Source organism: Solanum lycopersicum, chromosome 10 (genome assembly GCF_036512215.1).
Source record: "Solanum lycopersicum chromosome 10, SLM_r2.1".
Lineage (NCBI taxonomy): Eukaryota > Viridiplantae > Streptophyta > Magnoliopsida > Solanales > Solanaceae > Solanum > Solanum lycopersicum.
In genome coordinates this window covers 20,505,561-20,577,649 of record NC_090809.1, presented here as the reverse complement: position 1 = coordinate 20,577,649, position 72,089 = coordinate 20,505,561, and the positions used below count along the sequence as shown (strand labels likewise).

At 35.7% G+C, this 72,089-nt stretch overlaps 1 protein-coding gene across 1 annotated transcript; it reads left to right on the top strand.

Annotated features, from left to right (window-relative positions):
* Positions 1-35,751: 35,751 nt before the first annotated feature.
* On the top strand, positions 35,752-59,652 carry LOC138338742 (uncharacterized). The gene is made up of 6 exons (XM_069289829.1): positions 35,752-35,992; positions 57,501-58,227; positions 58,678-58,759; positions 58,900-59,066; positions 59,148-59,241; positions 59,362-59,652. The coding sequence occupies exons 1-6, from the start codon at positions 35,752-35,754 to the stop codon at positions 59,650-59,652; spliced, it is 1,602 nt and encodes a 533-aa protein (XP_069145930.1).
* Positions 59,653-72,089: the final 12,437 nt, after the last annotated feature.

Here is a 72,089-nt window from a genome sequence, read left to right as displayed (position 1 = left end):
AAGATATTGGAACATATATCATGATTTGGCACAAGCCAATAACTTGTTAAAACTTCATTCTTACCAACCAAATATGATTTTACATACTTAAGCTCTTACTTTCTTAGCTCACTTTGAAATTACGTTTCTTCTTATTTCTTCCTCACTTTCTTAAAGACATCTTTAGCATTAAGATCATGCGAGCTAACATGAAATCCAGTGTCTTCTCCACACCTAGAAGGGGTGGTAAATCAGTCAAAGTGAACCTAAATCATGTGAGCTAACATGAAATCCAGTGTCTTCCCCACATCAAAAATGGGTGGTTCACCAGCTAAAGTGAAACCAAGTTCAGTGTTTTCCCCACACCAAAAAGAGGTGGTTCACGGCTAAAGTGAACCAAATACTTTTTTGTACCATTTAACAGACATATATCATGTGATCTAAGCATGAATTCCAATGTCTACCTCACACCAAAAAGGGGTGGTTTCACCAGCAAAAGTGAAACTGCATCATACCAAGCACTCTTAGGTGGAATACACTTGGTAGTTCCTATGCTGGCAACATAGTTTGAAGACTAGGAGACACACGGAGATTACTAATCCACCTTGGTGGTAGTCTCATCTCATGAGGCTTACATGTGCTTGCACAAACTCATTGCTAGTATATCTATGCTTTGCTCAACTTCTTTTTCTTTACATTTTTTAGAGTTGACTCAAACATTATGGAAGCTTGCTTCTAGTTGTGAGGTTTACTTAACTCTTTGGATAACCGGTCATCCCTTTACTTACTTGGTGAAATGTGAATTTAACAATACATTATCATCTTGGTGTTAATGAGACTTGTCTCACAATTATTAACGCCCTCTTATTCGAGTATCTTTAAAATAATTTTCTAGGAGTGAGTGATAGTTGTCTCACTTCTTTTAACACCTCATTCTGGTAACTTTCATAATTCTTAAACTTTTTATTATTTTATTACTCACCTTATATATTTCAATGTCATTTAGTAAATTTATACCACTCTTTATGATTGTTATAAATTTTGTTCAATGTACTTACTTATTTTCATAGTTGATTTGAGAAAGTTATGTTGGGACTTGTCCCAATGATTAGCAGACCCTTGGTTATGAATTCAAAGTTACATTGGTCATGCTTAATTTGGTTTAACTTAGACATTAGCCAATTTTTTCATCATATCTTTGAAATAACATTGTAAGCCAATTCCATTCATGTTTTTGGACAATGTATTGTTAGCCAATTTATTGGCATAAGCCAAACTTTCCCTTGAACAATTTTCAGATGTTATCACTAGCCACATTAATTAATTCCATGAATGTATTATAATGATCCCCTCAATATAAGCAAGTCGACATTTAACAATAGCTAACTTCATAATCAACTTTTAACAAACTTCATATTCTTGAACACAATATAGCATTACATCATTCTTTATTTCAGATAATTAATACCCTAATCGTATGAATAAAGTATTTAGGACTTATTAGTCATTAAGAATCAAGAATGTACACATAATGATCATTTCGCACCACATACCAACACATGTTTGGGATTACATCTATGTACTTATGAAATTGAAAACAAGGATAATTAGGGAGATGGACGTTCAATAATATCATTGTGAACAACCCTACTTTAGAAAGGCCTCTTGGAGAAATAATTCCAGGAGAGAAAACCCATATCTAATGTACAACTGAATCTATGAAGATCACCTTGTAGTAAAACCTTGAAGAATACCTTGAAAATCGCCTAAGAGAATTGTTCTCTTTTTCATCGTTTTGCTTACTATTTTTCTCACGATTGCTTACTATTTTGAGTCATGAGTTTTCTAGTGTTTGAACGTGAGTCTAAGTCATATAAACTAATATTTACTATTCAACTAAGGCTAATTAAGTAAATTAAATAAATTATTTAGTTAATTACTAAAACGCCCCTCCTAAGTTGACTAAAAATAGGAAAGCATTTGACTTAGTCAAATCTGAATTTTTCCTAAGTGATTCGGCAACATAAGTCATTAGGACCATAACTAACCCTTTTAGACCATCCTATTTTAGGTACTAGGTTGTCTCTTAGTTAGTTACACGGTTTGTTGTCACCCGACTAGTTCTTAGGTTGTCGGGTACCTTAGTTATTTTTGTTTGGTCCAAGGTTAGTTCGTTAGTTTTGTCGGTTAGTTAGAGTCTATAGTTTGTTAGGGAGTTGGGCCCCACATGGATTGACCCGTGCACACGCCTGCCCCTAAATACCCTAATCAAATTCGATTAGGGTGGTTGCATGGTCCCCCCTTGGCCGATTTCACATGTTCTTGCACATGTGTTTCTTGAACTTTCCTAACTAACTATTCTTGATGGTTTATATGGAATGTTTACTGATTGTCCCAAGGATCCTCACTATGTCCTCGGGCACTGCTTAATCTACATAATCATTTTAAATAATCATGTGACATGGTACCTAGGCTTCACACTTGGATTTCTAGTACCTCATGTGCTGGGTTGAGAATTAAAATGTGTATTTTTAGCTTAGGATTTTCATTGCATGTACATTTCTTAGACAAGCTTGTATTTTAATATACACCCTTGTGAATATATAGAAATTTGCTAACACCCTTAAGCTAATATGTCCAAAGTATATTATTTGGAATGTTGTAGGGAAATTCTCAAGACCGCATTCCTAGAGAAGTTCTTTCCAAGAGAGTAGAGAAAGGGATAAGTTTGAGGAGTTCATCAACCTACGTCAGGGAGGTATGTCAGTCAAGGAATACCCCTTGAAGTTTGTTAAACTTTCCAATTATGTTTCTTCACTAATGTCTAGTAGCAGGGATGAGATGAGTAGGTTTGTTACAAGTGTATCGAAGGATATGGAGGAGGAATGTTGGGCATTCACGTTGCATTATAACATGGACCTTGATAGGTTGATGGTACATACACAACAGGTGGAGGAGAGTATTCGGAGGAAGAGAGGCCGAGAAGGCAAGAAGCCTAGGCACTCGGATCAGGCTAGTTCTAGCAATGGTAGGAGTTCGTTTAGAGTCCACGACAGGCCCAAGTTCAAGAAGGGGCACCAACACTGAAGAAATTCTACTCCTTTTAAGAACACTAATGCCAAAGGGGACAAGTTTGTCCTCAAGGTCAATGATAGAAATGCCAAATGTACTAGAAAGTCATGTGGTAAGTGTTGTTGTTTGCATGGAGGTGAGTTCATGGTAGGTTCTAATTCCTACTATAAGTTCTTCAAGAGTTGGCATATAATCAGGGTCTTCCACATGTGAAGAATCAGGCCAAGGTACTCAACCTCAGCCTAATACTACTGATGCAACTGAGCCTCCCAAGAGGAACACATTCTATACTTTCAAAGGTAGAGAGGAGCAGGAGAATTCAACTTATATGGTCACTGATACCCTTCATGTCCTTTTTTATCCTGTGTATGCATTGTTAGAATTACCTATGCTAACCTAATAGAATTAACCATGCTTAAATTTGATAGAAATTTGAGTATAGATTGTCTCCCTAAATGCTATGTTGCCATAGACTGACGAAACAGGGTAGTAAGGCTTCAGTTTCATAATGAGTTAGAGTTCGAATGGCAAGGGCGTAGTTCAAATCAAACAGGCCAAATAGTTTCCCATTTTAAATCCAATATTATTATATCTAAGGGATTTTATGTCACTTAGTCAGAGTCAATGACTTAGAACAAGAAGTTCCTTCCCTAGACTCTCTGTCCATAATGAATGAGTTTCAAGGTGCCTTTTCGAAGTATTTACCAGGGATCCCTCCTAAATACGAAATTGACTTTGGTGTTGACTTAGATCCCATCACCAAATCAATTTCCATTCCTCCCTATAGAATGGATCCAGCTAAACTCAAAGAGTTCAAGTTGCAGTTTAAATATCTACTTGATAAGGGCTTCATACAGCCGAGCATATCCTCATGGGGTGCTCCTGTGTTGTTCCTAAAGAAAAAGGATAGAACCCTTAGAATGTGTATCAATTATCGGCAACTCAACAAAGTCATTATAAAGAACAAATACCCTCTACCCAGAATTAATGATCTATTTGATCAGTTCTAACCCGTTCAGGGTATCACCAGCATAGAGTGATACAAGAGGACATTCCTAAGATTGCCTTAAGTACTAGGTATGTTCATTATGAGTTTCTTGTCATGTCATTTGGTCTCACTAAAGCACCAGTCGCGTTTATGGACCTTATGAATAGGGTCTTCCCTGAATACCTTGATTCTTTTTTCATAGTATTCATATATGACATCGTCATATACTTTAAGACCAGAGAAGAGCATGAACATTATTCAGCTAATGTGAGTTTTGGCTGAGATCAGTGACCTTCCTTGGTCATGTTGTGTCCGACCAGGGTGAAGTGGTTGATCCAAAAAATATTGAATCAGTAAAGAACTGGCCGAGACCCCTCATTCCTATAGACATCCGGAGTTTCTTGGGTTTTACTAATTACTATCGCAGGTTTGTTGAGGACTTTTCCACTATTGCTGCCCTATTGACAGCTTTAGCAAAGAAGAAGGCGAAGTTTGAGTGGTCTGAAACTTGTGAAAAGAGATTCTAAGAGTTTAAAAACAACTCACTTCAGCCCCAGTTCGCAGATCGCTCAGGAGTGGTGAAGGGTATCTAGTGTAATGCAATACTTCTCGAGTAAGTTTGGTATGTAATCTTACGCAGGATGGCAAGGTGATTGCATATGCATAAAGACAGTTGAAAATCCATGAGAAGAATTACCCTACCCATGATCTTGACTTAGCTGTTGTGGTATTTGTGTTAAAACTTTTTAGACATTATATATATGGTGTATATGTTTATGTATGTACTGACCATAAAAGTCTTCAGTATATTTTTACATAGAAAGAATTGAATCTTCATCAAAGAAGATGGCTAGAGCTATTCGAAGATTATGACATGAGTGTCCACTATCACCTAGGTAAATCCAATGTAGTGGCCGATGGTTTGATACGATTGAGCATGGGCAGTGTGTCTCATATTGATGATGAGAAGAAGGAGCTGGTTAAAAAGGTACACCAATAGGCTAAATTAGGTGTACGACTGGTAGATACACCAAGTGGGGGTGTTTCAGTTCATTCAAGTTCTGAATCCTCATTTGTTGTAGATGTTAAAGCTAAGCAGCATCTCGACCCAGTACTCATGGAGTTAAAAGACTCAGTGTTGAGTAAGCTGGGGGGGATAGTGTATTTAGACAGATGGGCAGATTGTGTGTGCCCAATATTGATAATTTATGACCTAATATTATTGGAGAGTCTTGTGGCTCCAGGTATTCCATTTATCCATGTTCCACCAAGATGTATGATGATCTCCACACGATTTATTCCATTTATAAGTTTGTGGAGGAGTCCCAATTGAAAACAAATTAAGACTGAACACCTTAAGCCGGAGGTCTTACCCAGTCGATAGAGATCCCAACATGGAAGTGAGAGGCTATTAATATGGACATTGTTATTGGTCTGCCCAGGACCTGGAAACTGCATGACTCCATTTGGGTCGTTATTTAAAAAATGACTAAGTTGGTCACTTCATTCCTGTGAAGTCTACTCACAGAGCCAAAGATTATGCCAACCAGTATATTTGATGAGATATTGAGGTGGCATGGGATCCCTATTTCTATCATTTCGGACAGGGGAGCCCAGTTCACTTCTCACTTTTAGAGATATTTCCAAAAGAGCTTGGGTACATAGGTGAAGCTCAATATTGCTTTTCATCCTCAGACGGATGGACAAGCATAGCTTATAGTTTAGAACCTTGAAGATATGCTGAGAGCATGTGTTATTGACTTCAAGGGGAGTTGGGATGATCACTTGCCACTGATTGAGTTCTCTTATAGTAATATCTACTATTCAAGTATTGGGATGGAACCTTTTGAAGCATTTTATGGAAGGAGATGTCGGTCCCCAATAGGGTGGTTTGAGGTAGGAGAGTATTAGATCCTTGGCCCCTAGATCATATATGAGTCTATGGAAAAGGTGAGAATGATCACGGATAGATTGGATAGTACTTACAGTCGTCAAAAATCCTATGCTAAGAACATGAAGAGGGCTATTCAATTCGAGGTAGGTGATCAAGTCTACTTGAAGATATCACCCATAAAAGGGGTGATGAGTTTTGGTAAGAAAGGGAAGTTGAATCTTAGATATATAGGTCCTTATAAGGTCTTACAGAGAGTAGGGAATGTTTCCTATGAACTGAAGTTACCAAATGACTTAGCTTCTGTTCATCTAGCGTTTCATGTTTCGATGCTTAAAAAGTCTCTAGGTGATCCAGCATCCATCCTTCATATTGAAGGGTTAGGAGTCGATGAGAACCTTTTTTATTAAGAGGTTCCAGTTGAAATCTTAGGTCGCCAAGTGAAGCGGTTGAGGAACAAGGAGGTTGCCACCGTAAAGGTGCTATGGATGAACCACTTTGTTGAGGGAGCAACATGGGAGGCCGAGGCCTATATGAGATGTCGTTGCCCTTACTTGTTCAATTCTTGAGGTTAGATATACTCTTCCTAAGTCTTATTTTGTTTATGAAACTCTAAATTTTAGTGCATTAGTCAGTTTTGGTTATTTAAGTCCATAACTGTGTATTATACTTGCACTATATGAGTTCATGTTTGCATTCAGGTTGCTATTTTTGTATGGCATTTACATGATTTGTGTGTCGCATGAGTTGTGATGTTCATTGAGTTAAAGTCAGATTGAAAAGGAAGTTTCTCAATTTCAGATATGAAGTTGTAGATAAGCTTTGAGTAATGTGCATCATCAAGAGTAAGTTATTAATTGGATATTCACAAAGAGTAAATTTTCAATTAATTTGATGTGTTTTTTGAAAATACCCTCTTTGATTCAAAATTATGTGTAGTGTCATTCGAGGATGAATGTTCCTAAGGGGGGATGATGTAACAATCCAGAAAATGTACTTGTCTAATGAAGAGTCTATTAGGTTTTAAGAATATGCATTGGGGTACATAGGCATCCCAATGCCCAATATTGAGTAATATTGGGCATTGCTATAGAAAATTGGCTTAAGGGTGTTAGCCAATTTCTATGTATTAATATGTAACTTAAGATACACTTAGATTCTCAAATGCTTCAATCCAAGATTTTTTAGGAATTGAACCTGCAATGAAGACCCTAAGCTAAAATTTGCAATTTCTTAGTTTACACACATTAGGTACGAGGAAACCAAGTGTCAAGCGTAGGTACCATAGCACATGGTATTTTGAAATCATCATGTAGATTAAGCAGTGCCCAAGGACATAATGAGGATACTTGGGAAAAGAAGTGAACCTTTCATGCAACTAAAGAGTGCACGGTAAGAAAGTTGCCGTTACCGGCTGAGAGACCAAGCAACCAAGCCCAACAGATTCGGTTGGGGAGGTTAGGGGGCAGGCATGCGTCAAGTTAAGCCACGTAGGGCCGAGCTTCCTAACAAATCCTAGGCTCTAAATAACTTTCCTAACTAGATAAATAAACTAGGAGTAACTAAAATGAACTAACTAGTGTGCGCGATATCCTAAGACCTAACCGGGTGACACTATATGAATAGCTAACTAAAGAAACATCCTAGTACCTAACCTAGGATGGCCTAAAGGGGTTTGTTATGGTACTAGTTATTTACGGGTGTTTTAGTAACTGCCCTAGGTCACTTAATTAATTAAATTATCAAATTAATTAATTAGTTTCAAATTCATAGTAAAACACGAAACGCTTAGCAAATTTTCAGAATTTGGCTAATTCAAATGTTCTCCTATTTTTAGTCAATTTAGGAGGGGCATTGTTGGTAATTAGACAATTGATATATTTTATTAAGTTAATTAGCCTAGTTTGAATTAGTAAATATTCAGTTTCTAAGACTTAGACACATGTTTATCTAGTAGAAACCCTCGACTGAAAAACAGTGAAAAAATTGAAGAAAAATAGAAAAATACTCTTGGTTCTCCTTAGGCGATTTCAAGGCAATTCTTCAAGATATTCGTGCAAACTACAGGGTGATCTTCGTAGATTAAATTCTACAGTAAGGTGATTATTTTCTCTTTTGGATTCCTTTCCCCAGGAGGCTTCTATAACGTTTTAAATTCAAGAAAACCGAAACTAGGGTGTTTCCCAATGAAATTGTCGAATGTTCATCTCCCTAGTTCTCTCTAGTTATCCCTATTTCTGATTATATTAGTAGGTATAATGCAAGTCTCGAGCATGTTGTTGGTATGTGGTGCTAACTGATTTTTATGTGTAGGTTTCTGTGATTTGATATTGTTGAATGAGACCTGTAGGTTAGATCTGTATGATTAGAGTATCATTTACATGATAAGATATATTGTAATGCGTAATTTTGTTCGAGAAGATTAAATTGTTATAAGTCGTTTATAAGCCAATCAAATGTTAAAAGTTGGCGTTCTTATACGATGAGATTACTATAGTATATACATTAAGTTAATTGACTTTGCAAGTGATAATATCATGACAAGTTTTTAGTGAAAGTTTTGTTTATGCCAATAAATTGGCCAGCAATATTATTTCCAAAATATGTAATAGAATTGGCTAGCAATAGTTTTACTTGACAAGATGTAACTCAATGAACTCATAATCTAGGGTATGCCAATGATAGGGAAAAGTACCAACATACCCTATCTAAATGAACTTGTGAACATAGTAGCACATTGAATAAGTCCTTGTAACTTTCACAAAGAATGGAACAGAACTACCAAATAACATTGAACATGATCAGGTGAGTAATGAAATAACTAAAAGCTTATGAATTATGAAATTGATCTAGAATGGGGTGTTAAATGAAGTGAGGCAAGTCTCACTTTCACCTAAACAATTATGTTAAAGATACTCACATAAGAGAGTGTTAGAAATCGTAAGACAAGTCTCGTTCACACCATAATGATAAGTAAGATTTAAGTTCACATTCATCAAGTATAGAAAGGGATGATAAGTCCTCCATTGAGCTAAGCATACCTCATACTAGAAGATAGCCTCCATAGTGTATGAGTCAACTCTAAAAGTTGTAAAGTATAATAAATTGAGCTAACCGCTGATAGACTAGGAATGATCTTGTCCAAGCACATGTAAGCCTCATGAGATAAGACTATTACCAAGGTAAATAAGGGTCTCTAAATTCTCCTAGTCTTTGAACTATGTCGCCAGAATAGGTTACTAGTTAGTGGATCCAACTGAGAAATCTAGGAAGCATTCAATTTCACTATGGCCGGTGAACCACCTCTTTTCAGTGTGGGGGAAGATACTGGATTACATGTTAGCTCATATGAACTATGTCAGTTCAATTATAAAGATTTCTTTAAGAAATTAAGTATGAAATAATTTTCTTGAGTTGTTCTAAAATTATGTTCATGATTCCAAGGTCATATGTTTATAAAGAAAATGAGTTGTGTGCTTTAAATGCATGCAAATATGTCATATTAATATCATGATTAATAAATAATGAATTAGGAAAAGGAAGTTCACTTTCAAAAAAAGGAATGCTTCTATTGGAAGATCTTTCCTTGATCATGCATAGTCCTTATATGCGTATGTGCATACACCAATACTTAGTAAAAGTTTGGACTAACCCATATTAAATTACTATTTTATAGGTGAAGGTCCTTGAAGAATATTTAAGCTCAATTGAAGCTGTTTGGACTAGTATCTCCAGACTTCGGTAGGTCCGCTTGAGTTCTAGGATGCCTACGCTTTATTTTCTAGCCTTAGTCGATTAGACATAGCTAGTGGATGTTATCCATAGAGTTTCCTTTCAACCATTTGTTCAACCTTTATAGTAAGGCCGGTTTGCCAACTATTAATGATATTATGAATTCTTCATTTCAATTGTTAAATTTGTTAATAGATAGTTGTTTAATTTAAGATGTTAGTATATCACTTTTATGCAAGAATTATATGAAGGTTAATTACACTTTGGTAAATCTAAAACGTTTTAAATTTACCGCTAAATTTAACTGTAAGATTATGATGAATGATAAGAAGAGGCTTGTCTGCGACCTCCTAGAGGTTAACGACGCCGGTCTAATCTAGGTTCTAGGACCCGAGTGTGACACTTGAGGCAGAACACTTCGTGTTCAGCTCGCGTCGCGCACCACACCTCTATATCTTGCCTTCTCGCAGGCTGCCTAGCAGCCTGCCCGCTCATATTTGTGTCCTCCCCAAGGACCCTTCGGATGGTCCTTGGGATGTCGTTACCGGATGTTTGGAACCTTTGTACTACATACTACCTAAAAAAGGTCACTTTACAAGTTTTGGAATTCTTTTGACACCAAAAATAGGGACATCAACTATTTAAAAGTAGCTAAATACTAGACGTCAAGGTCTTTCTTAGTCGTTTTAGCTCTAACCTTTTCCAAATGAGTTTATTACATTAATATAGGTATGGAAACATAATTTTAAATATTATTTGATGGACTAATCTCTAATCTAAGTCATGGCATTTCCAGATTGTTACAGCGACCTCTATTCAATTTTTAAAAAGTAGCTCGCCCCTATAAGTTGATCAAACAAGTCGTCAATCCGAGGGAGAAGGTACTTATTCTTAATGGTGAGCTTATTTAGTTGGAGATATGAAATACACATTCTCAAGGAACCATCCTTCTTCTTTACAAACAACAATGGAGCACCCAATGGAGAAATACTAGGCCTTATAAATCCCTTATCTAGCAAATCCTTGAGTTAAGCCTTCACCTCCTCCAATTCGGACGGACCCATCCGATAAGGAGGAATTGAAATGGGATTCATTTCTCATACCAAATCGATACTAAAATCAAATTCCCGTTCGGTAGGAAAACGAAGAAGGCCATTAGGGAAAACCTCCAGAAATTCACTCACTAAGGGTAGGTACTCAATGGGAGGAATTTCAGAGTCTATATCTTGGACTCTTACTATGTGATATAGACAACCCTTTGAGATCATTTTTCATTCTTTTAGACAAGAGATTATACGACCTCTAGGAATACAATTTTCCCCCTTCCACTCAACAACGACTTCATTTGGGAAATTAAACCTCACTATTGTTGTCCTACAACCAATAGAGGCAAAACATGTATGCAACCAATCCATACTCTATATAATATCAAAGTCAAGCATATCAAGTTCTACTAAATAAACATGAGAAACACTATTAGGCAACATTATAGGACAATTTTTGTAGACTCTTTTTGCAACAGCCGACTCACTCATCGGACTAAGCACTATAAAAGGCTCATGCAAAATGTCAGGCAAAATTTCAAACTTTTTAGCTACAAGAGGTGTAACAAATGATAAAGTAGCACAGGGATCAAGTAAGGCATATGCGTTAATGGAGAAGACTTTCAACGTACCAGTCACTATGTCGAGAGAAGGCTCTTGCTCACATCGAGAGAAGTCTCTTGCTCACCCCTAGAGCGTAGAGCATAGAAGTGGTTATTCTTTTGAGCATCACCAGAACCACTTGCTTGAGCTTGACCACTACCCTTGTCTTGACCCCTCAGATTAGGTAAATCTCTTACTTTGTGCCCACTTTTACCACAACCAAAGCAATTGTCCGTCCCTTTAAGGCAATCACCATAGTTCTTCTTGCCACACTTCCCACAAGTTGGTTTATCAATTGGTTAATTAGTACCTCTTACCTTCTTGAACTTAGGGTTAGACACCCTATCACCACTAACCTTTGGGAACTTGGAAGAAACTTGACTTGAAACCCGCTTCTTATACCTAGGCTTTTCTTATATCTCAAGTCTATTCTTTAAAAAGATTCCATGAAAAGATCTTTCCCCCTTAGCATCTCTACTTTTGAACCTAAACCTTGCCTCTTCCACATGTTTGGCATGCACAATAATAGGGTATATGTTCATATTGTCATGCAACATAGCCGAATGACACTCCTCTTGCAAGTCATCCGACACCCCCGTCACAAAGCGGCTCATTTCGTCCCTAGGATTGGAGACAAAGGAAGGAGCATATTTGGGCAATTGAATGAACTCTATAGAGTAGTCGTGCAGACTTGTACATCCTTGGCGGAGGTTTATGAACTCCACCACCGTGTCCTCCCTCATATATTTAGGTAAAAATTGGTCAAGAAATGCCTTCTTGAAGATCTCTCAAGTCACTGGCCCACCCCAAAGAGGCCTGGTATCCCTCCATTGCACATACCTAGTTTGAGTCACATCGTTGAGATGTTATTTGGCAACCTCAGCCTTCTCACTTGTCGATAAGACCATAGCCAAGCGTATCTTATAGACTTCATTGATGAATTATTGGGGGTCTTCTTCAACCTTACACCCATAGAAGGTAGGATTATTCGAGTGAAGTCTCTTAGACGGGAAGCCATAGTAGTGACTTGTTGATGAGGATGGGGCACAACCTCCCGGTTTTCTTGGGCTGTTGTAGCTTCGACTTGAGTCGTGTCCTCTTATGCTTGAGTGGTGGTAGATTGGGTCATTTGAAGAAGAGCGGTCCTTATATTCTCATCCGTCAAAATAGGAGGATTGATGGGTGAATGTTCCATCTTAGCATCTTCTTCAAGTGGAGGAACTTGATCACCGTATGAAGGGGCTCCCACATTGGCAATCTCCTCCTCAAGCCTCCGAGCCGCATTTTTTTGAGTATTTATTCTTCCTATAAACACAAAAATAGGATTAAATGCAAAAACACACCATAAGTATACTATAATGGCACGATATAAGATTTCTAAGAAAGAGAGCAATTTCCTATACATCATATATATTCCTATTCAAAAGTGTGGCGCGCTTCACAATATGAATACAAACCTACATAAACGTGGTAGAGAGAGAGAATAACTCAACAACATTCAATCTCATGCTCTGATACCATGTTTGTGACATCCAGTTTTACCCCCTAGATGTAACTGGCATCATCACCCTCTTTAAGAAGTAAAACTAGCCTCTTAGTCTCATGTCATTACAATCATAGGTTGAAATTGTGGAAAAATTTAAAACTTTTTATTACATCTACTTAGATATTTACATAGACCTCTACATACACATAATATAGTCCTAGCGAGTATACATAGACCCTTCGTATAGGAAGGTTACATAGCCTTCTACTTTTATTGCACATACATATATATTAGAAAGAACAGAGTCTCAAAGATTGTCTCATATCATACTCTCTAAATGATCATAATAATTTGGGCATAGCCCTACATCAAATTAAAACAAGCCACATATAGGCTTAAACAAGTCTTACACAAATGAAAGTGGAATGAACATAAAAGTGTTAGAAGACAAAGCAACTTCCTAAGCAAGATATTATCATCGCCCTCAAAAAGTGAGGATCTAGCCACTTGGATGATAGAGAATATCCAAGCCTTATTCAAGTCGTCTCAAATGCACCTTCAACGACTGGAACCTGAACTTTTTGGGGAAAAGGAATAAAATGGGGTTAGAACTCCTCAAAGCATGAGACCATATAAACAATCCAGAGCAAAGCATGCTAAAAAGGAACATTTAGTCAAAACATGTTATTTTCCTTTTTTTGAAAGTCTAATGCATAATCAAGTAAGTTGTACCAATCAACCAAACACGCTTACTAACTCAACAAGTAATATGTATCCCAACATAGTTGAACCCATGATTTACTACAACCCTATCATTAAGGAATAACATCACAAGCATGAATAAGAGTTAACCATATCATAATAAGCAAGACAACGACTCACGAATCCTTATCAAATCAACCCGTGAAATGACAAGGAAAAGATCCATAACCATACTAAATCAAGTAGACTCAACAAGAAACCAAAAGAAATGTCCAACTTCACATAATTTAACATTGATATACATTTCATCTTATTTTAACAATATAACCCAACATATATAAATAAGTGAACTAATTAATATATAGCATCAAAAGTGTGCACGTTCATCGTATACATATCATATATCATCATAACATAAACATATATAAGAACATCCTATTAAGACTCCCTTCAAGTCTAAATAGTGAAATGCTTAGGTAGTGTTTCATACCCCTACCTAGACTAAGCTAGACCCCTTAGGTTTATCCTAGTTTGAGTTGAATCCTTTAATTCATTTTACCTTTTGGGAACATCTTGCCCTAACCAACATAGACCACATGAGCTAGTGTGGAATCTGGTGTCACAAGACCTTACACAAAATGAAGGTGAACTACATCCAAAGTAGTATCAAAACATAAAATATAGTAACTACGTGGATCCACTAGCTAGTATTCCTATAGGGGAACATAGTTAAAGAACTAGCAGATATAGTTGGGACCCTTTTTATGCTCCATGCATTATAGTCTTCAATCTCTAAAGTAATTAACTTCTCCTACCTTCCTATGTGGAAGTAGCAGTCCTCAATTTAGTTCACTCGGTGCTAATCTAGAGTCTCTTTATGAAATGTCTTTATGCCTTTAATTATCAATTATAGCTTTGTTTAGATCATAGGGTATACCCCTTGTATAATCATCATCATCAATAACTCAATAAGAATTGTATGAGTATAAGTCCTTTCATCACAATTCATATAGGTGAGCTTAGCACATCACATATCACTTCATATTAAGGCACATTAGTATACATCACCATCCTTTAAGCATTTAAATCTTAATAAACCTCACTACAATAATCAAGACATTTCAATTCAATATCATACCACCCTGTCAATCCCAAATAAGGCCTACTCCAGCACAATCATCCTGACTTAATCAAGTAACCACAAGTTGAAGTAAGGAATAGGGATTACAAGACTTACCAAGTCTCCTTCATAGTTCATCATAAGGGTCTTACCATCAGACCATATATCAACCCAATTAAGATTTTCAACATCATAATTCAATATTCAACAAGATAAGAAGACTAGAATAAACACTATAGCACAATTGAATACTAGATCATATCTTAAAATAAGACGCCTAGGTCAATTCACCTTCTAACCTAGATCATCTTCTCAAGAGCAGCATGAAAGACTACAATTCACTCCAATTTGTTAATTATTATTGTAAAGATATCATCTAATAGTGACTTAACCGATAAGCAACAGAATTAAATCAATCACAATCCAATTTACATCAAGATAAAACTTAGAGTTAAAGGTTAAGAATCATAATCTTCAAATTGAACCAAACTATCACAATTGATCATAATAAAGTTAAAATACATGTTAAATTATCAATTATATCATAAAAACCATAAAAGAACTCAGTTCACAACATCAATTTCGTTATTGGATGAAAGTCGCATGAAAACTAAACTTTTTGATATACTTTGAAAGGGTCCTTTGAGGAAATAAGTCTCAAAGGTGAATTAGATTCATACCATAAAGTTTGAAGAATATTTTATGATGAATTCGTCCCTTTACAGCCCCCAAATACCTTCCCTAGCTAGTCTTCAATGGTGTCTTCAAATAGAGAGAAATAAGAGAGAAGGAAGAGAGTTTATTTTGGTGAATTGTCTTTTAGATTAATGAGGGTTGGGTCTTTATATGGGGGGTTAAATTACTTAATTAATATTCCTTTAATCCATACATAAACCCTAAACCCCTTAATTTATTAAATGAATCAACATTTAAAATATTTAGGAGAACTTAACCATCATAAATGGAACCCCATCGATGAGCCGTGTGTGTGTCGACAATTGATCCTCCCTCTGTCCTGCACAATCGTTGTCTTGGTTAGAGACTGGTGCAGGCGGAGACTTCCTCCGTTTTTCTAAGTGTTGGCTGACGGTTGTAAATGATTCCCCGTCGATCCATACGCGGATTGTGTCCTGCATTTTGTCGATGCAGACTTCCTAGACAGTGTTGACATCAACTTGCAAGGGTCCTCCTCAAGGGCCCTTGGTTGATACTGAGGGAGTCGTACCCAAACGTTTCAACCAAGAATCACCTAAAAACATGTTATACACCATTTCACCAAATTTCATGGATTTATGACTCCTAAAATCTAGTCAAATAGTCTAAGACACTATAGTACCCCTTAAAACTAGTTTCTGAATGACATGGACATCCTTGGACGTTTTGTTTCTTAAACTTCCTAAATGACCTATATTCATTAAAATAGGTCTTAAAACAGTGCTTATACCCCATGTAACCTATGTTAGGCTTTAAGAATCGTCTTGGATTTTCAAAGTGTTATATTATCCTCCCCCCCCCCCCGCCATTAGGAAAATTCATCCCCGAATGACAGCAAAACTCTTTTGAATGAAGGAATATACTCAATAATAAAAGGCCAACCAATCAACAATGTCAGATCAACATAAATCATATCATTTAAACAAGGAAATTCAAAAACTTCAATTACCACACATAAGGCTCAAACACTTAATCATGAGGTATTTCTTTCTCAGAACACACATGAGCTCAACATACATTACATGAGTCAATTAGCACAAGTTCAACTTATCAATAGGTCACATAAATTTAAACTAAGACTCACCAAGTCAAAATGCACAACATAACTCAAACAAACCAAAAAAGCAAAAATTCAAGTTTTAAGCACCAAATTCTCTGCAACTTCACTGTAATGCAACTTTCAAAATGCACAATTTTCAAAGACTTCAGCAAATATAATAAAACTTCATTTTATAGTCATATTTATATAATTAAAAAATGACTAACCTTAATTATTAAAAATATTAGGGTAACAGGACTTCATGTCGGCCTCGGCCTCCCATGTAGCGTTGTCAACAAAGTGATTTTTCTTGAACACTTTTACGGAAACCACCTTTTTAATCCTTACCTTCTTTACTTGCTTATAAAGAATTTGATCAGGAACCTCATCATAATATAGGTTATCTTTTACATCAAGACCCTAATAGGAATAATGGACTCAGGATCACTGATACACTTCTTCAACATCGAAACATACCAAATGAACCGAAGATAATTCACTAGGGAGTTTCAATTCATAGGAAACCTTGACAACCCTTTGAAAAATTTCATATGGACCCACATAAAGATGACTCAACTTACCCTTCTTGATAAATTTGACTACCCCTTTCATAGGTGAAATTTTCAAATACACTTTATCACCTTCTTCAAACTCCAAATACATTCTCCTATGATCGGCATAAGACTTTTGCTGACTATAGGTTCTTTATGAACCTTCTCTAAGGTCTTATAAATCAAATCGGGACCAAGAAGTGAAGGCTCACCCACTTAAAACCACCGTATAGGTTACCTACACCTCCTACCATACAAATCTTTATAAGGAGCCATGGAGATGAATGAATGAAAGCTATTATTATAGGCAAACTCCACAAAAGGCAAATGTTCATACTTAAGTATATCCTCAAGGGTTTGAATAGTGTATTACGCTTGATCATCTGTTTGGGGATGAAAAGCGGTACTCAACTTCACCTTAGTACCCAACACTTTTTGAACGACCTCCAAAACCTAGATGTGAATTGTGCACCCCGATTTGATATAATGGATAACGGAATACCATTGTGACACACAATCTCATCTATGAAGATCCTAGCATAATCTTCATCCAGAAAAGTAGACTATAATGGAATAAAGCGGGAGTAATTATTCAATCTATCCACAATAAACAATATAGAATCTATGACATTTGAGTCTGAGGTAAACCCACTACAAAGTTCATATTGATGTCTTCCCACCTCCAAGTAGGAATTTTTATTTCTTGTAGTAATCCACCCGGCTTTTAATGTTCGGCTTTTACTTGTTGGAAATTTTGACACTTAGCGACAAACTCTGTTGTTCTTCTTCAAACCTTCCCACCAATATATCTCCCTTAGGTCATGATACATTTTTGTCGAACCCGGAAAAATGGAGTAGTGGGACCATGGGCTTCCTCAAGGATCCGGTCCCTTAACCCATCTACATCGGGAACACACAATATCCCTTGGTACCTTAACACACCATCTCCCTATAAAGAGAATGACTCATTTAACTTGCCGAGTAGCAAACCTATGAAATTCCTTCGATAGGTCTTTCTTGGTTTCATAAATGTGGGATACACTAACCATAGACATAGGACTTAGGGCATCCTCCACCACATTATCCTTGTCGGGGTGATAGAGGACACTCATATCATAATCTTTCAACAACCGTTACCACATCCTTTGAAAGAGGTTCAACTCTTTTTAGGTAAACACATTTTGGAGACTCTTATGGTCGATAAAGACATACATGAACCCCACACAAGTAATGCCTCCATAGTTTTAAGGCAAACACCACGTCCGCTAACTCAAGCTATTGAGTGGGATAGTTTCTCTCATGTACCTTAAGTTCCTAGAAGCATAGGCTATCACCTTCCCATGTTTCATAAGCATACATCCTAAACCCACACGGGATGCATCACAATACATAACAAACCCCTTTCTACCCTCTGGTAAGGTAAACATCGGAGTGAAGTAAGCCTATCTTTTAACAATTGGAAGCTTTTCTCACATGCCTCTGACCACTAAATTTTTTTAAACTTTTGGGTCAAAGTAGTCAAGGGAGATGCAATAGATGCAAAACCACCCAGGAACCTCCGATAATAACCCGTTAAACCCAAGAAACTTCTAATGTTAGTTGGAATCAATGGTCTGGGCCAATTTTTCACCGCCTCTATTTTCCTTTGGTCCACCTCAATTCCTTAACTTGAGATGATATGCCCAAGAAATGCCATTGACCTCAACCAAAACTCACACTTGCTATATTTGGCAAACATTTAATGTTCCTTAAGGGTTTGCAATACTGCCCTCAAATGACCCATATGATCACTCTCATTCTTCTAATATATCAAGATATTGTCAATGAAGATAATGACAAATGAATCTAGGTAATTTTGAAACACCCAATTCATTAGGTCCATAAGCACTGTCAGACCATTAGTGAGACCAAAATATATTACCAAGAATTAATAGTGCTCATACCTAGTCCGAAAGGCCGTCTTTGGTACATCCTCACCTCTGACCCTAAGGTGATACTTCAACCTCAAGTAAATTTTCAAAAAGTAGCTCTCCCCTTGGAGTTGATCAAACAAGTCGTCAATCTAAGGGAGAGGGTACTTATTCTTAATGGTGACCATGTTGAGTTACACGTAGTCAATACACATTCTCAAGGACCCATCCTTCTTCTTTACAAACAACATTGGAACACCCCATCGAAAAATATTAGGCCTTATAAAGACCTTGCCTAGAAAATCCTTGAGTTGAGCCTTCAGCTCCTTCAATTCGGCCGGAGCCATCTAACTATGAGGAATTGAAATTGGATTCGTTTCTGGTAGTAAATCTATACCAAAATTAATTTCCCGTTCAGGAGGAATACCAGGAAGGTCATTAGGGAAAACCTCCTAATAATCACTCACTACAGGTACCATCTTAATGGGAGGAATTTCGGAGTCTAAATCTTGGACCTTTACAATGTGATATAGACAATCATTTGAGATCATTTTGCATGCTTTTAGACAAAAGATGACATGACCTCTAGGAATACAGTTTTCCCCCTTCCACTCAACAAAGACTTCATTTGGTAAATTAAACCTCACTATTGTTGTCCTACAACTAATAGAGGCAAATCATGTATGCAACCAATCCATACCCATATAATATCAAAGTCAAGCATATCAAGTTCTACTAATAAAACATGAGAAACACTATAAGGCAACATTATAGGACAATTTTTGTATACTCTTTTTGCAACAACCGACTCACCCATCGGAGTAAACACTATAAAAGGCTCATGCAAAATTTAAGGCAAAATATCAAACTTTTTAGCTACAAGAGGTGTAACAAATGATAAAGTAGCACCGGGATCAAGTAAAGCATGTGCATCAATGGAGAAGACTTTCAACATAGCGGTCACTACGTCGAGAGAAGGCTTTTGCTCACATCGAGAGAAGTCTCTTGCTCACCCCTAGAGCGGAGAGCATAGAAGCGGTTCTTCTTTTTGCCACACTTCCCACAAGTTGGTTTATCAATTGGTTAATTAGTACCTCTTCCCTTCTTGAACGTAGTGTTAGACACCCTATCACCACTAGCCTTTGGTAACTTCGAAGAAACTTGACTTGAAACCTTCTTCTTAACCCTAGGCTTTTCTTGTATCTCAAGACTATTCATTAAAGAGATTCCATGAAAAGATATTGCCCCCTTAGCATCTCTACATTTCCACCTAGACCTTGCCTTTTCCACATGTTTCGCATGCACCATAAGACGGTATATGTGCATATTGTCACGCAACATAGCCGAATGACACTCCTCTTGCAAGTCATCCGACACCCCCGTCACAAAGCGGCTCATTTCGTCCCTGGAATCAGAGACCAAGGAAGGAGCATATTTTTGTAATTGAATAAACTTCATAGAGTAGTCATGCACACTCATACATCCTTGGCGGAGGTTGATGAACTCCACCACCTTGTCCTCTCTCATCTCTTTAAGTAAAAATCGGTCAAGAAATGCTTTGTTGAGGCTGTCCCAAGTCACCACCCCACCCCGAAGAGGACTATTATCCCTCCATTGCACATACCAAGTTTGATCCACATCCTTAACTTGGTATGTGGCTAACTCGGCCTTATCTCTTGTCGACAAACCTATAGACAAAAGTATCTTATAGTCTTCATCGATGAATTCTTAGGGATCTTCTTCAACCTTTGACCCATAGAAGGTAGGAGGGTTCATTTGAGTGAAGTCCCTTAGACGAGAAGCCATAGTAGTGACTTGTTGATGACGACGGGGCACAACCTCCCGGTTTTCTTGGGCCGTCATAGCTTGTGCAGAAGTTGGCCGCATGTCCTTGAGTGGTGATAGCTTGGGTCATTTAAAGAAGAGTGGTCCTTATATTCTCATCCGTTTAAGGAGGAGGACTGATCGGTACATGCGCCATGTTAGCATCATCTTCAAGTGGAGGAACTTGATCACCATTGGGAGGGGCTCTCGTATTGACAATATCCTCCTCAAGCCTCGTAGCTCCATTACTCCGAGTGTTCATTCTTTCTATAAGCACAACAATTGGATTAGATGCAAAATCACATCATAAGTATAATCTAATGGCACGATATAACATTTCCAAGAAAGTGAGTTATTTTCTAGACATCACATAGATTCCTATTCATAAGTGTGGCGCGCGTCACAATTATGAATACAAACCTACATAGACGTGGTAGAGAGAGACATAACACAACGATATTAAACCTCATTTTCTAATACCAAGTTAGTCACATCCGGGTTTACCCCTAGACGTAACCGGCACGTCGTCCTCCTTAGGGACTAAGACTAGCCTTTTAGTCTTATTTCATCACATTCATAGGTTGAAATTGCGGAAAAATTTAAAATTTTTCATTACATCTACTTGGACGTTTACATAGACCTATACATACACATAATATAGTCGTATTGATTATACATATACCCTTTGTATAGGAACGTTACATCGCCTTCTACTTTTGTTTCACATACATATATATGAGATAGAAGATAGTCTTAAAGATTGTCTAACGTCATACTATCTAAACGATGATAACAATTTGGGCATAGCCCTACTTCAAATGAAACGAAGCTACATATACAATTATACCAGTCGTACACAAATGAAAGTGGAATGAACATAAAAGTATTAGAAGACAAAGGAAATTCCTAAGCAAGATATTGGTATCGCCCTCGGAAAGTGAGAACCTACCCACTTGGATAAGAATGACAGAGAATATCCATGCCTTTTTGAAGTCGTCGCAAATGATCCTTCAATAACCAGAACCTAAAATGTTTAGGAAAAAGGAATAAAATGTGGTTAGTACACCACATGTACTAAGTATGAGACCATATGCACATAAAAGAGCAAAACATTCTAAAACGGGACATTAAGTCAAAATATGCTATTTTCCCCTTTTAAAAGTCTAATGCATAATCAAGCAAGTCATACCAATCTATCAAACATGCTTACTAAATCAAGCATGTCATACCAATCTATCAAACATGCTTACTAATTCAACAAGTAATATGTATCCCAACATACCTAAACCCATGATTTAGTAGAACCCTATCATGAAGGAATAATATCACAAGAATGAATAAGAGTTAACCATATCATAATAAGAAAGACAACTACGCACAAATCCTTATCAAGTCGACAAGTGCAATGACCAAGCAAAGCCTCACAACCTTACTAAATTAAGTAGCCTCAACAAGAAAACATAACCAATACCCAACTTCATATATAATATAACATTTAGATATACATTTCATTTAATTTTAACATATAACCCAGCACATATTCATAAGTGAACTAATAAAAATATTGTATCAAAAATGTACACGTTCATCATATCTATATCATATATCATCATAACATAACCATATATAAGAACATTTTCTTAAGACTCCCTTCAAGACTAACTAGTGTAATGCTTAGGTAGAGTCTCATACACCTACCTAGACTAAGCTAGACCCTTTAGGTTTATCCTAGTTAGAGTTCAATCCTTTAATTCATTTTACCTTTTGGGAACATCCTGCTTTAACCGACATAGACCACATGAGCTAGTGTGGAATCTGGTTTCATAAGACCTTACGCCAAAATAAGGTGGACTACTAGCGAAAGTAGTACCAAAACATCAAACATAAAAACAACATGGATCCGCTAGCTAGTATTTCTATGGGGGCAACATAGTTCAAGATAGTTGAAGAACTAGGAGATATAGTTGGGACCCTTTTTATACTCCATGCATTATAGTCTCCAATCTCAAGAGTAATTTATTGCTACTATCTTACCTATGTGGGAAGAGACACTCTTCAATCTAGTTCACTCGGTGCTAAGCTAGAGTCCCTTTTTGAAATGCCTTTAAGCCTTTAATTATCAATCATAGCTTAGTTTAGGTCATAGGGTCTACCCCTTGTATAATAATCATCATCAATATCTCAATAAGAATTGTAAAAGTATAAATCCTTTTTATCTTAATTCATATAGGTGAGGTTAACACATCATATATCACTTCATATTAAGGCACATTGGTATACATCACCATCCTTATGAATTTACATATTAATCAACCTCACAACAATAATCAAGACATTTCAATTCAAAATCCTACAACCCTATCAATCCTAAATAAGGCATACTCCAACTCAATCATCATGACTTAATCACAATTAACAACAACGTTGAAGTAAGGAATAGGGATTAAAAGACTTACCAAGTCTCCTTCATGGTTCATCATAAGGATCTTACCATAAACCCATAATTCAACCCAATTTATATGTTCAACATCATAATTCAATATTCAAAATGATAACAAGACTATAAAAATCCCTATAGCACAATTCAATATTATATCATAGCTCAAAATAAGATGCCTAGGTCAATTTGCCTTCTAGCATCGATCATATTCTCAAGAATAGCATCAAATACTACAATTCACTCCAATTTGTTAATGATTATTGCAGCGACATCATCTAATAGTTATTTGACTCATAAGCAAGACAATTGAATCAATAACAACCCAATTTACATCAAGATCAAACTTAGGGTTAAGGGTTAAGGATCATAATCTTCAAATTGAACCAAACTATCACAATTGATCATAATCAAGTTAAAATAAATGTTAAAATAGCCATTATATCCTAAAGAAACCATAAAAAAGTCAGTTCACAACATCAATTTCGTAATTGGATGAAACCCACATGAAAACTCAACTTTTCGAAATACTTTGAAGGGTCCCTTTGAGGAAAGAAGTCTCAAAGATGAATTAGATCCCATACCTTAAAGTTTGATGAAGATTTTATCATGAATTCATCCCTTTACAGACCCAAAATCCCTTCCCTATCTAGTTTTCAATGGTGTCTTCCAATAGAGAGAAAGAAGAGAAAAGGAAGAGTATTTATTTTGGTGAATTTTCTTTTTTATATTAATGAGGGTTGGGATCCTTATATGGGGGGTAAAATAAGTGAATTAAGCTTCTTTTTAAACATAAATAACCCCAAACCCCTTAATTAATTAAATGAACCAACATTAAAAACATGCAGGAAAACATAACCCTCACAGACGAACCTGTCGACGGTCCTGTTTTTGAGTCGATGATTGGTCCCTCCCTCCGTCCTGCACAACCTTCATCTCTGTCAGAGACTGGTGCAGGCAGAGGCTTTCTCCATTTTTCTAAGTGTTGGTCGACGATTGGAGATGGCGCCTTGTCAATCCATACACGGATCGTAACCTGCATCTCGTCGATGCACACTTCTAGAGAGTATTGACATAAACTCTCAAGGGACCATGGTTTGTCCTTGGGGATTCGTTCTAAGACGTTTCAACTACGAATAAACTTAAAAACATTTTATACACCCTTTCACCTAATCTCATGGATTTTCGACTCTTAAAAGCTAGTCAAATTGGCTAAGGCAGGTTTTGGTTCTTAAACTTCCTAAATGACCTATATTCAATAAAAATAGGTCTTAAACAGTGCTTAGAATCCATGGTACCTATGTTAGGCTTTATGACTCATCTTGGATTTTCAAAGTGTTATATTCGCACCAATCAACATTAGACTATTAGAGTGTATCACACTTAATCTATGTTGATAATTATTTTCATATTAACTATATACTTGGTCCGGAAAGTATCAACAAGGTGATTTCTAATGTGTTCACTCGTTAAAAAGATTTCTAAACAAAAGAATCATCAAAGCATGTAATAAACTATTCCAAAATTGTTGCAACCTTAAAAATAAACTAGGATAAACTAAACCATATTATGTGTTTTATGATTTAATAATGTGTTAAAATGATTAATACTAGATTTAGGGGGTAATTTAAAGAGTTTGGAAGTAAAACATCAAAGAACGACCAAGAGGTTCGAGAACTAGTCTTGTGTGTGCTAGTGTGCCTTCGCATGTTTTATATGTTGATTGGTGTCTAAAATGATAAGAGGGTACCGTTGCATCTAAATGGTTATATTTATGGTCTATACATATAGGTAAGACTCCAAAAGGACAACCCTAAGGGTCCTTTATGTTGACAAATATGTTTTCCATGAAGCTGCCAAACAACCCAATCGACAACCCAAATGACATCCAGTAGACTAGATGACGCCCCATCAAAAAGGGTCATGTATACACACTTATTTATGGTATTTTATCCCCCAAAATATGATTATATGATTTAAACCATGCCCAGTGGGAAGGGAAGTTGTTCAAACGACGCCCAGTAGATGGTGGCCGTCGTTTGACACCTGTAATTTTTGCAGGGTCTCGACCAAATGTGGGGTGCATTGGGAAATTCACCTCACGTCCTAGTTAAGTCTTAGACGGATATTTTATTGTTTTTCTAGGTACTATAAATTAGTTTAAACATCTAGACCTAAATTAGACTCCAATCTTCAAAATTAATACCCCAAGTTTAAATAGAATTCTCTCAAGACTCCATTGGATCTTGAACTCAAGATTGAAGCTAGGATTAAATATTTCCAGTGGTTTATCCATCAATTTCGTGGGTTTTATTCTATTAAGATGATGATTTCATCCTTGACTCTTCTTTCATTCAAGGAGCCGATTCCAAAGGCTTTTCAAAGATCTACAAAAACCTTAAAAACTCTATTGTGAATTCTAAGCATCGATTCTTGCATGAAATGTTTAAATTGAAGTTTTATGAAGTAATAAATGTTTATTTATGGTTTTATGATCAATAAATCTATGAACCCTTGTATTCTTTGAATTCCTCATTTTGGCTCTAAAGTGGGTGAATTGATCATGATCGTATTTGGATGAGTTCATGTGTACATTGTTATGGGCTATTGAATTTTATGTTGATCATTGTTGAAATTGTTCATAGTTTGACTTATAATATTGATATCTATATTTAGTTTTGTTGGATCATTTATATGGATAAATTGTTGGCCTAGTCTTACGGACATTGATATTGGTATCTCTTGTTGTGTGAATTTGGTGGAAATATTAAGGAATGGTGATTGTGCCTATTTGAAAGTGATGTGTTTCCCTAATTCCATCGTTTACTGTATAATCAATATCGAATTTTTTATTGATTTATATGGTTCACTTATGGTGGCGGTGCCTAATTGTTATAAATTTAATGAACATGGACTTGTCGACATTATTATGTGAATTATTGTATTTTCATGATATTGTATATGTGAATGTATAAGTGAAGGTTCTCATGTAATGTCTATATGATATTTTATGAATGATAAGATTGAATGTAATTCCTCTCTAGTTGTTGATAGATGATGATGAAGGACTAGGGAGAGTCTTTATAAAATGATGTTGTATCTTGTGTTGGTATACTTAGTTTCCCTACTTGGTACTTAAATGTCATTGAATGAGGAAATGAATGAATTTCTAGGATCGGTAGACCTAAAGTAGGTTCCCTTCTATGAATGACTAAAGTGAAACCTCGAATATGAAAATAAGGTTAAGAATGTAAAACCTTGAATATGAAAAGAAGGTTAAAAATGAGAAACCTTTAATATGAAAAGGTGAAAAAGAAGCCTTGAAGGAATAGACCTAAATGGTGCTTCCTTCTTGAGAAAAATAATAAACTTAGAAGTAGGTTGGACGGAACAAAATGCAACCATCTCTATGAAAGTCATACAAGCTATACTAATAGATCTTGATTGGCAGCCCTAGGGGACCCATTCTTTGAAATGGTATAATGAGTTGGTAGAAGCTTAGTAATGGTACCTTCTCTAATTTATGTATGAGAATGAAATGACTCTATGAGAACAAAGGCAAATCACTAACTAGGTATGCATGTGGTAGAAGCTCTAGTTGAGATGATACTAGAGGTCAAAGAAGCCCTTGATATCCCATAGCCATGTGCCAACATGGGATGTGTCCTAATTCTACCCTTGGCAAGTAGAACACATTCCACGGTGTGGGGCTTTTATGATACTGAATTTCATACGTAGATAGTGTGGTCTATGTTGGTTTATGCATATACTCATCATGTGGGATGTGCACTCTAGTATTTGATGGGTTATACAACGTGTAGTTAGTGGAATGGGACGCTATCTACACATGGTACGAGTAAGCCTTGAAGATGCTAGAATGAGTTCCCTAGGTCTTCCAAGATCATTATGTGAAGTCCCCTAATTGTTACTCTTCTCTTAAATGGATCTAATTAATAATTTTGACTTAGAAAAAACATGTTGAATAGAACGGTTCTTATCTAGGATAGCGTTAAGGATCACATAGGTGTGCTTGAAGAGGGTGCATGGGCGGTCTCTTCATATCTTTCTCAAGCAAGTCTGAGAGTAACTTTAGGTAGAGAGTGTTAAGTGTTGAAAGGCTTAATTGTTATGTATAGAATATGTCTTATATGTGATTTTTGACTCATATTATGTCTATTAAACTCTTATGATGAAAAATTTCTATCAAAATAGCAAGAAAGTATATCTTAAAGTAAATGTCTCTTTTTGCATGGTTTTCTTGCATGTTTACCATACTTAGTGCATAAATTGTGATAATTTCATATGTTTCTCTATATCTAGAAGTGTAGGTGGCATGTGACAATTCTCTAGAAGTTCAATCTCTCTCTCTCTCTCTATGTGTGTGTGTGTGTGTGTATATATATATATATATATATATATGTATATACATATATGTGTGTGTGTGTGTGTGTGTGTGTGTTTATATAAGGGCTTGTATAAGACCTCCGAGAAGTTAAGTATACCAAGTCGCCACTTCGGGGTGCTCTCGATCATGAAATGGATTTCACTTGAATTGCAAACCAAAAGCTTCAAAACCAAATTCGAAAATCAATTATTTGCCAATGTTGCAAAAACTTATCTCAAAAACAAAAACTAGAACAATAGTAATCGTAGATAACCCCAAATGTGAAGTTTTATGCACTATTTATGGAAAACAAAATCCTTATTAAAAAGGAAATATAATAAGGAATGTTTATCCAGGAGCGCGTCTTCGATCTACGATACCAAATGATGGACCGTCAATGGATTGGCGATTCGTGATTCTATTTAGTCAGCTAAGACATAGAAAAATATTTCACCCCTCAAGGTGCATCTTCTCTTAATCAAACGACATACTAACAACACGGTCCGTCAACCAGTTTATGGTCCGTCAATGCTGTTGTTACTCCATACTTAAAATCTTCAAATATAAGGTACTGCAACACTCACAATATCATTTTACAGTATACCAGTAGGGTCCATCAATCAATTGACGGACCGTCAATGCTTGTCGTGGTTCCACACTTGGTCAGAATTCCTTGATATCCTTCAATACTTGGAGTGCTCATCTAGGATCCTCATCTACGCGGCATTAATGGATCGACAATCCATCCATTGCCTCCGTGAGTACCTTTTTCTGCACTTTCTTTGTTGTCTCCTTCATTTTACGCCTAAATATCTTTCTTACAAAACATGATAAAAACATATTAAAAACAATACAATAAGGTTCTAGACACACACAACCCTTAAGTGAAATGCATTAGAAAAATCGTGAACTCATGGTACATCAGCAACTACACCTTTGCACTTACATAGGTGACTCTATCAAGTCTATCTCAAACAGACCACATTAAGGCTATAGAATCATTAAGAGAAAAATAAGATATACCTTATAAAACATTGTCTCTTGCCATATGGATTTAAAATGTGATGTATATTGAGGCCTAACGGGTCCACCACACTACCTCATTCAATGGGCTTCAGCCCCATCCCCCTCGACGTTTCAAGGACTATTTTTCCTTGTCAAGCCTTTTGTCATAAGATCCGCCAAATAAATTTTGGAACTTACATATTCAAAGGAAATAACACCCGGTTTCAACAAATGTTTAATCGCACTATGTTTAATGCGAATATGTCTCTTTTTTCGTTGTACACACTATTTTTGGCAATTCCAATTACTGCCTGTGAGTCACATTAAAGAGAGACTGGTGAAGCTTATCTTACTTACAATGACATATCCGCCAACATTATCTCAACCACTCAGCTTCTTACCCTACCAACTCAAGAATAATGAATTCTGACTTCATCATAGAATGTGTTATACAAGTCTGTTTGGAAGACTTCTATGAAATATCACTTGCACCCAAAGTAAACACATAGCCACTGGTGGATCTAACTTCATAATTGTCAGTTATTCAATTTGCATCACAAAACCTTCTAAAGCAACATGAAATTTGTTAAAATGCAAACACCAATTCATAGTATCTCTCAAATATCTTAGCAAGCACTTAAGAGAGTTTCAGTGTTCACTGCAAGAATATGAGTATATCTAATCTATCTACTAACAACAGAACTTTATCAGGTAAATTTCCAATTATTTTAGCATATTCAATTTAAGAAGCACTAGATTCATTACTCTTCTTCAACTGTATGCCAGGATCATAAGGATTTCTCACTAGAACAACATCAAAACAACCAAACTTGTTGAACATCTTTTCTATGCAATGAGATTGACATAAAGAGAAACTATTAGCAGTTGTTTGATTTTTGCTCCCAAAATCATATTTTCTTCACCAACCTCTTTCATTTTAAATTTAGAAGACAAATTTCTTGGTCTCATTAATAACATTCACATAATTATCAAATATTAACATGTCATCTACATATAAATATATAATAACACAATCTGAACTATAATATTAGAATGAACACAAGTATGAGATGAATTCACAACAAAGTCATTATTCACAAATGTGATATTAAAATTTTCATACCATTGATTAGGTGCTTGTTTTAGTACATACAGAGACTTTCTCAATTTGTATACTTTATCTTGTTGTCTTGGAACCCCAAAACCCTCTGGTTGAGTCATATATGTAACATATCATAACTAGAAAGAACTAGAAAAGAGTTTAAAATCTGAAAATAATTATTTTTGGAAAGAATAAGAAAAATCTAGAACATTTGTCCAAAATAAAAAGTAAGTTATTGGTAAAATTTAAATGACCATAACTCCTAGCTCAGGATGAGCTATGTGTAGTTCGAGATATCATTTGAAATACCTTAGAATACTATTTCTAACGGCGCCGAGTTTGCCTGATTTTGATATCTTATGAATAAGTTATGTCTTTCAAAGTTGGGCTATTGGGATAAGAAAAGTCCAATCCGGATTTCGAAAGGGCAAAGTGTTCTTTTCCTTACCTAATTCGATTAATTCATTTATCTGAATTAAATTGGGTAATACAAGACTTTGTTCCATTAAGGAAAAAGAGAAATCATGCTTGGGCTAGTACAAGCGATAAAATAGGACAGAAATCAATAATCGCCAAGAATGCTCAAGCTTTGTGTGTAGATTTCGTCGGGGTAATCCATAAAAAGGTATGTGAGATCACATAGTGTTGGGTTAGTTCACCCACACGCCAATCTTATTTCAAGTCAGGGAATTTAAGTTGTTTAAATGTTGAGAAAGTGACTTTTTGAAGAACATTGTTGAAAATTTGGTAGGTTCTTGATGGTTGTCTTATTGAAGTTCTTTTAATGGTTTCACACATGTTTCAGGGTTTAATTTAGGGTTGAATCAATTGTATATTGATAGTACTAATGATCCTAAGTTTTTGGAGAAAAATCCATGGATGTTTGGAGGGTTTAGAGATTAAAAAAACAAGGAAAAAAGTCTAGAACACCTGCTAAGGCGGTTGGGGCGTTGCGCCTCTCAGAGCCACATAGGACAGTCTATGTCCATAGCGCCTTGGAGAGTCACACTAGAAATATCACACCACCCAACTCTCTGTAATTTGTAGGCTGGCATCCCACGCCTCTCAGAGCACCAAGGACGCCAACTTTCCCCATTCTTCCCCCATTTTTTGTACTAGTTCCTAAGTGATGTACATATGTTTCTTAGTTGATTCCAAAACTCCAAGGCAAATCTAAACATAATGAAATCATTCATAACAAAATATGATGAACCTTTGATCCATAATCCAATTCAAGGAAGCTAAGATCAACGTCAAACAAGTTAAGAGTCAAGTCTAGAAGTTAAGAACCGAGTCAAAGCGAAGTTCTTACAAGTTTTCAAGAGTCTTTAGAAATGTTTTAACTTTGTTTTAAGACTTAAAATTTGAGTTCAGTAAAGAGTAAAGTTGAAGTTCTCTATTCAAAGAAGTATATGGTTCTATGTACTCCGAAAAAGGTTTTAAAAAATGTTTTCACATTTAAACAGGAATAGAAACTGAGATTTCGAAAGAGTCTTTGAGCTAGCTTTATGAAAAGAATTATAGCATTATAAAATTAAGAAAGCATGAAACTGAGATTTCCCAGATAGACTTTGAGATAAGTCTTGAGGACATATCTCAAATCACAGTAGAAGTATGTTTTAAGAAACATAAGTACCAGTTTATTTTGGGAGTAGTATTGAACACACAATTGGGGACGAGAATGAGTTCAGATAACTCACATCTCCATAAACCCACATAGCCACTATGTGCAGAAAAGGGTCATACTTTTTAAATGAACTCTCTTCATAGTAGACTAGTAGACCCATTAGGGAGTTTAGGTCTTATACCTTTGTCCATGTAAAGGATGCGATGACAGCGTGAGGTAGATCCCTCTATCATCATTATATCTCTTATGTGATGATTGTCTATTAAAGAAGCTCCCACAAAAGTTATTATACTTTAACATACACAATTTATTTGTATTTTTGGATACATCTTAGAGTTATATCTATGCTTAAAAACAGAGTTTACAACATGCTTTTAAACAACTTTTCTTTATACTGAACTTGTTTTTAAATAGATTTATATTAGAATGAGTCAGTTATATTGAGTTCAGATGAACCAAGTAAGATCTTCAATTTGTTTCAGACTCTTTCTAGTCGATGTTGTTTAGCATTCCAACTCACATACTCATACATTCAATGTACTGTTGCGAGTTGGATTGCATCGTATTATGATGCAAACGCGGTAATGAGGATCGGCATCTAGCACACCATTGATCCAATTGAGCACTCAAAACTCAGTTGGTGACCCTCCTTTTATTCACAAGGACTCCTTTTATTGTTTTTAATATTTTCTTTGTTAGAATGTTGTGGGATATGTCCCAACATGAATCTCAATTTTAGAGGCTTCATATATAGACATTCAAATGTTAGTTCTTTGAGTCTTCTCAGTATTATCTCTGATTGTTAAGACTTGGGTTGCCAGATTTGGCCAAGTTAGAACGTTTTGGTTACCACATTCTTTAGTTTAGTTAAGTTTATTGATTATTGTCTATCGCTGGGCTAAGTAAGTCAAGACAAGGGTCCTCTCGAGGCTAAAAATGGTGTTTGAGTGCCAGTAACACCCAGGGTATAGGCTCGGGGCGTGACAAACTTTGTATCAGAGCACATAGTTCAAGCGTCCTAGGGAGTCAATGAGGTCGTGTCAATAGAGTCCTAGTTATCAGTATAAAGTATGCCACATCTATAATTAAGAGGCTGCAACTTCTAGCAACTCCTTCACTTATTTCATACTCTTTTCGTGTATTAGATTTTATATCATAAAGTTTCATGTTAATTTGTGCTAGCCCTTGTTATTATGATGCCTCCATGAAGAGCAATCACAGGTCCTCCAGCAAGGAGGAATGCTGAACCAAAAAAACAAGGGGGTACCTAATGCACCAAATATGTAACCTCAAGGAGAGATCACCAATGCTAAATTCTGTTATGCAATCCAGATGTTAAGCCAAACAATGACTAACAAAGTTGGTAAACAACGAGGATCTCGACAGAAGAGTGTAACACTTCAAAGAATCATGAGTTCTTGAGGACGAACCCTCCAAGTTTAACCAGTTCAAGCACTACTAGGGATCAAAAGAATTTCATTAATGAACTTAAGAAGGTACTCGATGTTATGCATGTTGCGGATGTTGAGAGAGTTGAGATAGCGGCAAATTTACTGAAATATGTTTCAAGGAATGACTTTGATCAGTGGAAAGAGGGTAGAGATGAGATTGCACCACATCCAAGTTGGGTATGTTTTGACAAATCTTTCTTGGGGCGTTTCTTTCCCCATGAATTTAAAGAGGCTAAGGTACGGGAATTTCTTACACTTAAGAAGGATTCTCTAAGTGTCTATGAGTGTGAGATGAAGTTCACCCAACTATCTCGTTATGCTCCGGAAATGGTTAAGGACATGAGGAGTAGGATGAGTTTGTTTTTTTGGTGGATTGGGTTGTTCTTCAAGCAAAGAGGTTCAGGAAGCAATGTTTATTGGTTACATGGACATTTTGAGGATGATGATCCATGTGAAGAAGGTAGAGGAGTAAAAGCTAAGGGACAGAGAGGAGTTAAAGAACAAAAGATCTAACACAGAGAATGAGTCCGGGAAGCAGAAGAGTAATGACAACCAGTCATCCTTCCTATAGAAATAGAAGGATCCTTCTCATCATCTGCTAGTGAACCTTAACCTAAGAACAAGGGTGAGTATTATAGAGTTAAACATGCATATTAACAAGGTACTGTGGTGCAAGGGGGTAGTAAGGCTCCTACCTACTCCCAGTGTGGGAAAAATAACTCTAGTATTTGTCATGAAGGCTCCAATGGTTGCTTAAGATGTGGTCAGATTATGTATTTTATGTGATATTGTCCTATGAGTAAGAAGGGAAACAGTAGTGGGGACAATCGAGTCAGTATTCATTAATTAATCCACCACACAGTGCTGCACCTAGAGGAGCTACTTCCGGTACTGGCGGAGGAACAAACCACTTGTATACTCTCAATAATCGCCAAGAACAAGAGGATTCACCATATGTTTTCAGTAGTATGATTCAAGTCTTTAACTTACTATTTACGCTTTGTAGACCCAATAACGAGTTTATCTTTCGTAACTCCATATGTTACCATTAACTATGATATTATTCATGAGCAACTTAGTGAACCATTCAGTTTTTCTACACCTATGGATGAATTTTTTTTAGAACAGAGAGTCTATCGTAATTCTCTCATTCGTCAATCACAATAGCAGAATGGTTGATTTAATTGATTTAGACATGGTAGAATTTGATGTTATTCTTCGTACGGATTGGCTTCATGCTGTTACGCCTCAGTTGATTGTAAAATTCGAGTAGTCAAATTTTATTTTCCAAATAAAGTCTTATAGTAGAAAAATAGTTCAGCTAAGGTTCGTTTCATTTCGTACCTTAAGGAAAGGAAGTTGGTTTCTAAGGGGTTTGCCTAGCACTTAATCTAAGTTAATGACTCAAGTGTTGAGGTATCTCTTATTCAGTCCGTTCCAGTAGTAAAAGATTTTCCAGAAGTCTTTCCATATGATCTTCCCAGAGTTCCTCCTGAGAGAGAGATACACTTCAGTACATATCTTCTTCACATACTCATCCTATCTCAATTTCACCATATAGAATGGCACCAGTAGAACTGAAAGAATTGAATGATTTGTAAGATAAGGGCTTCATTTAACCAATTGTCTCACCTTGGGGCACTCCAGTCTCGTTTGTAAGAAAGAAAGATATTTCCCTCAGAATGTGTATAGACTACCATAAATTGAACAAGGTTACGATCAAGAATAAGTATTCTCTTCCAAGGATTGATGATATTTTTAACCAGCTTTAGGGTGCTTCCTATTTCTCTAAAATTGAATTCAAATTAGGCTACCACCAGTTAAGAATAATATAATGTGATATTCTCAATACAACTTTTAGAACCAAATTTGGGAATTATGAGATTTCGGTCATGTCCTTTTGATTGAAAAATGTGTCTGCAAAATTCATCGATCTTCTGAATAGAGTATTCAAGCCTTATTTAGATATGTTTGTTATTGTCTTTATTGATGACATACTAATCTAATCAAGGAATGAATAAGATCAAGTTAGTCATCTTAGAATATTTCTTTAGACTTTGAAAGATAGAGATTTGTATGCCATGTTCTCTATGTTTGAGTTTTGACTTGATTTTGTGGTCTCATAGTTCCCAATGATGGTATTAGAGTCGATACCCAAAAAATTGCGGCAGTGTAGAATTGTCCTAGACCCACATCTCCAACTGATATTAGGAGTTTCTTGGGTTTTGCTGGCTAGTATAGAAGATTTTTGGAAGGTTTCTCGTCTATTTCATCTCCTTTGACGAAGTTGACTCAAAAAATATTCAACTTTCAATGGTCTGAAGCTTGTGAGAAAACTTTTGAGGAATTGAAGAAGAGTTTAACTTGTGCCAGTTTTGACTTTATCGGAGGGTATTCAATGTTTTGTGATATATTTTGATGAATCTAGAGTAGGTTTCAGTTGTGTGCTAATACCGAATGGCAATGTTATCGCATATGCTTCCAGACAGTTGAAAGTTCATGAGAAGAACTACCCAACCCATGACTTAGAATTGGCTGCTATAGTTTTTTCCTTAAAAATATGCTGTCACTATTTGTGTCATTCATGTTGATGTATTCAGTGATCACAAGAGCCTACACTATCTGTTCACTCAGAAAGATCTTAATCTCAGATAAATAAGATGGTTAGAATCTCTCAAGGATTTGAATAAGCATTCTTTACCACCCAGATAAGGCTAATGTGTTTTTTAATGCCTTAAGTAGGTTGTCTATAGGTAGTTCTGCCCATCTTGAAGATGATAAGAAAGAAAAATCAAGATATGGGCGTAGACTTGCACGCTTAGGGGTCCGACTCATGGATTCCATACAAGGAATAATAGTGGTGATAAATGGAGCTGGGTCATCATTAATGTCAGAAGTGATGATTGAGTCTACTTGAAGGTTTCACCATGAAGGGTGTTATGAGATTTGGTAAGACGGGAGACATAGTCCTTGGCATGCTGGTCCATATATAATTTCAAAGAGGATTGGCAAAGTATCTTATGAGGTTGAGCTACCATACAAATTAGTAGAGGTTCATCCGGTGTTTCATGTATCCATGTTGAAAAAGTGCATGGGTGATCCTTCCTTGATCATTCTAACTGAGAATATTGAGATCAAAGATAACTTGTCTTATGAAGAGATTCCGTTGCAAATCCTAGATAGCCAAGTTCGCAAGTTGAAAACAGAAAAGGTAGCATCAGTCAAGGTCCTTTGGAGGAACCAATTTGTTGAAGAAGCTACTTGCGAAGCCGATGATGACATGAAGAAGATAGATCCACATATATTTGAATACGGAGAAAATGCAGACAAAGGTACTAATTTTTTTCTTAGTACTATCTAATTTTGAGTAAGCAAGTTGTTTGGTTGCATTTAATTGTGGCTGTTTGAAGTTGATGTTGCTACCCTAAGTCAAGTAAAAGTAACCACATTCGATTATGAATGTTCCCAAGGGGAAGATATTGTAACATATCGCAGCTAGAAATAACTAGAAAAGAGTTTAAAATATGAAAATAGTTTTTTGAATAAACAAGAAAAATATGGAAAATTTGTCTAAGTAAAAAAATGAGTTTTTGGTCAACCTTAAAACGACCATAACTCCTAGATCAGGATGAGTTAGGAGAATTCAAGATATGATTGGAAATCCTTTAGAATAAACTTTCCAATGCCGCCGAGTTTGCGCAATTTTGATATCGTATGGTGAGTTATGCCTTTTTTTTAAGTTGGGTTGTTCAATTAAGAAAAGTCCAATCCAAATTTTTGGAAGGGAAAAGTTTTATTTTTCATACCTAATTTAATTAATTTGTTTTTAGAAATGAAATTAGGTTAAGACAAGACTTTGTTCAGTTTAGAAAAAATAGAATTCACCCTAGGGCTTAAAGGAGAGAAAAGAAGAGAAAAGACTAGAGAAATTATGCATCACCAAGAACGCTCAAACTTTGCGTGTAGATTTCATCGAGGATGATCACTAAAAAGTTATATGAGATAACATAGTGTTGGGTTAGTTCACCCACGTGCCAATATTTTTTCGTACAACGAATGGAAGTGCAACACTTCAAAAGTTTAAGACGTGTTCTAAAGCCTAAAATGGGTGTAAAAAGGTTTATATACTATTTATAGTCTATTTCAATGTATTAAATTCATTTAGGATGTTTAGGAATCAAAACTTCAAGGAACTTCCATGACGTGCGGAAACTAGTTCAATGATCTGCTAGTGTGCCTTAGCAGATTTGACTAAGTTTTAGGAATCAGAAATTTTTGAATTTTTTTGGAAGGGTGTCTAACACTTATTAGAGTTAGTTCATAGTAAAAACATTCGGGCACGACCCCCCAAGTACAAATCAAGGGCCCTTTGTGAGGACCATTTCTTTTTGGTCGAAGACTGCCCAAGGTAGTGTTCACCAATGACTTTTCATCAATGGACCGTGTTCCAATCGATGAGGCATCAATTTCCCCTCTCTATGGACACTTAAAATATTTCTCAAAGTCCTATTTTTACACGTATGTGAACTCAATTAAATACCAACAGGACGGTTGATCCCATGGTCTGTCGATTGACACACGAGTCGTCGACGGGGTCTCGTTAGTGAGTGGACTCTTTTGCTACTCATTTTAGTTAGGTGGAGTTAATTAAATAGGTAGTTAATTAATTATTTAGGGGTTTAAGAAAGACTCATTAAGTTAATTAACAACCAATATAAAGACACTAAGTAAAATAAACTAACCTAAGCTCTCATAACTCCTAAACACAAACTCTCTTCCTTCTCTCTTCTTTCTCTCTCCCAAGTTGAATAACACCGTAGAAGGTCAAATTCAAAGGGATTCTAGGGATTCAATCAACATGGTTTCTCCATCAATATTCATCAAACATTAAGGTATGGGATTCCTTTCACCTTTGGGACTTTTATTCTCAAAGGGTTCCATCACATTGATTTCAAAAGTATAAAATTCAAATGGATCTTTTCCAATCTCGAAATTGATCCTGTGAACTGCCTTGTTTAATATTTCTTTTGGATATTATGAATATATTAACATGTATTATAACTTAATTCTATTTTTTTATGGATTGGTCTCGTTTGTAGAAGATAACCTATTCCCCTTAACCCTAGGTTGTGATCTTCATATGAATTGTATAATGTTGGTTCAATTACTACTAAATTATGTTATTTCATAAATTATATTTTGATTAATTATAGTCGTATCATTCTAGTTATTGAGTAATAGATCTATATTATGACTTTGACCTAAGTCTCTTATCCTAAACTTTGAACTAGTGATGGATTGTGATGTAGTGATTCAATTGGCTTTGTTGTCATGTTGATTAATGTTGTGTGATTATATTACAAAATTATTGGGTTGAGTTATGTTTTTATGGTAAGACCTTGATGATGGATTATGAACGAGACTTGGTATGTCTTTTGATCTCAACTCTTTACTTCAATTGTGGTTAAATGTGATTAAGTGATGATTATGCATTAAAGTATACCTTGCATTAGGAATGATAGGGTTCGTATGATGTTGAATTAAAATATCTTGACTATGGTTTGTAAGGTGTTGTATAAGATTTAAATGTTACAAGGATGGTGATAACTTATCAATGTGCCTTATCATGATGTGATCATGTAAATATGCTAACCTCACTTATATGAATTCTAATGCAAGGATTATACTCATACAATTCTTATTGAGCTATGATGATGATGATGATTATAAAAGAGATAGACCCTATGACCCAAATTAATCAATGATTATTAATAAAGACATTTCAAAAATGGAATTATCTTAGCAACGAGTGAACTTCACAACGGGAGGTGTTGACTTTACATAGAGGAAGATTCACCCATTAGTTCCACATGAGGTGTTGACTCCCCTATGAGGGATACTCATCTTATGGATTCCCATGAGATGAGGCTCCAATTTCAAAGTGGTATGAAGGCAGTTCATACCTATTTATTAGTTTTTGAACTATGTTGCCCCCATAGGAAGACTAGCTAGCCGATCCACCTAGAAATCTATGTTTATATTTGGTTTTACTTTGCCGGTAGACCACCTTCCATCGGTGTAAGGTTTTACAACACTAGATTCCACACTTATCTCTTGTGTTATATGTCGGTCGCAAGTTTTCCTTAGACTAAAATGAAGTAATGGAGTACAAACCAACTAAGGTGACTTAAGAGGTTTGACTTAGCTTAGGTAGGGGCATGGGACTCTACATACGCCTTGCACTAGTTTACCTCAAAGGAAGATTTAGAAGGTTGTTCTTATATATGAATATGCTTATGATTGTACATGTTATATATATGAAGATATTGTACATTGATGATACTACATGACGATTGGTATCACTTACGAACATGTGTTGAGCTCTATTGCTAAAGTATGATGGTATGTACTCTTAAATGATATGTTATATGTAGTTGGATATTAATCATGGTTATTATTGGGTTTACTTGACTAAGTAAGGTTATGAGGATTTGCTTAGTCATTGTACTTGTTGACTTAATTAGGGTGGATAATTCTTTTGCTTTGGTTATGTTGTAATGAACTCTTATTTATGCTTGTTGCTACTAAAACTTGACAATAGAGTTGAATTGACTAGGTGTCCAGTTATGTGATATGCATGTTGGCTTGACTAAACTTAGTATTGTTTGTCTTGTGATGTACATGCTTATGACTTAATGAATATGTCTTAATGATTGGTATGGACTTCTTTAATGTGCATAAGGCTTTTCAAACTAAATTGCATCCTTAAATGAGTTGTCCCTTTTTAGTATGATTTATGATATGAGTGCATATGATCTCATACTTAGTACAAGTGGTCTACTAACCCTATTTTATCTCTTTTTCCTCAACTCTCTAGGTTTTGGTCGTTGAAGGGATTTGAGACAACTTTGAAGAAGACTTCAAATTCTCAATCATCCAAGTTGGGTAGGTCCTCACTTTATCAGGGCAATGCCTATATGAATCTTATGAAGTTGTTCTAGTTTTAAGAGTCTTATGTTCTTTACTTTTCATTTGAGTACTAAACATTGTGTAGAATATGTGTGGCTTTATTACATTGATATATGGGCTAGGCCCAAATTTTTTTACTCTGGTTAGATGGTTATGAGATGAGACATCCATTTGAGACTATGTTATAACTTATATATCTATGTGCAATGAAAGTAGAAGACTATGTAACCTTTTTTTGTGAAGGGTCTATGTATACTCGATATAAATACTATGTGTATGTAGAGGTATATGTAAACCTCAACGTAGAAGTAATGAAAAGCTTTAAATTTTCCCTATTTTTGACCCATGAATGTTATGATGTAAGCTAATAGTCTAGTATTAGTCGTCAAAGAGGTCGATGACGTTGGGTTATGTCTAGGGGGTGCTCCCCGGATGTGATAAACTTTGTATCGGAGCATGAGGTTGAATATATTTGATTCGACGTCTATCTCAACCACGTCTATGTAGATTCTTACTCATAATTGTGAAGTGCACCACACTAATGTATAAGAACTTATATGATGCTTAGAAAACTCTCACTTTCTTGTAAGTCAAATATCGTGCCTCTAGAATTTTGACTCTATGTGCTCTTAGCATCTAATCCTTTTATTGTGATTATAGGCAATGAATACTCGAAGGAACATGAAACGAAGACTTGAAGAAGAAATTGCCAATGATATTAACCTCAGGCCAATCCTTCTCCTTTGATGGATGGTGACGTAAGTGCTGCCTTTTCCACATGGATCAAGCCAACTACTCAAGCTCAAGCCATGATGGCCCAAGCTAATCGAAAGGTTGTCTCCAAGCAAACTAACAAGTTTGCACCATGGCCTCTCGTTTAAGGGATTTCACTAGGATGAATCCCCCTACTTTCTATCAATCCAAGGTTGAAGAAGACCCCCAAGAGTTCATTGATGAAATCTACAAGATCCTTCATGTTATGGGGTTGATTACTAGTGAGAAAGACGATTTAGATACTTACCAACTCAAGGATGTGGCCCAAATTTGCTATGTACAATGGAGGGACAATAGGCCTTTGAGAGGTTGATCGGTGACTTGAGAGGTGTTCAAAAAGACTTTTCTTGATAGATTTTTCCTACGGAGAAGATGTAACACATTGAATATCCAAGACGTGTTGTAAAGCCTAACATAGGAGTCATAAGGTCTAAGTATTTTTTCTAAGTCCATGTTTAATTAATATAGGTCATTCAGGAGGTTTAAGGACCAAAACGTCCAAGAACGTCCATGACGTTCGAGAAGTTGGTTCAAAGGGTTGTTATTGTGACTTGGCCTATTTGAATAACTTTAAGGAGTCGGAAATGTACAAAAAATTGTAGAAAGGTAGATTATAGGTGTTTGAGTTGTTTCATGGTTAAAATGGTTGAGTATGACTCCCCAAGAACCACCGAAGGGCCCTTTTGGAGGACCCTTGTAGTTTTATGCAACACTGCCTGGCAGTGTGCATCGACGAGACAAAAGACAGACTATCTCTGGATCGATGGGGCGTCTAAGCCATCTTTGTCTCACACTTAGGCTGGTAGAAAAGGCCCCTTTGCCCGCACAGCCTCTGAACTCATCGAAGGAGTGCAGAGGTGCAGGCTATGGTCCATGTGTGGATAGATGGGGCGTAGATGCCACTGTCATCCCACACTTAGAAAATTAGAGGAAGCCCCTCGCCTTCATAGTCTCTGAGCAAGACGTGGAGTGCAGGATGGAATGTCCGTCGACTCACAGACGGCCCGTAAGAGGGGTCTCAGATGTGAGGGTCCTAAGTAGTTGCATGTTCTTAATTTAGTTTATTTAATTAATTAAGTGGTTTAGGGGTTAGTTGGGGATTAAAGGGATAATAATTGAGTTTATTAAGTACCAATATAAATTCCCTCAACCCTCATTAACCTAAAGAGAACTCCCAAATAAACTCTCTTCCTTCTCTCTTATTTCTCTCTCTATATGAACTCACCGTTAAAGACGAGCAAGGATTAGGGTTTGGGGGCTGGAAAGAGACGAATTCACCATCAAATTGTTGTCAAAAGTTCTATTCACCTATGAGACTCTTTTCTCATAGGGTTCCTTCAAAAATAGATTTAAAAAGATGAGTTATGGGTTTCATTCAAATACGAAATTAAAGTTATGGATTGAGTTGTGAATGATTTGTTTAGTTTCTATAGAGTATATTAACATGTGATTAAACTTTTTTATGGTAATTGTTGATGGTTTGGTCTTAATTGAAGAATATGATCCTCCATCCTTGATCCTAGGTAGTGGTCTTGACCTATATTATATTGTGATCATTCAATTGAGTTTGTTTTTTATTAGATTACTATCCTATGGTGTTATTATAATTGAATTAAGATGAATTATAGGCCTATCATGCTATTTCTTGTGATGTGGTTTAGGTTATAAATTGTAAAAGTGAAATTACCCTATGAATCTTGTCTTAAGTTGTGATCTAGTGTCAAATTGTGTTATAGAGATGCATTTGGACTTTTTATCTTAATGGTTATCATTATGTGATGATGTTACTCCCCAAATTTGTTTTATTTATGGGTTAATGCTAAGACCTTGAAGATAGACTATAAGGAACACTTGATAAGGCTTTGAATCTCTATCTTTATTTCCCATTGTGATTAATTGTGTAAAGTCGTGATATTACATTGGAGTATGACTTATACTAGGATTATAGGGTGTTATGATGTTGAGTTCAAATGTCCAGGCTATGTTGTGAGGTTGATTAATGTGTATGGATATAAGGATGGTGAAACCTATCAATGTTCCTTGATATGCTATGAAATGTTAATGTGTTAACCTCACTTATATTAATTGTGATGAAAGGACTTATACTCATACAATTCTTAATGAGCTATTGATGATTATGATTATATAAGGGGTAGACCCTATGTCCTAAATTAAGATAAGATTGATAATTAAAGGCATAATGACATTTCAATAAAGGGACTTAGCTTAGCACCGAGTGAACTTGACAACGGGAGGTGATGATTTCCCAAAGAGCAAGATTTTCCCTATAGTTCTACATGAGACTTGTCTTCCCAAAGAGTGATACTCATCCAATGGATTCCCATAAGAGGAGGCCCCAACTAAAAACTTGTATCAAGAGGGACTATACTATCTCTTAGTTCTTGAACTATGTTGCCCCATGGGAAGACTAACTAGTGGATCCACTTAGAAATCTACGTTTGTGTTTGGTTCTACTTTGGCTTGTAGACCACCTCCGATCGGTGTAAGGGTATACAACGCCAGATTCCACACTTAGATCATGTGGTCTATATCGGTTATGTCAAGTGTTCCCTAAAGTAAAATAAAGTAGGAAGTATAAACTAACTAAGGTGACTTGACATGTTTAACTTAGCCTAGGTAGGGGTATCGGCTCTACCTATGCCTTGCACTAGTTGAATTTGATGGAAGCTTTAGGAAGTTGATATTATGAAACCATAAGATAATGATGTATATAATAATAATATGCCGATGCTTAATGTAAATGTCTATACATGATGATGATGATTCTCTTGATATATGTAGTTGGACTATACTGTTAAAGTTGGACATTGGTTAGTTTTCTTGTTGAGTTTACTTGGTTGGGCAAGGTTATGGGGCTTTGATTGATCATTGCACTTGTTGACTTAATAAGGATTAATGAGTAGTTGTCTTGTTTATTATGATATGATTGACTCTTATTCATTATTGTGATATTATTCTTTGATGTTAGGGTTGTAGTAAATCATGGTTTCAAGTATGTTGGGATTAGTATTACTTGTTGAGATAGTAAGAAGGTTTGATTGGTTGATATGACTTATTTGACTTTACATTAGGACCCTAAAGGGGTAATTTGGCATGTTTTGATAAAAAAGTCATTTTAGCATGTTTTTCTAGTGTATGTGCATAAGATCTCATACTTAGTACATGTGGAGTACTAACCCCATTTTCTTCCCTTTACCCAAACATTTTAGGTTCCGGTCGTTGAACAGTTTGGAAGGCGACATTGCTGAAGGCTTGGATTCAATTTTTCATCAAAGTGAGGTAGGTCCTCAACTTTTGAGGGGAATGCCATTATCTAGCTTACAGATTTTGCTATGAGCTTATTGACTCTATCATTCCTTTCCTTTTTAATTGAATATTATCACCAACTCAGTAAAATCACCATTAAGAACAAGTATCCACTCCCTCGGATTGATGACTTGTTTGATCTACTCCAAGGGTCAGCTATTTTTCTAAGATTGATTGAGATCGCGGTATCACCAACTTAGGGTGAGAGGTGAGGATATACCAAAAAAGGCTTTTCGGACTAGATATGGTCACTATGAGTTCTTAGTAATGTCCTTTGGTCCTACTAATGCCCCGGCGGCATCCATAGATCTCATGAATAGGGTGTTTCAAAGTTACCTAGATTCATTTTTCATTGTCTTCATTGAAAACATCTTAGTTTATTCAAAAAATGAGGGTGAACACATAGACCATTTTAGGGTTGTGATACAAATGCTTAAGGAAAACCAAGCATTTTACAAGTATAGCATATGTGAGTTTTGGTTGAGGTCGGTGGAATTTATTGGTCATATCATCTCTAGTGAGAGAGTTGAGGTTGATCCAAGGAAAACTAAGGTGGTAAAAATTGACCTAGACCATTAACTCCAACCGACATTAGGAGTTTCTTTGGTGTAGAGGGTTATTATCGTAGATTTGTGGATGGTATTGTGTCCATTGTGTCTCCCATGACTACTTTGACCCAAAAGAGTAAGAAATTTGAGTGGTCAGAGGCATGCGAGAGAAGCTTCCAGATCTTGAAATATAGTCTTACTTCACCTCTGGTGTTGACTTTACCGAAGGGTACCAAGGGCTTCATTGTATATTGTGATCCATCCTGAGTGAGTTTAGGGTGTGTGCTTATGCAACATAGGAAAGTGGTAGCCTATGCTTCTAGAAAACTTAAGGTGCATGATAGGAACTATACAACTTATGATCTTGAGTTATCAGCCGTGGTATTTGCCTCGAGAAAATGGAGGCATTACTTGTATGGTGTTCATGGTGATGTGTATACCGACCACAAGAGTCTCCAATGAGTGTTCTCTATCACACCGGCAAGGCCAATATGGTTGCTGATGCTCTAAGTCGTATGACCATGAGTAATGTGTCTCATGTAGATGAAGCCAAGAAAAACCTAGTGAAAGACGTTCATAGATTGGCTAGATTGGGTGTAAGGTTGTAAGATTCTCTTAATTGTGATTTTATGGTCCATCATAATTTCGAGTCATCGTTGGTGGTTGAGGTGAAGTCCAAGCAACACCTTGATCAACCATTGATGGAGTTGAAGGAATCAATTCTCAGCAAGATTAATGAGTCATTCTCCTTAGTGGGGGATGGTGTTTTAAGGTATCAAGGAGGTTTTATGTTACCAATGTAGATGTTTTGAGGAACCAGATCCTTAAGGAAGCTCATGGGTCCCGTCACTCCATTCATTGGGGTTCGACAAAGATGTACCATGACCTTAGGGAAGTGTTTTGGTGGGATGGTTTGAAAAAGGACATAGCAGAATTTGTTGCTAAGTGTCCTAATTGCCAACAAGTGAATGTTGAACACCAAAAGTGGGGTGGTTTACTTCAAGAAATCCAAATTCCTACTTGGAAGTGGGAAGACATAAACATGGATTTTGTGGTAGGTTTGACTCGGACACAAAAGCAATATGACTCCATATGGGTGTGGTGGATAGTTTGAACAAATCCGCTGATTTTATTCCAATCAAGTCTACCTATTCAGCGGAGGATTATGCGAAGATCTACAAAGATGATATTGTGCGTCGCCATGGTATTTTGTTATCCATCATATCGGATAGGGGTGCACAATTTACATCTAGGTTTTGGATATCATTCCAAAAGAGTTGGGTACTAAAGTGAAGTTAATCACCGCTTTTCATCCTCAAAGGGATGGTCAAGCCGAGCGTACTATTCAAACCCTTTATTATATGCTTAGATCTTGTATCATTGATTTAAAGGCAAATTGGGATAAGCATTTGCATTTGGTGGAGTTTGCTTACAGCAATAGCTACCATTCATCTATATATTTGGTTCCTTATTAAGCATTGTATGGTAGGAGATGTAGATCTCCAATTGGATGGCTTGAAGTTGAAGAGTCTTCACTTTTGGGTCTCTATTTGATTTATAAGACTTTGAAGAAGTTTCATATCATAAGGAATTGCTTGAAAACGGCCTATAGCCGGCAAAAGTCTTATGCTGATCATAGGACAAGCGAATTAGAGTTTGAAGAAGGTGATAAGGTGTATTTGAAAATTTCGCTTATGAAAGGGGTGGTTAGATTTGGCAAGAAAGGAAGTTTAGTATTCATTATTTGGGTCCCTATTAAATCTTGAAAAGGGTTGATAAGGTTGCCTGTGAGTTGAAACTCCCAAGTGAATTGGCTTTGGTTCATCCAATTTTCCATGTTTCTATGCTTAAGAAGTGTATCGGTGATCCCGAGTCTATTATTCCTATTAAGGGTCATGATGTGAAGTATATACTCTCTTATAAGGATGTTCCGATTCAAATCCTTGATACATAAGTAAAAAGGTTGAGGAACAAAGAGGTGGCTTCCGTAAAGGTGTTATGGAAGAACCACCTAGTTGAGGGTGCAACATGGGAGACCGAGGCCGAAGTTACAGTGAATTGTCCATATTGACTTGAATATTTAAAATAATTTAAAAAACTCCTATTAATATTTAAAATAATAACTAAAATTGAAGTTGCTGTTGATTTTTGGCGGTTTTGCAAAATGTGCATTGTTTGAGTCATTACGGGGAAGTTACAGTGAATTGTGCATATTGACTTAAAAATTTGAAATTCTTCTTGTTTTGAGTTATGTTGTGCATTTTGATATGGTGAATCTTTATGGAATGATATTGAGCATGTTGGTAAGTTCAGTTGTGGCATAATTGACACATATATGGTATTTGAGCTCATGTTGTTGTGAGAAACAAATTCCTCACATTGTGATTTTGAGCCTTATGTGTGGTACTTGAAATTTTGAGTTGCTATGTGTAAATTTCATGATTGATGTTATAACTCATGTTTTTATTTATTGTTGATTTGCTGGGCTGCTAGTTTTGAGTATATTCCTTCCTTACAAAAGATTTTAGTGTCATTTTGGGATGAATATTCCTAAAGGGAGATAATGTAACACTTCGAAAGTTTAAGAAGTTTCATAAAGCCTAACATAAGTCTAAAAAGGCTTATAAACTTTTAAGGTCTATTTTAATGTATATAAGTCAATTAGGAAGTTTAGGAATCAAAAGGTCAAGGAACGTTTATGACATTTGGAAAGTAGTTCAATGAGGTGCTAATGTGACTTAGCCTATTTGACTAAGTTTTAGGAGTCGGAAATTGATGATTTTTTGTGGAAGAGTGTATTAAACGTATTAGATTTAGTTCATGGTTGAAACTTTTGGGCACGACTCTCTAAAGACCAACCAAGGGCCCTTTAGGAGGACCCTTGCTTTTGGGTCGAAGACTGCCCAAGGTAGTGTGCACCAACGACTTGTCATAACCGGACTGTGTTCCAATCGATTGGGAGTCGATTGCCTCCACCGATGGACACTTAGAATATTTGTCCAAGTCCTGTTTTGACAAGTCTCGCAACTCAATGACGGACAAACAGGATGGTTGGTCCCATGGTCCGTCGATTGACACACGAGGCGTCGACAAGGTCTCATTAGTAAGTGTACTGCATTGCTTCTCCTTTTAAGTTAGTGGAGTTAGTTAAATAGGTCGTTAATTAACAAGTTAGGGGTTTAGGGAAGCCTAATTAATTTAATTAACAACCTATATAAATACCCTAATTTAATTAAACTAACCTATGCTCTCTTAACTCCTAAACCCAAACTCTCTTCCTACCTACATAAAGACCCAAAGTTAATTAAACTAACCTAAGCTCTCATAACTCCTAAACCCAAACTCTTTTCCTTCTCTCTTCTTTCTCTCTACCAAGTGGAAGAACACCATAGAGGGTCAAATTCAAAGGGGTTGTAGGGATGCAATCACCAAGTTTTCTCCATCAATCTTAATCAAACATGAATGTTTGGGATTCCTTCCACCTTTGGGAATTCTTTCCTCAAAGGGTTCCATCAAATTGATTTCAAAAGTATGAAATTCAAGTGGGCCTTTTCCAATGTCGAAATTGATCTTGTGAATTGATTTTTTTTATGATTTATTTTGGATATTATAAATAGATTAACATTTATTATAACTTAATTATGTTATTTCTTGATGTATTGGACTAGTTTGTAGAAGATGACCTATTCCACTTAACCCTAAGTTCTGAAGTTGATATGAATTGTTTAATGTTGGTTTAATTGAACTGGTTATTGGTTGAATTACTACTAGATTATGTTACTGTATCAATTATGAATATATTAGGATGAATTATAGTCCTATCATGCTAGTTCTTGAGTAATTTATCTAGATTATGACTTTGACCTAAATCTCCTATCTTAAGCTTTGAACAAGTGATGGATTGTGATGTGATGATTCAACTGGCTTTGTTGTCATGTTGATAATTGTTGTGTGATGATATTATACAATTATTGGGTTGATTTAATTTTGGATTGTAATACCTTGATGATGGATTATGAAGGAGACTTGGTAAATCTTGTGATCTCAACTCTTTACTTCAATTGTGGTTAAATGTGATTAAGTGATGATGTTGCATTGAAGTATACTTTACATTAGGATTGATAAGGTTGGTATTATGTTGAATTGAAATGTCTTGACTATGGTTCGTGAGGTGTTGGCTAAGATGTAAATATTATAAGGATGGTGATAACTTATCAATGTGCCTTTCATGATGTGATTATGTGAACGTGATAACCTCAATGATATGAATTTTAATGAATGGATTATACTCAAACAATTTGTAACAACCCTAAAAATGCCTATGCTAAATAATGCTTAATGTGTCTAGAATGCCTACGATTAAACTTGATTCACACGGATTGATGTGCGTAGAACCAGTCATCTGAACCCTTGTGACAGCCAAGCCAACTAACTTGGGGAGTTAGTTGAGCTAGGAAAGGTTGGTTCCGTCCATGTAGGTTTCCCGAATATGAAGATTTACCTAAATGAGTCTTTACCAGATTTAAAAACCAAAAATCTTATGTTTGGAGGGTTTAGGGGTAAAATGGTCTTTCCCCAGGCTAAGGCTAGTTTCGTACTTATCCTAAATGTGTATTTAATTATATAATTAATAAGGTGGAGGGGTATTTTTTGGAGAGTGGGCCGAAAATTGAACTTGAAGTGAAGTCTTGCTCCACCTGAGTTCGAACCTAGGTAGAAGCAATTGATTAAATTGTTTTTTATTTAAGTTGGTAAATTAATGTATTTGGTTACTATTTATTATTTATTGTCTTATTTAAGGTAAAAGGTAAATCTGATTTTTTACCATTTAATAAAACCTTATTTCACTATGTCCTAAACTAGACTACTAAGCCTAAGAAAACTCTCATATCTCACTTTCATATCTCTCTCTCATGTATCTCATTCTCTTTCACATTCTCTCTTCCAAAATAAAGTAAAGAACAGAAAATTTATAAAGTTCTTCACACTTGAAGAACTCACAACTAAAAATAAAATCAAACGCTAAGCATCATTAGGCAAAGGGAGGGTTTTCGGTCGAAAGTTTGGTGTTGAAACTTAGTTTTGGATGTGAGTGTTGGAGATGGTTTGGGAATCAAATTCAAGGTTTGAACTTCATAAAAGATATTGGTTCTCTTCTCTCTTGGTCCCTTTCCCAAGATACCCCTTAAGGTTCAGTATATTCTAATCCGATAACTAGGATTGTTCCTTGTTGCATGTCCTTATCACTAGCTCCCGTTAATTCGTAGGTTGGGTATGTTTTCTGGTAGATAGTAGGCAGGTAATGTGTTTTCGTGATGAATATGCTCATGATTGTGTGTTTGGAGTCATATGAATGACAATCTATGTTTTCCAAATATATGACTTACGTGCATTTGGGTGTATTGTTGTGACAATTGATCACGGATTTGGACTTGAAATGGCATGTTAGTTATTTGTATTTTATGTACAAATGTTTATGTAAATCAGATGTTCATATGAAGTGCAATGTGGCTGAATTGAGTGAGAAACTCTTGGCAAAACAAATCCATTAAATTGCACCTAAAACGTTATAAATGAACCATGAAAATTCCCTAAGAACTAATTTGTAATTTGATGAAAAAGATGTTGACAGTTACAAAAAAAATTGCAGCCATAAGTTGATGAATTTTGGTCAAGTTAAAATGTTTTAAAATATCATAAAAATGAAGAAAGATAAGTGAGGTCATTGAGGGTCGAACTCGTGACTTCACCATGTTAAAACCCATGAAAATAAGTGAGTTAAAAGCATTGTGCTGAGGGGGATTCGTACGTGGTCTTGGCTGGAAAATTAAATCATGAAAACAAGAAATGAGATGAGTGAGATTTGAACCAACAACCTCTCAGATAGACTTAAGGAAATTAGAAGAAAATAAATGTTGAGGTGTGTGGGAATCAAACCCACGACCTCTAGGCTGATTTAGGATTAAAGTGAAAAATAAAGTGAGGTTGTGGGGATTCGGACCCACACCCTCATGGTCAAATTGAAAAAGTTAAGGAAAAAGAAATTAAAATAAAAGGGGTTGTGGGGGTTCGATCCCACAACCCCTGGGCCAAGAAAGAGTAAATTTAATGAAAAGAAATTAAAAGGAAAAGAAGATGTTGGGGCTTAATTTTGGGTCCTCAATCCGTGTGGATCAAAATAAAATAAATTAAAAATGTAAGTGTTCTCCAAGGGATTCAAAATCGGGTTCCTTTCCCAAATTTTGTATTGATACATAAGTCATACGTGAAGTAAATGTTCAAGAATAATGTTGTCTACTTAGGTCGAAATCGAGATCTTGTCATTCATACAAGATGCATAAGTCTTGTACCATATTATCTTAGAAAGATATGAATAACTTAAACGAACTATGAATGAAGACTCATAGTTTGTATGTATAGCCCCATAAGTCTAGTATACATTTAAAAATAAGTGAACCTAAGATGTATGTAATGAAATGATGTAAACCTATAAGGGTTAAGTACGAGTGTAAAACACACTAAATTACCAAGTGCATTGTCATACGATGAAATGAATATTATATAATTAAATGATGAAACCCTAGAAGGGTTAAGTAAGAGTGTCAAACACACAAATGGCCAAGTGCATTTGCATATGATGAAATGATAATTCACGTAAAAAGTGGTCAATAATTATAAAGATAAAATGTTCTAATGTTAATGAATGTGGTGACAACAAGATACGAGGCTAATGTTAAAGATGAGTGAAATCTCAAATGATCCTAAGTAAACGTTATCAAAATGTACTCACCTATGAGAGCGTAAAGTTAATGAAAAGAGCAGTGTCTATGAACACTCTAATGGAAGTATTGAGAATAATGTGTACTTAATACTAATGATGAGATGATAAATCATCAATTGAGCTACGATGTCCTCGTATTAGAAGACATATTCCATTACGTATGGGTTGAATATAATGGAACTTTATATTAAGCACCGAAAGGATAGCTATAAGCGGTAATGCCTTCTTTCGGGAAGGGTGGAGGGTCACGTAACTATCATAAGATGAGATTGTTCGGCATGCCGGGTATGGGTCTCCTCATATCTCCTAGTCTTCGAACCTATACTGCTAGTATAGGGATCTGGCGCGGTTCAATTCCCATGTACGCTAGCGTTTTTTGGGTCACGTTGGCCGATAATTTCACCTTTTTTCAATGTAGGGGAGACACTGGATTTCGTGATGCTCACATTATATAGGTCGGTTAAAGTTAAAATTCCCAATGAATGAATGAGGCAAGCCTCAAAAGATGCACATAATGAAATGAATGACACCAAAGGTGTTAGGATAGGATAATCTAGAGGTGAACTAGACATAAGTTATGAAACTAGGTAGTTCTTGATCATTGCACAACAAACCTGATGAAAGTCTTAAACTATATTCTAGGTATAGCTGGTGTTCACACTAGCCTATGAACGAAATGAAGTGAAGTACGTATGAATGAATGAAGCAGACTCTGTGTTTGCTAAAGAAGGCTCCCTAATTAAGGTTCCATATGTTGAGCCCTCATTTTGGAAAGTCTTAATTTCAAGTCCATGATTCCAAGGTCCCATGGCATATGAATGAATGATATAAAAGATGTTATGTTCTATATGTAAAACGATATGTACTATGTGTAAGATGTTATGTGCTATATGCAAAACGATATGTGCTATGTGTAAGATGTTATGTGTGGTGTGCAATATGATACGTATGATGATGCATGTTACTCTCATGGCATGACTTTCCTAATCCAAATTTGGAAAGCTCACTAACTTTCCAAATGTCATTTTGGCAAGTCCACTGACTTGACTTTCCATAATCATGTTATTAGGAAAGAGTTGTTCTTACTCATACATGTCCTTAGTGTGTGCTTGGATATACCTATACTTAGTACAAGTGTGTACTAATCCCATCAAATTCTACAATTTTAGGTGCAGGCACATGTGGAAGCTAGAGGTTATAGGTTTACGTTGCAGCTATCCGGACGTGGAGCTTTCATTCGGACATGGTAGGACCTCATGATTTCGATGATGTCTACCGTTATTATTTATCTTAGATGTAGGCTATAACTGGTGGAGCATGTCTCACTAGTGTTTCTTTCCACTTTTTTCAAACTTTGTATTGGTGTCATTTTGGCAAAAATACGTTTAATAAAATTATGAACTGATTCATTCATTTGATTATCTCCTTATTATATGGTTGACATGTGAACACCTATGATGTTAAGAAGTACGCATACATGTATGTTAAGAAACAAAAAGTTTTAATTTTTTCTTCTAAAATTAACCTAGATGAACTAATGATGACGTATGTAGGCTTGTCTGCGACCTCTGAGAGGTCAATGACGCCGGTCTTGTCTGGGGTCTAGACTTCTGGTGTGACAAATTCTTATTGAGCTATGATGATGAATATGATTATTATACAAGGGATATACCATGTCACCTACATTAAAAAATGATGATTAATAAAGATATTAAAGACACTTCAACAAGGGACTTAGCTTAGCACCGAGTGAACTTGATAATGGGATGTGTTGACTTTTCATAGAGGAAGATTAACCCAATCGTTCCAAATGAGGTGTTGACTCCCCTATGAGAGATACCCATTTTATGGATTTCTATGAGATGAGGCTCCAATTGACAACTGGCATGTAGAGAGTCCATACGTATCTCTTAGTTCTTGAACTATGTTATCCCATAGGAAGACTAGATAGTGGATCAACCTATAAAGTTATGGTTATGTTTGGTTTTACTTTGGCCAGTAGACTACCTTCCATTGGTGTAAGGTTTTACAACACCAGATTCAACACTTAGCTCTTGTGGTCTATTTTGGTTAAGGCAAGTGTTCACAAAACTAAAATGAAGTAATGGAGTACAAAAAAACTAAGGTGACTGAAGAGGTTTGACTTAGCATAGTGTAACAACCCTAAAAATTGATATCTTAAGTAATGTTTCATGTGTCTAGAGCGCCTACGATTAGAGCGGGTTCACACAGATTGATGCGCGTAGAACCAGACCTCTAAACCCTTGCGACATCCAAGCCAACTAACTTGGGGAGTTAGTTGATCTAGCAAAGGTTGGGTTCATCCATGTAGAGCTATCGAATATGAAGATTTACTCGGATGAGTCTTTACCGAGCTTTAATAGGGGACATCTTAAGTTTGGAGGGTCTAGGGGTAAAATAGTACTTTTATAGGCTAAGTGTAGTATCATTATTACCTTAAATATGTAATTAATTATTAAATTAATAAGGTGGAGGGGTATTTTGGATAGATAGGGCCGAAATTACCCTTTTAGCAAAATCTTGCTCCATCCTGGTTCGAACCTAGGTGGGAGCAAGGATTTAATTTGTTTTATTTAAATTGATAAATTAATATTATTAATTAATATTTAATAGATGATTTAAGAAAAAGGAAAATCAGATTTTAAATATTAATTATTATTTATTAATTAATATATTTTATTTGACTAGTCTTGCCTAAGAGTCCTAGTTGACTAAGTCTAAACTACTTCACCTCTTTCAACTCTCTTTCACGTTTAACTCTCTCTCACGTCAATATCTGTCTCTTTCTTTTCACGTTCTCTCTTCTTAAACAAAACACAATAACTGAAGAGCAGCCAAAAGTTCTTCACACTTGAAGAACTTTCACGTTAAAAACATATACGAAACGTTAACCAATAACGTAAGGCAAAAGGAAGGGTTTTCCGTTGTGTTTTGCGTTAAGGTTTTGAGACTTGGACGTGAGTTTGGAGAAGTTCTTTGGGAAGAAAGTTCAAGGGTTGAACAAGGTGAAATAAGGTATAGGTTTTCTTACTCTTGGTCCCTTTCCCAAGAGACCGTTATGTCTTAGATGAATCTACTCCGAAAACTGGGGTTGTTCCCAATTACATGTTCCCTGTCACTAGCTCCCAATGATCTTAGATTGGTATGTCTGCTGGTAGATTAGGCGTGTAATGTGATTTTTGTGATTAATATGTTCATGAAACTATGATCGGAATTGTATAACTGATAATTTATGACTTCTGAAATTATGTGAAAAATTGTGTGTGCAATATGTAAGCCGTGACATATATTGTTTGTTTGAAGGTCAAAATGACATGTTTTATGGTTGTATTTGATGTGCACAAACTTGTATAAATCATGTTAATATGAGGTGTAATATGGCTGATTAGAGTGGAAAAACTCTTAGCTAAATGTAACTACGAAACTACACCTAAAACATACTAAATGATCCATGAATTTCCCTAAGAACTATGTATAAATATTGATAAAAAGGAGTTGAAAGACATGACCAAATTTCCAGCATTTTATAAGCTTTGTTTCGGCCAAACAAGTATGAACAAATCTGAAATTTAAATGAGTATGAAATAGGTAAGGTCTCTAGGGACTGAACCCGAGACCTCACACAAAAAAAATCATTAAACAAATAAACGAGTGAATGGGGTTAAAGGGAATTGAACTTGGGTGACCTTGACTGAAAATGATAATATTTCACTAAGGCATATTTTAATTAATTAACATAAAAAAGAGTGCGGCACACGAGATTCGAACCCGAGTGCCCTTAGTCGACTCTCCTAAGCCTAAAACTGAAATAAAGAAATGAGAGGGGTGGGATTCAAACCCACACCCTCTCAGTTAAACAAGAGAGTAAAGAGAAAAATAATGGAGAAAATAAATGTGGACAATGGGGATTGAACCCCCAAACTCTTGAATGGATGAGAGAGTTAGGAGAAAAACAAAGGAGAAAATAAATGTGGAGAGTGGGGATTGAACACACAACCTCTTGGATAGGTGAGAAAGTTAAGAGATAAATTAAAAGAAAAACATAAGTCTTGTGCCACATAATGTTAGGTAAACATGAATCACTTAGACAATATCTGAATGAAGCCTCATGGCTTGTATGTATGTACTCATAAGTCTAGCATATGTTTAAAAGTAAGTGAGCCTAAGATGTATTTGAAAAAATTATGTAACCCTAGAAGGGTCAAGTAAGAGTATGAAACACACTAAACGGCCAAGCACATTGACATATGATGAAATGAACATTCACGTGAAGGGGTGAGTAATTATAAAAACTAAATGTGTTAAAGTTAATGAATGAGGTGACAATATCATAAAAGGCTAAAGTGATATATGAGAGCAATCTCAACTGAGCCTAAGTAAATGTTACAAAAACGTACTCACTTATGAGAGTGTACAGCTAACGAGGAGATCAGACTCTATGAACACTCTAATGAAGGTATTGAAGTTAATGTATACTTAATACTAATGATGAAATGAGAAATCATCTAATGAGTTATGATGCCCTCATGTTAGAATCCAGCTTCAAGATGTATGAGTTGAATGTCATGGAACTTCATACTGAGCACCGATAGGCTAGCTATAAGTGGTGATACCTTCCTTCGAGAATGGAGGAGGTTCACGTAACTCTCATGATATGAGACTCTCCAGCATGTCGGGTATGGGTATCCTTATATCTCCTAGTCATTGAACCTATATTGCCAATATAGGGATCTAGCAAAGTTCAATTCCCTATATACACTAGCATGTTTTTGTTAACTTTGGCCGGTGATTCCACCTCTTACCGGTGTGGGGATAACACACTGGATTTCATGATGCTCACATGATCTATGTAGGTTAAGGATAAAGAACCTAAAGAAAAAATGAGGTCAGCCTCAATAATGCACATAATGAAATGAACGATACCAAAGGTGTTACGATAGGATAATCAAGAGTTGAGCTAGACTTAAGTAATAAAATTAGGTTATTCTTCGTCATTGCACAGCAACCCCGATGAGAGTCTTAAACTACATCCTAGGTATGATTGGTGTCTAGACTAGTATATGAAAGAATAAAAATGAAGTATGCATGAATGAATAAAACAAACTCTGTGTTTGTCAAAGAAGGCTTCGTAGTTGGTTACCATACGTTGAGCCCTCATTTTTGGAAGTCCAAATGTCAAGTCCATCATTCCAAGGTCTCATGGCATATGAAAGAATGATATGAACTACATGATATAATATGTGCAATGAGTTATATGTTGCTTGTAAAATGATAAGTATGATGATGAATGTTACTCTCATGGCATGACTTTCCTAATCCAAATCTGGCAAGTCAAATGACTTTCCTAATCCAAATCTGGCAAGTCCAATGAATTTCCTAATCCGAATTTGGCAAGTCCACTGACTTTCCTAATCCAAATTTGGCAAGTCCGCTGACTTGACTTTCTATAATTCATATAATTAGGAGAGAGATCTTCTTAATCATGCATGTCCCTGGTGTGTTCTTGCATATACTCATATTTAGTACAAGTGTTTACTAATCCCATACAACTTTATGCTTTTAGGTGCAGCCACAGGCGGATGCTAGAGTTTATGATACGACGCTGCAGCTAAGTGGAGGTGGAGCATTCATCCAGACTTGGTAGGCCCTCGTGCTTTCGAGGATGCTTGCCCATTATATTCTAGCTTATATATAGGTTTGAGTTAGTGGATTATATCCCAGTAGTGTTTCATTTCCCTTTTCATTTAAGACTTTGTATTGGTGCCGTTTTGGCAAGGATACGTTTAAATGCAATTATGAACTGCTTCTTTCATTTGATTATTTCTATATTAGATGGTTGATTTGTTAACTCCTATGTTAAGCATAATGTGTTACACATAAAATAAGAAAACAAAAAGTTCAAATTTTTCGCTAAAATTAACCTAGATGATCTAACGATGACATATGTAGGCTTTTCTGCGACCTCTGAGAGGTCAACTATGTTGGTCTCGTCTGGGGTCTAGATTCTGATTGTTAAAAAGTTGGTATCATATCCGTAGGTTAAATTCCGAGGATAGTAAGTTTACATCAACCACATTGAGTATTTTCTAAGTCATGATAGTGAAGTGCACCACTATCCAGAATTAGGAGTGCATGATGCGTAGGAAAAGTTCCCTTCTTCTAATCTTATCGTGCCTTTTCAAATGTCTGATTTCTTGATGTTATGAACGTTTCTAACATCAATTCGTATTGTTTACATTAAATAAACACTAGAAGGAATGCTGGTCAAATGAGAAGAGGAGTAGCTTTTGGGGGTAACCAAGTTCCATCCCAGGCTCCAACTTAGGGTTGGTCATTCCAGTTAACCCAGCTTGGTTGAATCATGTGGAGGTTCAGACTGCTCTAGCTAAGATGGATCAAGTTAACACTATACCGGTCCAGGCTATGATCGCCTAGGCCAACAGACAGGATGTTCAGCAGGGGAACCCACTCGTACGTACAATGGCAGACAGACTATGGGATTTTACGAGGGTTTTTCTTCCATTGCTGCCCTACTCATAGCTTTGATGAAGAAGAAAGTCAAGTTTGAATGGGTGCAAACTTTTGAGAAGAGTTTCCACAAGCTCAAGGACAGACTCGCTTTAGCCCCGGTGCTTACTTTACCTAAGTATGGAGAGAATTACACTATTTATTGTGATACATCTAGGGTTGGTTTGGGTTGTGTTCTTATGAAGGGTGGTAAGGTGATAGCTTATGCGTCCAAACAGCTCAAGGTTCATGAAAAGAATTATTCCACTCATAACCCAAAGTTGGAAGTTGTAGAGTTTGCACTGACATTGTGGAGGCACTACTTGTATGGATTGCATGCGCATGTGTTCACAGACCACAAAAGTCTCAAGTACGTGTTCACACAGAGGGAGTTGAATATACGTCAGTGGAGGTGGTTAGATCTGTTGAAGGACTACGAAATAATTGTCCACTACCATCCGCGTGAGGCTAATATTGTAGTTGATGCATTGAGTAGGATGACCATGGGAAGTGAAGCCCACGTTGAGGATGAGAAGAAGGAGTTGGTGAAAGATGTACACAGAATGGCCAGACTGGGCGTGCGGTTGGTTGATACTACTAGTGGGGGTGTTCAGTTCATCCTAGTTCTGAATTATTATTGGTAGGTTAAGTCAAGAGGGTCAACATCTTGATCCGGTGTTGATGGATTTGAAGGAGTCAGTGTTGGTAAAGATGAATCATTCTTTTGTATTGGGAGGTGACGGCATACTTAGGTACTAGGACAGGTTGTGTGTACCAGATGTGGATGATTTGCGGATAAAAATTGTTGCAGAGGCCCATGGTTCCAAATATTTGATACATCTAGGTTCCAAAAAGATGTATCATGACCTTAAGCAGATTTATTGGTGGGATGCCATGAAGAAGGCATTGTTGAATATATGGCCAAGTGTCCTAATTGTCAACAGGTTAAGGCAGAACATCTTAGGCATGTTGTTCTTACTTAGATGATCAAGGTTCCGACTTGAAAGTGGGAGGCAATTAATATGGACTTCATGGTTGGTCTTTCAAAAACTAGGAGACAACATGACTCCATATGGGTTATTGTGGACAGGATGACTAAGTCTGTGCACTTTATCCCTATAAAGTCTACTTATAGAGCTGAGGATTATGTGAGACTCTACATTGATGAGATTGTGAGATATCATGGGATTTCTATGTCTATCATTTAAGATAGAGGAACTTAGGTCACTTCACATTTGTGGAGATCCTTCCAGAAGAGATTAGGATTACAGGTGTGCTTAGTACTGCCTTTTATCCTTAGTCTGATGGGCAGGCAGAGCGCACCATTCAGACATTGGAAGATATGTTGAGGGCGTGTATGATTGACTTCAGGTGTAGCTGGGACGACCATCTGCCTTTGATTGAGTTCTCGTATAATAATAGCTATCACTCCAGCATTGGGATGGAACCATTTGAGGAGCTATATAGTAGAAGCTGTAGGTATCTAGTTGGGTGGTTCGACATTGGAGAGTAATCCATTTTAGGTCCATAGATCATTCATGAGGCCTTAGTTATGGTCAGGGTGATCAGGGACAGGTTGGCTACTGCTTACAGTCGGCAGAAGTATTATGCAGACAACACAAAATGGCCCTTAGAGTTTGATGTTAGTGACCAGGTCTATTTGAAGATATCACCTACGAAGGAGGTGATGAGGTTTGGCAGGAAGGGGAAGTTGATTCTGAGGTATGTTGGGCCATATGAGATCCTACAGTGTGTTGGTGAGGTGGCCTATTAGTTGGCATTGCCTGCGGAGCTAGCTTCTGTTTATCCAGTCTTTCATGTTTCTATGCTAAAGAAGTACCTAGGTGATCCAGCATCGATTCTACCGGTTGATGGTTTGGGGGTCGATGAAGACTTGTCCTATGAGGAGGTGCTTGTTAAGATTTTAGACCGACAGATCAAGCGGCTGAGGAACAAGGAGATTGCCACAGTGAAGGTGTTGTGGAGGAATTATCTTGTTGAGGGTGCTACGTGGGAGGCCGAGGAAGATATGAGATCCCGCTACCCTCATCTTTTCAGCTCTTGAGGTTAGAATTCCTACTCTTAAGTCTAAGTTTCATTATCTCTCCATTTTTTGTTGTTATTGCTTGATTGTGTATAGTAATTATGTTATGATCTGACTGCATTACGCTAGATAGTTAGTAGTGCCATTCAGGGACCAATGTTCCTAAGGGCGGATAATGTAACAACCCTAAAAATAAATATGCTAAGTAATGCTTAATGTGTCTCCAATGCCTACGATTAAACCGGGTTCAAACGGATTGATGCGCGTAGAACCAGACCTCTGAACCCTTGGGACATCCAAGCCAACTAACTTGGGGAATTAGTTGAGCTAGGAAAGATTGGGTCCACCCATGTAGGGCTCCCAAATATGAAGATTTAATCGGATGAGTCTTTACCAAACTTAAAAAGGGGAAATCTTATGTTTGGAGGGTCTAGGGGTAAACCGATCTTTTTCTAGGCTAAGGGTAGTATTGTAATTACCCTACATATGTAATTAATTATTAAATTAATAAGGTGGAGGGGTATTTGGATAGAGAGGGCCGAAATTACCCTTTAGGCAAAATCTTGCTCCACCCAGGATTGAATCTAGGTTGGAGCAATGATTTAATTTATTTTATTTAAATTGGTAAATTAATATAATAAATTAATATTTAATAGTTGATTTAAGAAAAAGGAAAATAAGATTTTAACTTTTAATTATTATTTATTAATTAAGATATTATATTTGACTAAGTCTTGCCTAAGAGTCCTAGTTGACGAAGTCTAAACAACTTCACCTCTTTAGACTCTCTTTCACGTTCAACTCTCTCTCGTATCTCTCTCTCTTTATTTTCACGTTCCCTCTGCCTAACCAAAACACAAGAACATAAAATAAGCCAAAAGTTCTTCACACTTGAAGAACTTTCACGTTAAAAACATACACAAAACGTTAACCAAAAACGTAAGGCAAAAGGAAGAATTTTCTGTTGAGTTTTACGTTGAGGTTTCGAGACTTGTACGTTAGTTCGAAGAAGATCTTTGGGTAGCAGGTTCAAGGGTTGAACGACGTGAAATAAGGTATGGGTTTTCTTACTCTTGGTCCCTTTCCCAAGATACTCTTAAGTCTCAGATGAATCTACTCCGAAAACTAGGGTTGTTCCCCATTACATGTTCCCTATCACTAGCTCCCAATGATCTTAGGTTGGTATGTCTGCTAGTAGATTACGCGTGTAATGTGATGTTTGTGATGAATATGTTCATGAAACTATGCTTAGAATTGTATGACTGATAATTTATGACTTCCGAAATTTTGTGATAAATTATGTGTTTGCAATAAGTAAGCTGTGACATATACTATTTGTTTGAAGTTCGAAAATGATTTATGATTGTATTTAAGGTGCACAAACTTGTGTAAATCATGTTCATATGAGGTGTAATACGGCTGATTGGAGTGGAAAAACTCTTAGCTAAATGTAACTGCGAAACTACACCTAAAAACATACTAAATGATCCATAAATTACTCTAAAGCTAATGTATAAATGTTGATAAAAAGGAGTTAAAAGACATGACTAAATTTCCAGCATTTTATAAGATTGGTTTCTGCCAAATAAGGATGAAAAAATCTGAAATTTTAAATGAGTATGAAATAGGTGAGGTCGCTAGGGATTGAACCCAAGACCGCACACAAAAAAAAGAATCATTTAACAAATAAATGAGGAAATGGGGTTAAGGGGGGAATCGAACTTGGGTGACCTTGACAGAAAATGATGATATTTCACTAAGGCATATTTTAATTAATTAACATAAAAAAATGTGTGGCACACGGGATTCGAACCCGATTGCCCTTAGTTGACTCTCCTATTCCTAAAATAAAAATAAAGAAATGAGAGGGCTGGGATTTTAACGCACAACCTCTCGGTTAAACAAGAGAGTAGAGAGAAAAATAATGGAGAAACTAAATATGGATAGTGGGGATTGAACCCCCAACCTCTTGAGTGGATGAGAGAGTTAAGAGAAAAATAAAGCAAAAAATAAATATGGAAAGTGGGGATTGAACCCATAACCTCTTTGATAGGTGAGAAAGTTAAAAGAAAAATTAAAAGAAAAACAATGAGCTTTTGGGAGATTGAACCCACAACCTCCTTGACTTAAATGAAAAAGGAGAGGAGAAAAAGAAAGCAAATATTAAAAATGTAGTTATCAAGTTTAAAATAAGATCAAGTGTTGTCCAAGGGATTCGAAACTAGGTTCCCTTGCCCAATTCATTATTGACACATATGTCATAAGTAAGTAAATCTTTAATGAATGTTGCTTTTTAAGATAGATATCAATATGTTGGCATATCTACAAGATGCATAAGTCTTGTGCCACATAATCTTAGGTAAACATCAATCACTTAGACTAACTATGAATGCAGCCCCATGGCTTGTATGTGTGGACTCATAAGTCTAGCATACATTTATAATTATGTGAGCCTAAGATGTATGTGATAAAATTATGTAAACCTAGAAGGGTCAAGTAAGAGTATGAAACACACTAAATGGCCAAGCGCATAAGCATATGATGAAATGAACATTAACATGAAGGGGTGAATAATTATGAAAAGCAAATGTGTTAAAATTAATGAATGAGGTGACAATATGATAAGAGGCTAATGTGAAAGATGAGATCAATCTCAAATGAGGCTAAGTAAATGTTACCAAAACGTACTCACCTATGAGAGTGTAAAGCAAATGAAGAGACCAGTCTCCATGAACACTCTAATGAAAGTATTGAAGTTAATGCATACTTAATACTAATGATGAGATGCGAAATCATCTAATGATATATGATGTTCTCATGCTAAAAGCCATCTTCCATGATGAATGAGTTGAATGGAATTGAACTTTATACTTAGCATCGATAGGCTAGATGAGCGGTGATGCCTTCCTTCGAGAAGGGCGGAGGTTCACGTAACTCTCATGAGATGAGACTTTCGGGTATGGATCTCTTTATATCTTTTCGGTGTGGGGAGTGCACACTTGATTTCATGATCCTCACATGTTCTATGTCTTTTAAGGTTATCGTTCCCAAAGAAAGAATGAGGCCAGCCTTAATTAATGCACACAATGAAATGAATGATACCAAAGGTTTTAGGATTGGATAATCAATAGGTGAGCTAGACTTTAAGTAATAACACTAGGTTATTCTTGGTCATTGCACAGTAAACCCGATGAGAGTCTTAAACTATATCCTAGGTATGACTGGTGGCTCCACTAGTATATGAAAGAGTGAAAATGAAGCACGCATGAATGAATGGAGCAGACTCTGTGTTTATTAAAGAAGGCTCCTTAGTTGAGGTCTCATATGTTGAGAACTCATTTTGGGAAGTCCTAATGCCAAGTACATGATTCCAAGTTCTCATGGCATATGAAAGAACGGTATGAACTACGTGATACAATATGTGCAATATGGTATGTGCTGGTTGTAAAATAATAAGTATGATGATGCATGTTACTCTCATGGCATGACTTTCCTAATCAAAATCTGGAAAGTCAACTGACTTTCCTAATCCAAATTTGGCAAGTTCACTGACTTTCCTAATCTAAATTTTGCAAGTCCACTGCTTTAACTTTCCATAATTCATATCATTAGGAGAGAGATCTTCTTAATCATGCATGTCCTTGGTGTGTGCTTGCATATACCCATACTTAGTACAAGTGTTTACTAATCTCATACAACTCTATACTTTTAGGTGAAGGCACAGGCAGACGCTAGAGCTTACAATATGACCCTGCAGCTATCTGGACGTGGAGAATTCATCCAGACTTGGTAGGCCCTCATACATTCGAGGACACTTTACCATTATATTCTAGCTTAGATATAGGTTTAAGTTAGTGGAGAATGTTCCACTAGTGTATCATTTCCCGTTTCATTTCAGACTTTGTATTGGTGCCGTTTTGGCAAGGATACGTTTAAATGCAATTATGAACTTCTTCCTTCGTTTGATTATTTCTATATTAGATGGTTGATTTGTGAACGCCTATGATGTTAAGTATAATGTGTTTCACATGAAATAAGAAAACAAAAAGTTAAAATTTTTTGCTAAAACTAACCTAGATAAAGTAACGATGACATATGTAGGCTTGTCTGCGACCTATGAAAGGTCAACGACGCGGGTCTCGTCTGGGATCTAGATTCCGATTGTGGCACTTAGTTAGGGGCATGGGACTTTACCTACTCCTTGAACGAGTTTTGCTTGACAGAATCTTTAGAAGGTTGTTCTTATATATGAATATGCTTATAATTGTACATGTTAAGTATACGATGATCTTGCACATTGATGATACTACATGAGGATTGTGTCACTTATGAACATGTGTTGAGATCTATTTCTAAAGTATGATGATATGTATTCTTAAATAATATGTTATGTGAAGTTGGATATTAGTCATGGTTCTTACTAGGTTTACTTGATTGAGTAAGGTTATGAGGCTTTTCTTTATTACACTTGTTGACTTGATGAGGGTTCATAGATAATTGTCTTGATTTGGTTATGTTGTAATGGACTCTTATTTATGCTCGTTGCTACTATAACTTGATGATAGAGTTGACTTGACTAAGTGTTCAATTATGTGATATGTATGTTGGCTTGACTAGACTTAGTATTGTTGGTCTTGTGATGTACATGCTTATGACTTAATGAATATGTCTTAATGATTGGTATGGTATTCTTGAATGTGCATAAGGCTTTTCAAAGTAAACTGCATACTTTAATAAATTTTCCCTTTTTAGCATGATTTCATGATATGTGTGCATATGGTCTCATACTTAGTGCAAGTTGTGTACTAACCCCATCTTCTTCCTTTTTCCCCAACATTTTAGGTTCCGGTCATCGAAGGGATTTGAGATGACTTTAAAGAAGACTTGGAATTATATCATCCAAGTTGGGTAGGTCCTCACTTTCCGAGGATAATGCCAATATGAAGCTTATGAAGTTGTTCTAGTTTTAAGACTCTTAAGTTCTTTCCTTTTCATTTGAGTACGAAACATTGTATAGCCTATATGTGACTTTATTACATTGATGTATGGGCTAGGCCCAAATTGCTATACTCATATTAGATGGTTATGAGATGAGACATCCCTTTGAGACTATGTTATAGCTTATATGTCTTTGTGCAATGAAAGTAGAAGACTATCTAATATTTCTATGCAAAGGGGCTATGTACACTCGATATAAATATTATGTGCACTTAAAGGTCTATGTAAACCTCAATGTACAAGTAATGAAAAGTTTTAAATTTTCCGCATTTTTGACCTATGAATGTAATGATGTAAGTTAAAAGGCTAGTCTTAGTCCTCAAAAAGGATGACGACAACGGTTACGTCTAGGGGGTGCTCCCCTGATGTAACATGAACTTGTTTGAATGTGAAGAAAGTGAGTTCTTGATAAAAAATTGTCAAAAAATCATTGAGTTCTTCATAGTTATGTTGTTGAAGTTTTCTTTATGGTTTGATTCATGTTTTTGGTTGTAAATTTGGGTTGAATCTATCTTATATTTAGGGTACTAATGATCCTAAGTGTTTGGAGAATGAACCATGGAAGTTTAGAGGGTTTAGAGATTAAAAAACGATGGGGAAAAGTCGAAAACACCTAGGTAAGGAGGTTAAGGGTCGTGCCTATCTGAGCCCCATAGGACAGTTTCTGTACGTAGGGTCTAAAGGTGTTGGGACAGCCAGAGTGCCCCACCCAGATCTTTGTAATTTGAGGGCTGCTGCCCCATGCCTCTTAGAGCGCCAGTTCTCACCATTCTTCCCCCACCTTTTTGTACTAGTTCCTAAGTGATGTACTTGAGTTTTTTAGTTGATTCCAACACTCTAAAGTACATATAAACATCATAAATTCATCCATAAAATAAGACAATGAACCTTGAATTCATTATCCAATCAAGTAAAGTTTAGATCAAGGTCAAAGAAGCTAAGAGTCAAGTCTAGAAGTTAAGAAGAAAGTCAAATAAAAGTTCTTAAAAGTTTTCAACAGTCTTTAGCATTGTTTTAACTTTGTTTAAGACATAAGAGTTGAGTTAGTAAAGAGTAAAGTTTAAGTTGTTTCTTCAAAGAAGTATATGGGGACTATTTATTTCCAAAGAGATTTAAAGGAAATGTTTTCACATTTAAACAAGAACGGAAACTAAGATTTCCAAAGAGCCATTGGGATAGGTTTAAGAAAAGAGTTATAACTTTCTAAAATATAGCAAGCAGGGAAGTTGATTTTTCTAAGATATCCTTTGAGCTACGTTTTGAGCACTAATCTCAAATGACAGAAGAAGTATGTTTTAAAAACATAAGAGCCAGTAATTTTTTAGAGTAGTATTAAGCACCAAATTAAGGACGAGCATGAGTTCAGATAAATAACATCTCCATAAAACCATGTTGCCACCATAGGTATGAAAGGATTATCCTTAGATGAATCCTATTTATAATACACTACTGGATCCATAAGGCAGTTCAGGTCTTATACCTTTGGCTTGGTAAAGGATGCACTAGAAGCGTGAGCTAGATCTTTGTATGATCATTTCAGATCTTATGTGATGGTTGTCGGTTAGAGAAACTTCCACAGAAGTTATTGTACTTTTATATACACAAGTTTTTTGTATTTTTATATACATCTCATAGTAAATTGTATATATGAATACACACAAAGTTTACAACATGTTTTAAATATATTTTCTTTATATTGCACTTTTTTTAAAATTGATTTATCATGAAATGAGTCAGTTATGTTTAGTTGAGCTGAGCCAGGTAAGTTCTTCATTTTCTTGCAGACTCTTTTGAGCTATGTTGTTTAGCATTCCAACTTGCATACTTGTACATTCAATGTGTTGATCCGAGTTGGACATCATTATGATGCAGATACAAGTAACGAGGATCAGTATCCAGTGCATCGTTGATCTAGTTGAGCACTCCAGAGTAAGCTGGTGAGCCTCTTTGCATTATGGAGGTCTTTTTTTATTGTATTCAGTATATTCTTGATTAGGATTTTGTGGAGTCTATCCCTACATCCACTCAGTTTTAGAGTCTTCAAAGATAGACAGTTAAATTTTGAATCTTTTAAGTATTATCTCTTATTGTTAAGACTTGGGTTGCCAAATTTGGCCAAGTGGGAATGTTTCAGTTATTACATTCTTTCTGTTCAGTTAAGCTTATAGACTTGGGTTGCCAAATTTGACCAAGGCTCTGCTCGAGGCCAGAAATGATGTTCGAGTGTTAGTCCTGCCCAGGGTATAGGCTCCGGGCGTGACAATATAGATCTCTTCCTCTAAATAACCATTTAGAAATGCTATCTTGACATCCATTTTATGTACCACTATTTCATTGATAGCGGCCAAAGCAATAAGAGTTCTAATGGTCCCTATTTTAGACACAAGAGATTATGTATCAATGTAATCAACATGTTTCTTTTGGTTAAAACCCCTAGTCACAATTCTAGCCTTATATTTATCAATTGTACCATCTTGTCTCAATTTCTTCTTAAATATCCAATCGCTACTATTAGGTTCACAACCTTTAGGCAAATCATACAAGCCATAAGTGTAATTACAAATTATAGAGTCTATTTCACTTTGAATAGTTTTTTTCCAAAATATAACATCTATTGATCTCATTGCTTCATCGTAAGTCTTATGATCTTTTATTAAATAGATGGACACGAATTCATCATTTGAAATATTAATATCCAAATTTTCAATTAAGAAAGTGGTGATATAAATCAGGACCAAAACTTGTCTCGATTCTACATCTCTTTCTCCTTTTAAGTTTATTTTTATGCTAATTAGAATTAAGCTAGAAGAAGTACACTATGAGAATTAATAAAAAATAGATGTAGAAGAATTATTTTGCACATCACTCGGCACATTATTTTTGAAAGAAAAAATATGCAAAAAAAATTTGCGTCTCTAGATTCACAAATAGAATGATCATTTAGTGATAAAATCTATATGCAACACTATTTTGAGCATAACCAATAAATACAGTATCAGAAGTCTTACAACCAACATTTACTCGTTTAAAATCAGGTAGACCAACCATAGTCAAACACCCCCACATTTTCAGAAATTTCAAGTTAGGAGCTAACCCTTTCCACAACTTCTATTTGGTCTTATCTACCTTCTTATGAGGAATTCTATTAAGAATAAAGCATGCATAAAATACTGATTCTCCCCACATAGTGTCAGATAGACAAGAGCTTAAAAGCATAGAATTCATCATTTCTCCAAAGGTTATATTTTTTCATTCCGTTACACCATTTAGTTGAGGAGAATGTGAACAACTAACCTCATGTATAGCACCATTTTTCTCAAAAAAATCTTCTGGAGTTTTAGTGCTATTCATTACCCCTATCAGATTTAAATCTCTTATTATTTTCTATCTAATTGATTTTTTCACTTGTACTTTGAATTTCAAAAACATTGTTTCAGCTACATATTTAGATATCAGAAGAACCTTAGTGTATCTAGAAAAATCATCAACAAAAATAATCTAATATTTTTCCACCTCAGCTAACAATGTTCTAGAAATCTGCTACACATAGGACATTTAGAAAAATCATCATCACTTTTATCATAAGAATTAATTACTTTTTTCAAAGTCTTTTAATAGAAGCAATTTTAACATGACCTAGTCTATCATGCCACAACTTAATAGACTCAATAATATAAGCAGAATTTGAAATACTTCTATTATTGATAATGTCTTGGACAATGTTTGATACAAATATTCCTCCACAAATATTTCTCTTTCCAACAAAGTCTCATCCATGAGAATTAATTATTTTATCAACTCCAAAAACAAGTTTAAGGCCTACTTTGTTGAGAAGTGCTTCAGAAACTATGTTTCTATGGAAAAAGGGAGCATACAACGTATTGCTCAAGGATAATGCCTTTTCAGAAGTTAATTTAAGTAAAACTTTTCTTTTAACCATTAGTACAACATTAGTGTACATGTTCTATCAGTGAACTCTTCAAAGTCATGGAATAAATCTTTATTGGCACAAAAATGTCTTGAGGTGCCTGTGTCTATAACCCATCAGTTTTGTTAGCCACTAGATTTTCCTTAGCGACTACAGCAAAAATCACTTCTTACCCTCTGGAAGATTAGTTTGGACACCACTTTGTCCTTCCCGCTTTGAATCCCGCCATTTTCTTTGATAGCACTTGGCAGTCCTGTGACCATAGTTTCTACAAACAAAACAAGGAACCTTAAATTTGTGAATAAGACTCTGTGGATTGTTGAATTGTTCTTTCCTCTTCGTATTTTCCTTTTTTGAAACTTTCTTCCAATTTTCTTTGAACTTGTCTTCCACAAATGTACCGAAAGTTTCAACAAGATTAACTTTAGAAGAATTGAGAGTAAGTTATTCCATCTTATCTTTGAGACGATTTTCCTCTTCAGTCCTCATATGACTAATATGTTCTTAAGAAGTTAAATTACTTTCCTTTTGTTTTAATTGGTTTCTATAATCACTCCAAGATGGTGGAAATTTTCAAAGAAGAACATTAGCCTGAAATATCTCACAAATCTTCATGGTCTAGTTCAGAATATCAGCAGTCAATTTCTCACATTCATGAAATTGTTCCATTATTAGCTCATATCAACCATTTTAAATTCAATCCATTGTCCGACAACATTTTTTTTCTTTCCTGCATCATCAACATCATATTTCTTTTTCAAAATATCACATATTTTTATAGCAGATTTATAGGTAACAAATAAATCAAATAAAGTATTAGTTAGTTGATTTAGCAAATGTCCTCTCACAATTCTGTTATTCTTTTCAAACTTCTTTGTAACAACATCTTCAACAGTTATGACATTGCTAGAATCAATAGTAGTGTTAGAACCATTGATAAGGTCCTTTAAATAAAGCATAATCAAATTCTAATTGTTCAAACAAAATTAAAAGTTTTTGTTACCATTGTTTAAAATTATTTCCATCCAAAGGCTCAAGTTTAAACAAATCATTAAAAGTTTTGTTCAAAGAAATAATCATTTATTAATATTGTATCTTATGAAATCGCTTTCACATTGTTGGAAAAAAAATACTACATCATTGATATTAGATTGGAATTATAAAGTAGTAAAAATCTTATCACAAACACTGTGTTGTGGCAAGCCACTACCTTGAAAGTGATTTCGGCCCAACTCCGGTGCATAGTGATACATATCATACTTCTCAATACTCTAGTATAATCCAACTGTGAATCACTTTTTCCTTCATTCTTTTGAAGTAAAAATCTCACAATTATTGGAATCTAGACAATACTAAAAGACGACTACTTGAACTTGTTAAATTCCTTTTCAATCACATCAGAAACTTTAATTTCATTTATATCGAAGTTACTTTGTAGCATATGCTTAGTAGCATTTATACAAGATATGTCTCTTTTGATGATCAACATGTCATCAACATAAAAATAAATAACGACATTGTGATTTGCGATGTCTTTAATGTAGAACATTTACCACATTCAGTAATCTATAATTCATTTGTCAATGTAGTTTGGTCAGATTTCGCATGTCATTATTTGGTGCTTGTTTTTAGTCCATTGAATTAACAAGTTTACACACTTGTTTTTTTTACTAGGAACCACAAAGCCCTCGGGTTGTTCCATGTAAATTTCTTCCTCCAAAAAAAATATTTTCACATCCATTTTCAAAAATTTACATCTCGCACAATTGACGTCTGAATTTGCATGTTATCCTAGTTAAAGGACATTATATGTCAAACTAATCAAGTATTTGATTTCGTCTAAAGCCTATGACAACAAGTCTTGCTTTGTAATTGTCAATAGTTTCATCAACTTTCTTTTCCTTTTGTAGATTCACTTTGAACGCAAAAGTTTATTTCCTTGAGGAAGATCAACCCACTCTCAAGTATGGTTACTCAAGATTGAATCTATCTTTCTATTGACAAAAAAGTATGAGTCCACAAAATACATATATTCTTTTACCATATGAACTCATTTTCAAGAAGAAATATTAAAAGATAAAACCTGGAGGAAGTAATTTTTCCATTGACATTTCCTACGCCTATGAATCACTTTATTAACTACATTCTCCTTTGGTTCTTTTCAAGGTTATTTAGACCCTTTACTTGACTATCATACAGTTCAAACTTATGAACCATAAATCAACATGCTTTCTTGTCTGTAGCATATCCAATGAACATGTAATTCACAATCTTATGTTCTATTTTGACCCATTTGGGAATAGTTCCCTTATTTCCACTTCTCAAATGAAATAGACTGTATTGAAAATTGTTATATCACAATCTTTCAAAATTTATTGCTTGTATATATTTTAAGAGAAAAAAAAGAATTTTCTATAAAGATACAACAAAGTCAGAAAAAATAAAAAATTGTGTTGCTCCCTTTCTTAGCAAACTAACGTTTTATATTTGTTTCTCCCTTTATTAACAAATATAACTTTTTATTTCTCTCTTTCTAAACATACTAATATTTTTTGCTCTTATCTTTTGCTATAATGAGAATCCTCCCACAAATTTTGTATTAAACCTGAACTTATAAGTAGGACATTCAATATTTCCTTCAAAGTTTAATTTTTTTCGTGCCAATAATTTTATTAGATTGAGGTGAGTATGTGCAGTAATTTAATGGATGATTCCATTTTCCAGTTATAATTCTGCAAAAGAATATTCACATACCACTTCTAATCATGCCACTCTTTTCATCTAACTGATTTTCAACTTTAGTTTTATTTTGCCTATATGTTTCTATTGTTTCATTCTTATCATTCAGCAAATAGATATTAACAGTATATAGTGCAACTGTCAATACAATCTATGAAGCATTTTTTTTACCATAAGATGGTGTTAGAAGGGATTAAAATTCCTTTCAACGGCACAAGGTTTTGTAATTGACAAGTCTCAAATGTTTACGTCACAAACAATTTGATTCAACCAAGTAAGAACAAAATAGAAAAATACTTGGTTTGACAAGATGTTCCATGAGGTTACATTTTCTTAAGAATACTTTATTCTTTACATGTTATAACTTTTTCAAATAGAGACATTGTTTTAGAGTCAATACCTTGTAAGATGTCCTTTGCAGAACCTTTTCAAAACATTCAATTTGTTTTAGAATTACCCATGACATAGTCTGTTAGTTTTAATAAAGGCAATATGATCTAAATGTTTATTTTACAACAAAAACATAAGAGATCATTTTTCACCAATATTCATGTCTATAAAAATAAACATATCTTTTCATCAAAGAGTACATTTTTTTTTGAAAGAGTAATATAATTTTATGGTTTTATACTAGTAAAGAGAAACTCAATGACCACAATATCAAATATACTATAAGAATTTCGTGGGCCTAACATAATAAAAAAATGTCATTACATTTCATATCTTGTACTTTCAAATTTAAATTAGATTGTAAGTCTAATCTTATCTTTATCACAAGTAAAGAACCCCCCAC

What these genes read in the sequence shown, in the direction of transcription:
- LOC138338742 (XM_069289829.1), top strand. Translation starts at nt 35,752, where the DNA reads ATGGGTGATCCTTCCTTGATCATTCTAACTGAGAATATTGAGATCAAA. An exon ending in CGGAGAAAATGCAGACAAAG is followed by an intron (nt 35,993 to 57,500) that starts GTACTAATTTTT and finishes ATACCGGTCCAG; the next exon opens with GCTATGATCGCCTAGGCCAA. An exon ending in AGTTTGATGTTAGTGACCAG is followed by an intron (nt 59,242 to 59,361) that starts GTCTATTTGAAG and finishes GTGGCCTATTAG; the next exon opens with TTGGCATTGCCTGCGGAGCT.